The sequence below is a fragment of the Schistocerca gregaria genome, chromosome 8 (assembly GCF_023897955.1).
Source record: "Schistocerca gregaria isolate iqSchGreg1 chromosome 8, iqSchGreg1.2, whole genome shotgun sequence".
Taxonomy (NCBI): Eukaryota; Metazoa; Arthropoda; class Insecta; order Orthoptera; family Acrididae; genus Schistocerca; species Schistocerca gregaria.
This window is the reverse complement of record NC_064927.1, coordinates 133,632,538-133,704,626: the sequence shown is the minus strand read 5'-3', so window position 1 is coordinate 133,704,626 and position 72,089 is coordinate 133,632,538. Positions and strand designations below refer to the sequence as shown.

General features: G+C 42.6%; 1 protein-coding gene across 2 annotated transcripts; it reads right to left on the bottom strand.

Moving 5' to 3' along the window:
* Positions 1–20,489: 20,489 nt before the first annotated feature.
* Positions 20,490–60,123, bottom strand: LOC126284597 (uncharacterized). 2 transcript variants are annotated; one of them, XM_049983641.1, is made up of 7 exons: positions 60,005–60,123; positions 53,340–53,430; positions 37,546–37,607; positions 37,419–37,454; positions 29,692–29,809; positions 24,207–24,262; positions 20,490–20,671 (listed from the first exon to the last, which is right to left on the bottom strand). In XM_049983641.1, exons 1-7 carry the CDS (start codon positions 60,077–60,079, stop codon positions 20,642–20,644), a joined length of 468 nt encoding a protein of 155 aa, XP_049839598.1. In that variant the 5' UTR covers positions 60,080–60,123; the 3' UTR covers positions 20,490–20,641. The 2 variants fall into 2 exon arrangements, with proteins under 2 accessions (XP_049839598.1, XP_049839599.1); XM_049983642.1 differs by lacking the exon at positions 37,419–37,454 and having other exon boundaries at positions 20,491–20,671; positions 60,005–60,117.
* Between the last annotated feature and the right edge of the window lie 11,966 nt (positions 60,124–72,089).

Sequence of the window (72,089 nt, the reverse complement as noted above, 5' to 3'; positions counted from 1 at the left end):
ACTATTAGAAGTGGTTTTAGCTTTGCTATCTCAATTGGTTACATTATGTACATGCTCAAATTTCTGGTATGGACGTGATGCTGGAATTGTTTTGGCTGTTTTTTTAGTTTTTATTCCGTTTTTTTTAGTGGTACTGTCTCTTATAATGTTTTTCATGTCTATGTAAACTTTTCTTATGGTGTAGTTCTCACCAAATGGTTGGTTTGTTGTTATATGACTCTGTAATAACACTGAACTTCGTAAAGTATCACGTAATTATTGTATTACATTATACTGTATGATTTTTCTCATTTGGTGTTCATGAACCTCAGATGTGTTAATTCAAAAGTGCTAATTCAAATGAGCCAGTCTGTTTCTTCCTACATTATTTAGGTGCCCGCTTGTAAAATAATTTGGAACAAGATTGTTTTATCTGTATATGCCATATATACTTGCATCTTAGGATATGTTTTTACTGTGTGTTACTGTTGCCCACCTTGGAGACAAGACTACTTTATTACTATGGGGCAAGGAATTGTTTTTTATGAATTCATTATGAAAGTTTGAGTGCAGACATTCACTGTATTTGTATGTGCTCTGGTATTCTAAATTCTTGTTTAGCGAAATAAAGATTTGCTTCTCAAAATCTTATGCCACCAGTTATCAGTTATAGCATTTGATAAAGTTCCGAAACATAATGTGCTACGAATAAGCACATTTGACGACTGATGGCATAAAGTTCTCAGTACCAATTCTTGAGATAGTTGTATGGTGGCTTCACAACAGAAACAATGTTTGATTAAAAGGCTAGACCTCCAGACAATGTCCTCTCCACTCTCATTTCATACTCAAAAGGATGGAGCTTCTTCTGTCTTACCAGCCTAATTTAGGTATGTATACTACTATGTGTATGTATACCACTATGTGTATGTATATTTGAGCTATTATTTGAATTTTGTTGTTATGACTGATTAATTAATCTAAAACAATATGCCTATATCTGTGTATGAATTTTGTACGCCATTTTGCTGCGAAATCTACATTAATTGGGGGAGGCGTGGAGTGTCGAGGTCGCAAGTGGAGTTGGATGCTGACATTTCGCGGTCCACCTGTTCGTAAATCGATTGTTTCTCTCCAAGGCCAGACTTCTAAACTAAACTCCTCGCGGTGAAGAAGTCTTCTCTCTATACCTCCTGATGCAGAAAGGCCCTCTATACACACCACACTATGAAGGTATCCCTACTACTTCGTCTCCTAGTCCTCCGCCAACATAGCTGTTTTGGCCAAATCGAGAGTGCATACTTTATTTTTTCAACCCAAAAACTGTTAACAGTTTTGTTCTGTAAGGTTCGGCATCGATTTTTGGAAGACTTCGACGCTGATGTATCACAACTCATCCCACCAAACCTTTGGTTTTGCTTCTTACGTACACAAACACATATTTTAAGTTTTGAACTTTATTTATTCTTAATCGTCGTCGCATGATACTCGTATCGGAATTTTCATTTCTCTCCTGAGATTTCCTTTGTCACGATTTAGGCGTGGAAGTGTCGTTGATGGCTTAGCAATCCAATCCTAGCGTGGAACAGGCGGCCACAGACATTACAGCTGATGGAAGGTGGCGGACATGGCTGAGCCTGGAGGAGTTTACGTCTCTGGCGTTTGTCCATTCTTCGACGTTCCAGCTCAAAGTTTTGAAGAGCATTTGAGGTAACTGAGCGCCAGCGACGTCGGTCTTCTGCTATTGTGGACCAGTTACTCTGAACGATGTTCAAGTTTTCAGATTTTTCTTGTACTGATCCGTATAACGTTTGAGAGAGGCACCTCGTGGCCTTTTACCTGTGCTCACTTCGCTAAACAGTATTTGGCGTGGAAGTCTGTCATTTTTCATCCTCTAGACATGTCCGACCCATCTGAGTTGATGCCCAATGATAAGAGCTTCCATGCTATACATTTTTGCTTTTGTGCCGTGTTGGATATGAAGTCATCCCATTTCAGGTTCATGATATATCTTAGCTTCTGTTGGTTGAAGCGTTCTAGTTTCTTCAGATCACAGCGATATAACGTCCAGGTTTCGCAACCATATAGCAGGGTGGAAATGACTACAGCTTTCTACACCATCAGTCTGGTGTACAGTGTTAGGTCTTTATTCAGGAAGACACGCTTTGTAAGACGTCCAAATGCTACATGGGCAGCACGTAATCTATTCTCCACATCTTTTCCAGATGAGCAGTTAGTATGCTTCCTAGGTAGACGAAATGGTCCATTTGTTCCAAGGGTGTATCATAAATGGATATGCTGAAGTGAGAAACGGAGGAGCCAGGAGTTGGCTGCCCCATAACCTTTGTCTTTTGAATATTGATGGAGAGACCAAATCGTTCGTACGCCCTGCTGAAGGAATCAACTGACAGCTGCAACTCTGTAGGCGAATGATCTGGGGAAGCACTGTCATCAGCATACTGCAGCTCTGTCACACTAGTGGTACTCCTTTTTTAATGGAGTCTGGACTGGTTGAAAAATCATCCATCAAACCTGTACTTTAGTTCTATTCCTGCATTGTTTATGGATGTCTCGTAAAGCATAGCTGCCAGATACAATGCTAATAATGTTGGTGCAAGAACGCATCATTGTCTAAGCCCACTTGTTATTGAGAATTCACCAGTCGTTTCATTCTAGCAGAGGACCTGTCCAGTCATATCATCGTGGAGAGCTTCGATGAAGTCAACAAAATGTTCAGGGCAACCGAAGCGTTTTAAGACCATCCACGTGGCTTCTCTGGGAACTGTATCAAAGGCCTTTTCTAGATCTTAGAATACAAGTAGTAAAGGCTTTTGCTGTTCTCTGCACTTCTCAAGTAGTTGTCGTGCAAAGAAAATCATGTCAATTGTCCTTCTTGAAGGTCGAAACCCGCATTGTGACTCAGGTAGTATAGTCTCTGAAAGTGTCTGGAGGCCATTTAAAAGGATTCTTGCAAACATTTTGCCAGTGACAGAGAGTAGAGATATTCCCTGGTAGTTACCACAGACACTTCTGTCGCCCTTCTTGAAGATGGTGACAATTGTGGAGTTCTTCAAGTCAGCTGGTACCTAGCGGGTTTCCCACATTAATAGAATGAGTGAGAAGAATCTAGTTTTTAGAGGCAAGCCACCACCCTCAATAAGCTCCATCGGGATGCTGTCACGTCCAGGAGCCTTCCCACGTTTCACACTTGAGTGCCTTGCAAAATTCTTGAAAAGTTGGAGGATCAGTCATCCAGGGTTTTGGAGGGTGCTGTGGAACATTTTTGAGAAAATCTCCAGCGGCAGTAGAAGGGCGGTTTAACAGTGAGCTGAAGTGCTCTTTCCAACGATTTAAGATGTCCTGACTTTCAGTAAGAATGGTGGAGTTGTCAGCAGCTTTCAGTGTTCCTGATGAGGAGCGGATAGGTCCATACAGCTCTTTAATACCAGCGTAGAAGCCACGCAGGTTTCTTGCATCGGAAACATTTTGTTCTGTGGCTTTCTGTTGCCACCATTTGTTCTTGATTACTCGTATTTCACTTTGACATTTCTGCTCGAGTTCTTGAAAGTGTGCTTCCTTTTCTGTGCAGGACGGATCTTGAGAAAGGGATAGGTAAGCATCCCGCTTTCCATTGGTGATGGCTTGGATTTCTCCATGGTTGTTATGAAACCAGTCACTTCTTTTCCGTGCACTAAAACCAACAACATTCTCAGCAGTTTCTTGTTCGACATCATCTGTGGTTGCTGGAGCTTTGTTAAGTTGTTCAGACAGTATGTCTTGGAAGCGTGAGCGGACGTTTTTGTTGTTCGTTGCTTATGTTGAATTTCGGCGGGGTGGGTTTGAAAAGTGGGATCGTGGCTTGCGATACTTTGGAACTCTCAAACGGCTGACTAAAAGTCTATGGTCAGTCCAGCACTCATCGATGTTTAGTGCTGCTTTTGTGATGAGAATGCCTTCCTTGTCACGCTGTCGCGTAATAACGTAGTCTATAAGATGCCAGTGTTTGGAGCGTTAGGGCATCCATGTGGTCTTATAGCGGTTACGCAAACGGAATTGGATATTGGAGATGAAAAGCTCGTGCTCAGCATATAGACCAAGAAGTAACAACCCATTTGGATTGCAGTTTCCCACCTCTTGTTTACACATGACGTCTCTCCAAAAACGGTTGTCCCTTCCCACTCTGGCATTGAAATCACCAAGTAAAATTAATTTATCTTGAAATCGTATTTTAGAGAGAGTACTGATCAGTTGGTGGTAGAGCTGATTCTTTGCGTCTTCATCACTGTCTAAACTAGGAGCATATGCAGACACGAGGGTGATGAAACTGTCTGAATCAATGGGTACTCTAAGAGTCATCAGTCTTTCATTAATTGAGACAGGTGTAAGTCGAAGATCTTTCACTATTTTCGTTTTTACGGCAAATCCTACACCATGGATGCGTGATTCTCCTGCATCCTTTCCCTTCCAGAAGATAGTGTACCCTGAACGTACCTCATTAATGTCTCTCACCTGAGAGTCTTGTCTCACTCAAGGCAGCTATGTCTATACCTAGCCGGGCTAGTTCTTGGGTGATAAGAGCGGTTCTTCTCTCTGGCATGTAATTGTTCACGTCCAGGAGGGTCCTGACATTCCATGTTCCTATTGTCATAATCATTTTATTCTTCTTTTGTTTACGTCCGCAGTATAAGGAGTGACCTACTGGGTGCAGATTCCCAGCCCGGTTCAAGTGTGACTTTCGATGTTTAGCCCACATTTTCTAGGGCCTTCCCCATTCAGGGTGGGCAGCGGTCATCCTAAATAGGCCTGTCCAGTCGCAGATGCAGGACCGGATTCCCGAGTAATCACAAGGGTTCTCAGGAAAGCGACCATCACACACCTGCCTCCAAAGTGCAGGTCTAGACTAGTAGCTTCCAGCCTCACTCGGAGCCTACTACCATCGTCCTTATCCCATCGCCATTGGTCTTTAGAGAAAATGACAGGAGAAATTGCCATTTGCGTGAATTTGTTTAAGGTGAATTACAGTTTGCGAGGAAGTGACCCACACACTATGATTCTGGAACAATTCATCACGGAACATATGACATGTGACTTCAGGTACCAGAGTTGCAACGAACTGCCGCGAGCTCAATGATGGCTGAGCGGCGCCTTTACAGCCAGTTCGTCTGACATGACCTCCTCCGCCTCCACGATCGTTGAGAACAAGAGATATAAGATTCTTCTTCAGCGCGCTTCGCCGTTGGGGCGAAGGGTAGATAATAGATACTAGAGAGGAAAGTGAAAGACACCCTTGGGCCTCGGAAACCTAATACCGTTGGGGTCGAAGAAACCAAGAGTTGGCCGAGGGAGGCCCGATAGGAAACAGGAGAAGCCTGACAAAGTAAGTGGAAGTAATGCCAGGCTTAGATAAGGGCCCGTGCGGTTGGCACCCACATACTCCCAACACGGGAGCCCGATGCGGGAATTCTTAATAGACAGTTGCAAAAACTAATAAAAGCATCCTACTCTTTAACAGCAAATTCCTAACACACATAATAATATCACTTCAGACTTGGCCTACATTTATTTCGCGCTGTATGTTACTTCAATATCACCTATTGTATCTGTGGCGTGCGTCGAAGCCTTCCGCAAAGTTTTCCGACTTTATGTCCCTCTGGTTGAATCGCTGGCTGTGTAGAATCGCTTTGCCGAAGAGCCTTGTGGTTCGAAAGTGGTTCGTGAGGTGGCGTGGTTCAGCAGCGAAGGAGTTTCGATTTAGCAGCGGCACGAGGAAGGTGGCGACTGAGGCGCAGTGCTGGGAGCAGTCCATGTACTCTTATGTGCTGGAAAACGACTTGGCGGCACCCGGAATGACAGCGCGTCTTAGTTGTAGTTGAGAGTAATTGTTTGGGAAGCCGTAATTTGGAAAGTAGCTCACCCTTATGCGCAAGAGCGCTTCGGCTGCACAGTACTGGTGTTCCCCTAAGGAGATCGGCGGATTAAAGCAACGGTTGAAGGCCTGTACAGCCGTGACTATACTTTCGCTGGTTGCATTTTCACACGAGTACTGGATAGCTCCACTGGAAGCTGAGTAACGTAATTATTGAGTACTTTCCCATCTGTGTGTTGTGGTTGTTGGTCTTGCAAAACTGTAATTGAGTCTGTTCTTGTGGAGCGTCATTATTTCCTCTGTTTCGTGACTGTTCGTTTGTTTGTTTTAACTGTTCATGTTACAACGTTGTAAGTGAGTTTGCTCTGCTGGTGTACATTATATGTATGCATGTGTGGGACCAGTACTGACCGATTTATGTTTCGGGTCTTATCGCCCCAATTTAATGATGTGTGTAATGTATTGCCAGGAAGTGAGAGCAAGAATGACGTGTGAAATAAAATAAGATTGCAAGATTACGTCTTCGTAAACCCACTGCGAATTATAATGCTGCATTTTGGTCTTGAGTTAAGTAATTATCTTCTCTAATTGAACAATTCACTCCTCTTAATTTGGCCCTCATCTGAAGAAGTTTGCACCTAAACTTGTTTTGAAAGTGTTCAGTTCTTTTGTACAGTATGTGAGAAAATTTTAAACTCTGGCACGAGAAAAACTGGCGTGTACGAAGCTTATGATAAGGGGGTCCCGCTGTAATTTGTTGTGTATTTCAAGTTCTTTTGTTAAACTAGATTTATGTGAATACTATTTTAGGTTTGAAGTGCTGTCAGTTTGTTATTATAAATTTCTTTAAAGGTTACTACATGCATTTTTGAGACAGCCTTAGACTTTTTAAACTTTTTACCACGAATAGTTATCGAGCTTAAATTGAAACTTTTAAGTGACTTTGTAACTGATTGGGCTCAAATTTGCTACTGTATTACGTACACTTGTTAATAAATTTGTTTTAAAGGATGTCTGAATTCATGTTAGCCCGACACCTTTCCACTCCTTGATAGCTCCTACCATACCGTTACATAGACAAAAATTTTACTCATCTTGTTCTTCCAGCTCAGCCACAGTGTTACATGCACAGTTTTCGCAAGCAATTGGAGAATATTTTTTTTTTTTGCACAGAAACATCTTACATTGACAACACCGTATATGATAACAATATTCTATTTTCTGACACACATGATGCAGTGACTCTTGTTTTTGTTTGGAGGCTCTCCCAGTTGTCGAGCTTCTTCCGGTTTATAAGATGCCAAAATTATTTCGAGATCATTTAGAAGCGTAGGAGTGTGGGCTCTAAATGAGCTTTCATAAGTTGTTGAGACAGCTATTTCAAAAATATCCTTCTTGGCTTTCTTAATTTTTCGCATTGTACTAAAACAGTATTTGGGCGTTGATGCCAGTGGATTTAGTGAAGCAAATCATACAGCCAATATCTGTCTTCTAATTACACGAGCAGCTGGGTAGTTACTGATCATCTGGTCTACTGTTTGAACTGTTCCCTTTGTGACGTTTTAGTCTGTTATAATGTGTGGTTTATTGGCTTCTTCATCAGTTGTCCCCCCCCCCCCCTCCTTTCTTTTGCACGTATGCCATCATTATCATATCTTTCTGGTATGCAAACAGTGAAGACTCAATATTCCTGGACTTCTGTAGTAGGAATTCTAGGAGTGATTTTTTTAAGAGTTCCAGAGCAAGTGATGTGTTTTCGCAAAAGTAAGATTGGCAGTGGATAAGTGGTATACCGACTATCAAAAGTGGTATTCCTATTGGATCCATTCAGAGTTTCTGCCAATCGATGCACGATATCATACGGATTACATGACACATTGTAAGGGCCATCTGGTTGTGTTTCACAATATAACTCAACTGATGCTTTGTAGAATGATTTGGCATCGCAAATAGCAAAGAATTTCAGGTCATACTTGGCTGGTTTGTTTGGTATGTAGTGAACGAACGAACATCTTCCTTTTAAAGGTGTCAAACTCTCCCAGTGTATAGCTTTCCTTATAATTGGTAAAAAATTTATCCAAAATGTCTACTGATCAATGCTAATTTATCATTCCAATGCGTTTGTGTTCTTGTCACTTTCTCATCAAATCTCAGACTTCTGAGGAGAAACAAGAACCATGTGTACGACTTACAAGCTCTGAGAATCACCATACCAGTGGCATCATTACTACAAAGTTCTTCAACATATGCATTATTTTCACTCTTCAAGTCAAACAAAATAAGGGTCCCAACAAGGGCACTGATCTCTTCCCTCGAAGTCTCCTTTACATCACTCTCTCTAAAATAGTAGTTTTGTGATATCAGGTTTTTGATATGCAAGCTGATGCATTCTACGAGTGAATCAATCATGTTCTCCCCAGTCATTTTGTTGAACGCCATAATTTCCTGTATAATTCCGTTAGCTGTTTTCTTTGGACCAGGAAGGGCATTTATTACTTTTTTTGAAGGTGTTTTTGCTGTTTTGGGTATAAGACTTTCCTTTGACTTCTTAGTTTTACTATCTTTACCAAGACACAAATAAAAAAAAATTGTATTCACTAACATCTTCATCTTCATGACATTGAATTTCCTCGTCTTCAAGACGTATATGTTCATTTGTTTCTAAAGGACCCGCCTCTATTTCTGATATACTGGCGTCATCATTGACTCGTATTTGCTCTTCCTCTCCGACGGAACAGTCAAAGTCGGAATAATCATTTAGAAGCTTTTCAATTTACTCCTCTGATAACCCTTTTTAAAACAAGCCCTACAAGTACAAACAAAAATGAAACTCATCTGATACTCAAAAATTTTAACCCATAGAAATTGATATAAATAATTAATATAAAACAAATACTTACATTACCGGTCGTGCGGTTAACTCTGTACACCAAACGGAACGCAGACAGCAATAAGCTGCAATTATTGCCAATTCCTTGTCGCTACAGCTCCAGCAACAATATAGATGAGTAACAGAGGTCCAAGAAGGTAGATGAAACGGCGAGCAGTATAACAATGAGTAACTAGAATTAGGAGCAAAACAACAAATTTTGGTTGACCCAGTCAACCAATGCGACCGCTCGATGATTATCTCGTATTTCCCTAAGTATGCGAAGACAACACAAATAACGCAGCGAGAAACTAAGTCCAGCTCATACAGTAGCAACAAGGATGAGACAATCTAGAGCACGAACTATGGTGTCACAGCTGCGAATGGGCGGCGTCTGCATAGCCAAGTGAAAGTGGATTGTCTGATTGCCGGCGGCCATCCAGTTTCGTGGCAGGAGAGGGCGCCCGTGGAACAGAGCCACTGGAGATGTAGAGGAATTCCCATGGGTTTATAACGCTCGTAGCATATACATCGAAATTTAGGGATCAATTAGATCCATCATACTGAGGAATTAATGTGCTGAGTTAGAAAGAATGAGAGACAAAGCTGGCCATTTCCTGCAACTAGTGAAAGTTGATCTTAATTCTAATTACAGAATATCAATATTTTTGTTCTTATTCTTTCTTATTAGAGCTAATCCCCCACCCTTCCTAGTATCCAACAAATCACCGGCCCCCTGTAAATAGGAATGTTGCTGATGCTGGATAGGTAATCAAAATTCGCCATATGAGATTGCCAGTGTGAAAGTCAGTCTGACGAGGCAGCTGAAACATGGTCCACAACTTGGAGCCAGGTGCACCCAGTGCGTCCAATCACTGCCGCCAGAATTTCCTCCAAATCTTGGTCATGACCACAGCACAAGCGAAAAGAGTGGACTTTCTTCATGATCGGCTCCACACACTCCTACCGTTGGAGCTCCCAATGACAACCAGTCCCACTCAGGAAGATCTGACCAGTGTCAACAGACGATGCATCCCGTGTTGGCTCAGATGTACTTTCAGAAGTGGTCAATATTTCAAACAAATTTCTAAGAAGTAAGTAGATACCTGTGCGCTCAGTACCAACTATCGCCTTCTGCTAAGAGACTTTTGAACCGCCACTGATGGCCATTCACTGTTAGGCAAAAGTAGATTGGTCAGGACGAGTGAATGGAAAACCACTGCGACAGAGATCCCAGGCGCCGCTTTAGGCTCCAGAGGTACCAATGTCACCGTTGTCTACACAGTTTCCAGCTGTTTACAGAAACTGGCCAATACATCCATACACAGCAGCCCCTAGCCATCTTTAAAATCGGACTCAGCTATACCATAAGGAATATGTAGCTAAGCCAACCTGTCACTGTATGCAGTCTAAGTACTGATGCTGCGCTACTTTTACTTTTTGCCAAAACCAAAGACAACTCACATGATGCAGAAAGCTCTACAATTACAACTCGAATGCTTCAAAAAGCACTAAAATTAAAAAAGAAAACTTAACTAAATTGAGTCTTCTGTACTATTCTCTTCAACTGCAGCTTATCTTTCGCTCTGAATCTGCTTCTCTTTTTCAGTACACGTTATAATGCGACACCTGATTTCGAAAGCTCTCACCATGATGTAATGCAACTGGTATCTTTCGATGTCTCCAGACCTTTACGAAGAATACGCCTTCTCTTGTGATTATTACCATCTGACGGTTACTGCGGAACTCTCACAGTATTTCTCCTCTCTCACTTGTATTGCAGATTCTGTTCTATCACCAAGTTATTTTCCTTCCCCTTTGATAGTGTTCTAATTCCACATGATTACTGAATTACCATCAGTCATTACATACCGTTTTATCTGTGCAAGCGCTCATATATTGTTTCTATCTCTTCAATTTCTTCTTCTGACGACGGCTTATACGAGTATACCTGAACTTATTTTGTCGGCGTTCGCTGTTGTCGATTATGTCAAGAATAATTCTATCTACATCTACATCTACATCCATACTCCGCAGGCCACCTGACGGTGTGTGGCGGAGGGTACCCTGAGTACCTCTATCGGTTCTCCCTTCTATTCCAGTCTCGTATTGTACGTGGAAAGAAGGATTGTCTGTATGCTTCTGTGTGGGCTCTAATCTCTCTGATTTTATCCTCATGGTCTCTTCGCGAGATATACGTAGGAGGGAGCAATATACTGCTTGACTCTTCGGTGAAGGTATGTTCTCGAAACTTTAACAAAAGCCCGTACCGAGCTACTGAGCGTCTCTCCTGCACAGTCTTCCACTGCAGTTTATCTATCATCTCCGTAACGCTTTCGCAATTACTAAATGATCCTGTAACGAAGCGCGCTGCTCTCCGTTGGATCTTCTCTATCTCTTCTGTCGACCCTACCTGGTGCGGATCCCACACTGTTGAGCAGTATTCAAGCACTGGGCGAACAAGCGTACTGTAACCTACTTCCTTTGTTGTCGGATTGCATTTCCTTAGGATTCTTCCAATGAATCTCAGTCTGGCATCTGCTTTACCGACGATCAACTTTATATGATCATTCCATTTTAAATCACTCCTAATGCCTACTCCCAGATAATTTATGGAATTAGCTGCTTCCAGTTGCTGACCAGCTATTTTGTAGCTAAATGATAAGGGATCTATCTTTCTATGTATTCGCATCACATTACACTTGTCTACATTGAGATTCAATTGCCATTCCGTGCACCATGCGTCAATTCGCTGCAGATCCTCCTGCATTTCAGTACAATTTTCCATTGTTGCAACCTCTCGATACACCACAGCATCATCTGCAAAAAGCCTCAGGGAACTTCCGATGTCATCCACCAGGTCATTTATGTATATTATGAATAGCAACGGTCCTATGACACTCCCCTGCGGCACACCTGAAATCACTCTTACTTCGGAAGACTTCTCTCCATTGAGAATGACATGCTGCGTTCTGTTATCTAGGAACTCCTCAATCCAATCACACAATTGATCTGGTAGTCCGTATGCTCTTACTTTGTTCATTAAACGACTGTGGGGAACTGTGTCAAACACCTTGCGGAAGTCAAGAAACACGGCATCTACCTGTGAACCCGTGTCTAAGGCCCTCTGAGTCTCGTGGACGAATAGCGCGAGCTGGGTTTCACACGACCGTCTTTTTCGAAACCCATGCTGATTCCTACAGAGTAGATTTCTAGTCTCCAGAAAAGACAGTATACTCGAACATAATACGTGTTCCAAAATTCTACAACTGATCGACGTTAGAGATATAGGTCTATAGTTCTGCACGTCTGTTCGACGTCCCTTCTTGAAAACGGGGATGACCTGTGCACTTTTCCAATCCTTTGGAACGCTTCGCTCTTCTAGAGACCTACGGTACACCGCTGCAAGAAGGGGGGCAAGTTCCTTCGCGTACTCTGTGTAAAATCGAACTGGTATTCCATCAGGACCAGCGGCCTTTCCTCTTTTGAGCGATTTTAATTGTTTCTCTATCCCTCTGTCGTCTACTTCGATATATACCATTTTGTAAACTGTGCGACAACCTAGAGAAGGAAGCACAGTGCAGTCTTCATCTGTGAAACAGCTTTGGAAGAAGACATTTAGTAATTCGGCCTTTAGTCTGTCATCCTCTGTTTCAGTACCATTTTGGTCACAGAGTGTCTGGACATTTTGTTTTGATCCACCTACCGCTTTGACATAGGACCAAAATTTCTTAGGATTTTCTGCCAAGTCAGTACATAGAACTTTACTTTCGAATTCATTGAAAGCCTCTCGCATAGCCCTCCTCACACTACATTTCGCTTCGCGTAATTTTTGTTTGTCTGCAAGGCTTTGGCTATGTTTATGTTTGCTGTGAAGTTCCCTTTGCTTCTGCAGCAGTTTTCTAACTCGGTTGTTGTACCACGGTGGCTCTTTCCCATCTCTTACGATCTTGCTTGGCACATACTCATCTAACGCATATTGTACCATGGTTTTGAACTTGGTCCACTGATCGTCAACACTGTCTGTACTTGAGACTAAACTTTTGTGTTGAGCCACCAAGTACTCTGAAATCTGATTTTTGTCACTTTTGCTAAACAGAAAAATCTTCCTACCTTTTTTAATATTTCTATTTACGGCTGAAATCATCGATGCAATAACCGCTTTATGATCGCTGATTCCCTGTTCTGCATTAACTGATTCAAATAGTTCGGGTCTGTTTGTCACCAGAAGGTCTAATATGTTATCGCCACGAGTCGGTTTTCTGTTTAACTGCTCAAGGTAGTTTTCAGATAAAGCACTTAAAAATATTTCACTGGATTCTTTGTCCCTGCCACCCGTTATGAACGTTTGAGTCTCCCAGCCTATATCCGGCAAATTAAAATCTCCACCCAGAACTATAACATGGTGGGATGAGTTGTTCAACGGAACTGCCTCTCTGGTTTTCCTTCTGATATGTAACAAATCCTATTCCCGTTACATCATTTTCCGCTGCCGCTGTTGATATTATCCATTATTCGTCTGATAATTTCACTTTAGTAATACCTCTCCCCCCCTCCGATCACGCACCCCATCGTATCTAGACTAAGCCTTTGCATTACCCTTTTCACACTTTCTAGCTTCCCTGCGATATCTAGGCTTCTGACATTAAACTTGCCGACTCGTACAATGTTACACTTTCATTGATGATTCAGGTTTTTTTCCTCATGTTTAGCTGTTCCCTGGGATTAACCTCCCTGAGATCCGAATAGAGGTCTATTTCGGGATCTTTAGCCATTTTGTAGATCATCTTCAAACTTTTTACTTTCAGACCACATTTCCTTTGGATATATATTGTTGTGGTTGGCAGGAGAGCCAACCGTGTTTGTCTAAAGGAGGCCGAAATGCACACATCTTAGCTCACGCAGGCTGGCATGAAGTCTGGAACATGGACAAGGGAATTAGAATTGAGAAAAACGGACGTAGCTGGTGGAATACTTAATTTTAATCCACTAACGGAATATCAATAGTACGGATACTAGCGCCTTGCTAGGTCGTAGCAAATAACGTAGCTGAAGGCTATGCTAACTATCGTCTCGGCAAATGAGAGCGTAATTTGTCAGTGAACCATCGCTAGCAAAGTCGGCTGTACAACTGGGGCGAGTGCTAGGAAGTCTCTCTAGACCTGCCGTGTGGCGGCGCTCGGTCTGCAATCACTGATAGTGGCGATAAGCGGGTCCGACGTATACTACCGGACCGCGGCCGATTTAAAGGCTACCACCTAGCAAATGTGGTATCTGGCGGTGACACCACGTATATCGTGTGTATCTAATACAGTGGCTTCCATTAGCTGCTCAATCTCCTTGCCGTTGATGACAAGGTCACTGACAGGACGTGGGTGACTTTTTATGCCACTGATCTTCCATTGTCGTTGCCACTGATTTTAATTCAATATTTAAGCAGTGACTGGTTTCCAACAAGAGACGCTTGGATTACTAACGAAAGACGGTACCTCTTGCCTGTCGTGACCCACCAACCGGATGAGAGTAGAAAACGTACAGTGCGTACTTGCTGCGTTCATGTAAGTGTTGTGGGACCTGAGTCTGCCTAAAAGCTAATTGTCGGACACGCCCGCATCACATGTCGGGTGTTGCAGCTGTCGCGTTCTAGCTCATAAAGAGGCCAGCGCCTTCGGAGTCCACTCTCCCACGGCACATTGACCAGCCTTTTCCCAAGCCATTGAAACTGATATTTAATCTTCTCTGACAGTGTGCGAGCTTAGGCACCAGTCTGATGATGGCTACTTACAACGATGGTCGGAACGTTACTTTATAAAACAGAAATACGATGGAGTCACACGCCCAGAAACCTTTTTTGAAGGACTCTCTCACAGTGTTCCCCACGCCGTACGAGGGAAGGCCAACATACATATTTGTCAGCAGTCGAACCTGATGTAAGGTTTCTATGTACCATTTTAATGAAGCGCTATAACTTAATTTCACCGGTCATACAAGTATACACTTATAAATGTTTTTTCTACACTTCTGGAAATTGAAATAAGAACACCGTGAATTCATTGTCCCAGGAAGGGGAAACTTTATTGACACATTCCTGGGGTCAGATACATCACATGATCACACTGACAGAACCACAGGCACATAGACACAGGCAACAGAGCATGCACAATGTCGGCACTAGTATAGTGTATATCCACCTTTCGCAGCAACGCAGGCTGCTATTCTGCCATGGAGACGATCGTAGAGATGCTGGATGTAGTCCTGTGGAACGGCTTACCATGCCATTTCCACCTGGCGCCTCAGTTGGACCAGCGTTCGTGCTGGACGTGCAGACCGCGTGAGACGACGCTTCATCCAGTCCCAAACATGCTCAATGGGGGACAGATCCGGAGATCTTGCTAGCCAGGGTAGTTGACTTACACCTTCTAGAACACGTTGGGTGGCACGGGATACATGCGGACGTGCATTGTCCTGTTGGAACAGCAAGTTCCCTTGCCGGTCTAGGAATGGTAGAACGATGGGTTCGATGACGGTTTGGATGTACCGTGCACTATTCAGTGTCCCCTCGACGATCACCAGAGGTGTACGGCCAGTGTAGGAGATCGCTCCCCACACCATGATGCCGGGTGTTGGCCCTGTGTGCCTCAGTCGTATGCAGTCCTGATTGTGGCGCTCACCTGGACGGCGCCAAACACGCATACGACCATCATTGGCACCAAGGCAGAAGCGACTCTCATCGCTGAAGACGACACGTCTCCATTCGTCCCTCCATTCACGCCTGTCGCGACACCACTGGAGGCGGGCTGCACGATGTTGGGGCGTGAGCGGAAGACGGCCTAACGGTGTGCGGGACCGTAGCCCAGCTTCATGGAGACGGTTGCGAATGGTCCTCGCCGATACCCCAGGAGCAACAGTGTCCCTAATTTGCTGGGAAGTGGCGGTGCGATCCCCTACGGCACTGCGTAGGATCCTACGGTCTTGGCGTGCATCCGTGCGTCGCTGCGGTCCGGTCCCAGGTCGACGGGCACGTGCACATTCCGCCGACCACTGGCGACAACATCGATGTAGTGTGGAGACCTCACGCCCCACGTGTTGAGCAATTCGGCGATACGTCTACCCGGCCTCCCGCATGCCCACTATACGCACTCGCTCAAAGTCCGTCAACTGCACATACGGTTCATGTCCACGCTGTCGCGGCATGCTACCAGTGTTAAAGACTGCGCTGGAGCTCCGTATGCCACGGCAAACTGGCTGACACTGACGGCGGCGGTGCACAAATGCTGCGCAGCTAGTGCCATTCGACGGCCAACACCGCGGTTCCTGGTGTGTCCGCTGTGCCGTGCGTGTGATCATTGCTTGTACAGGCCTCTCGCAGTGTCCGGAGCAAGTATGGTGGTTCTTACACACCGGTGTCAGTGTGTTCTTTTTTCCATTTCCAGTAGTGTATTTCAGTTAAAAAGTTCTCAGTCATACTCCTGTAACCGCTTATCAACTAAAAAATTATTGACCTCATGAAGGCGACCGCTTGACTAGTGATAACATTTAATGTGATGTCAACGTAGGAAACAGGCATTACAGGCTGAACTATTAGCGTTATGTGACATTTAAATGCAGTAATAAACCTCAAATAAATGGAAATATCAAATGGATGAAATAAAATAATCAAAGCTTTAGTTTTTCCAAAACGTAGCTCTTATTCAAGGAAGAAAACTTTATGTGCATAATTACACAGTGATTATGTAGTGTCATCAATTAATTTTGTAAGCTGGTAACGCAACAGCTGTAATGAGATGCAGTACCTTCATGCAAAAATGTTATAACTACGCAGGCATTAGTCAAGAGAAGTGAAGTGTGAGTGTCTCAACACACTGAGAAGTTTAAGATCAAAGGAACTACACATACTGCGCTATGAGACCGCATAACCATCATATACAAGGTGGTCCATTGATCTTGACCTGGCCAAATGTCTCACGAAATAAGCGTCAAACGAAGAAACTACAAAGAACGAAACTTGTCTAGCTTGAAGGGGGAAACCAGATGGCGCAGTGGTTGGCCTACTAGATGGCGCTTCCATAGGTCAAACGGATATCAACTGCGTTTTTTTAAAATATGAAGCCCCATTTTTATTATATATACGTGTAGTAAATAAAGAAATATGAATGTTTTAGTTGGAGCTCTTTTCTCGCTTCGTGATAGATGACGCTTTAATAGTCACAAACGTATAAGTACGTGGTATCACGTAACATTCTGCCAGTGTTTGCTTCATGATACGTTACCCGTGTTAAAATGGACCGTTTACTAATTGCGGAAAAGGTCGATATCGTGTTGATGTATGGCTATTGTGATATAAATGCCCAACGGGCGGGTGCTATGTATGCAGCTCGATATCCTGGACGACATCATCCAAGTGTCTGGACCGTTTGCCGGATAGTTACGTTATTAAAGGAAACAGGAAGTGTTCAGCCACGTATGAAACGTCAACCACGACCTGCAACAAATGATGATGCCTGAGTATGTGTTTTAGCTGCTGTTGCGGATAATCCGCACATCAGTAGCAGACAAATTGCGCGAGAATCGGGTATCTCAAAAACGTCGTTGTTGAGAATACTACATCAACATCGATTGCACCCGTACAATATTTCCATGCACCAGAAATTGCATGGTGACGACTTTGAACGTCGTATACAGTTCTACCACTGGGCACAAGAAAAATTACGGAACGATGACAGATTTTTTGCAAGCGTTCTATTTAGCGACGAAGCGTAATTCATAAACAGCGGTAAAGTAAACCGGCATAATATGCACTATTGGGCAACGGAAAATACACGATGGCTGCGACAAGTGGAACATCAGCGACCTTGGCGGGTAAATGTATGGTGCGGCATTATGGGAGGAAGGATAATTGGCCCCCATTTTATCGATGGCAATCTAAATGGTGCAATGTATGCTGATTTCCTACGTTATATTCTACCGATGTTACTACAAAATGTTTCACTGCATGACAGAATGGCGATGTACTTCCAACATCATGGATGTCTGGCACATAGCTCACTTGCGGTTGAAGCGGTATTGAATAACATATTTCATGACAGGTGGATTGTTCGTCGAAGCACGAAGCATGGCCCGCACGTTCATCGGATATGACGTCCCCGGACATTTTTCTGTGGGGAAAGTTGAGGGATATTCGCTATCGTGATCCACAGACAACCTGTGACAACATGCATCAGCGCATTGTCAGTGCAAGTGGGAACATTATGGAAGGCGAACTACTCGCTGTTGAGAGGACTGTCGTTACACGAATTGCCAAATGCATTGAGGTTGACGGACATCATTTTGAGCATTTATTCCATTAATGTGGTATTTACAGGTAATGACGCTGTAACAGCATGCGTTTCCAGAAATGATAAGTTTAGAAAGTTACATGTATCTCATGGAACAACCGAAATAAAATCTTGGAACGTATCTACGTTCTGCATTCTAATTTTAAAAACCTGTTTGTCTAAAATTGTGAGCCATATTTTTATGACTATTACAGCGCCATCTATCACAAAGGGAAAAAAGGGGTCCAACTAAAACATTCGGTCATATTTTAAAAAAATGCAGTCGATATCCGTTTGACCTATGGCAGCTCCATCTAGGGGGCCAACCAAGGCTACATCTGATTTCCCCTTTCAAGCTAGACAAGTTTCGGTCTTTATAGTTTTTTCGTTTTGCGCTTATATCGTGAGATATTTGGCCCGGTCACGATCAATGGACCACCCTGTATATATATATGTATGTCACCAACTGGCATTCACACGTCAAGACCGGTTTTACATTAACGTACCAGTAATTTTTAAGGCGTCCTGTGTAGCTTAGAATCCCCCTCTTTTCGGATACTAAAAACTACTTTCTTTCACGTTAATTTTAACTCGTCATACACGACAGGCCTGTAAGCATTTAATAAAATAATTAGGGGATCCGTTAGGATGTTCTGATTTACCCTGGGGAGAATACCGTGTCTGAATCAGGAAAAAGAAGTGGCTGTTCGTTTTATTTTCGTTCGTCAAGTAGACGCGTGATAAATGAAACGTTACGCACCTGTTGAAATTACGAGAATCGTAATTTCAGTACTAGTGTTTATTTATATTCGAGCAGTATTGGATGTAGTGTCTTATAAACATTATGGACGGAATCTGTGTCATTTAGAGTCATTGGTGTGACAGAATGTGCTACGGCACAACGTGAAACCGTACGCAGTACTGAAAAAAAAGCTAGAAGTTCAACGATCGTCCACAACAGGTTCATTGTGTACATTCCTATAGATCAGTGGCAGAAAGATTTGCAAAGGAATCAGCCATACTGGAAGTATCCCGAAAAAGTCTCCTTAAGTGAATAAGCTGAACCACAAGAAACGGAAGTCTAACTGGATGAATGGAAACTGGATCACAGGTTCTCCCGCTTTGTTCATAGCGACTCTGCACTGTTCTCAAGTGTGAATTCACGACTATCGAATCGCTTTCGTTTGGCGGAACCTATTCAATGAAGATCAAAGTAATGGTACCGTCAGGAACAATCGCTGTCACTTGACGGAACCCCTTTCAATAGATAGCAGGAGTCACTCAACTGCAGCAGAGTTTTACAAACAGCTTCATTAAGCAGTACCAGCTCAAACTGGCCCCTATCGTGCTATTAAAAGTGGCCACGGTGACCATCGACTCGACCCTTGCTGAGAGCCACACAAACAATTCACTTGTTTTTCCAGAACTCTCTGGCATTGCGATTTCACGGTTTAAGGTCGAAGACCTGTTTTGTAGGAGCTTTGTACATGGGCGTGTGGATATGCATGCAATCTGAAAAGTTTCTCCAGTGGCTATAAGGTACATGAACAAGATCGTCGAACCTAGTTCCATATTCTAATGCCCCATTGAAATTAGCTGTTAATTAATAAGGACAGAATATTAATCGAATGCTGTAGTCAATATGATCCCTGGAATTACGGAAGACATATTTTTCAGACAGATAAGCACCTCCAGTGTTCATCACAAAGGAAAGAAAATTGAATTTTTTACGACCCACAACGGCCAGCCGCTTGTGGCTGAGCGGTTCTAGGCGCTGTAGTCGTGAATCGCGCTGCTGCTACGGTCGCAGGTTCGAATCTTGCTTCGGGCAAGATGACCTTAGTTAGGTCTAAGTAGTTCTAAGTCTAGGGGACTGATGACCTCAAATTTTAAGTCCCATAGTGCTCAGAGCCATTTGAACCATGCACAACGAACTCTAAGGAAATGATGCAACTCGAGCTGCAGGGCAGGGCAGCGGGCAGAAAACCGACCACACATTTATCAAACGGTTCTCCACGAAACGAAGGACAACCTAAACAAGGATTTATATTTCTTTCTCGCTACTGTGAGTCCAGCCGCTTGGTCAGCATACCATAACGCCTATGGCAGTTCCTGCTATGAAAACTTTCTTTGCTGGAAACGTCTGATAAGTACTCTCGTTGAAACCTTGACAGGTAGGTGAGAAGCAGTGCATTATGGTCACTTACCTTTTTCACTAGTGTAAAATTCGTCTTGAGTAACGAAATGGATTACTGATCATTTACATCATTACATTTCGATCACAGTGCATTCTGCTGTATACAATATTAAACTGGTCAAGTGAAGCAAAATTTTGTAGCATCTCGTCTGATATCCTACTGGCTTTGAGCAATGCGTCTGGCTGCTCTCGTTAGATACGATTCGTCTTTCCTTCACTTTGACAGTGACTGAAGGATATTTGTGTGCCAGGACGAAAAAATTACTTTTAAACATTTAAAATCTCTTTATTTCGTTGTGGGTAAATACAGTTGCCGTGCAGCAGTGAGCGTCAGAATAGTCTGCGCGGGCCGCTGGAGGTAGCGGTGTCGCACGCGTGCTGTGATGGGCTGCGCTGATGGTTGCCTCAGTGTGGCCTCAGTGAGAGCTTCCTAGCCTAGCCAGTTTCTGAAACACAAGTCAAAAACTCATTTCAACAGAGTTTTTTAATGGAGAGAATCATTGCAAAGCGTGAAAAATTAGTATGAACACTCCTGCCACCATGCTGAGCAGGCTGAACCAAAAATTACAAAATGTGCAACAACAAAGTTTATGACTAAGTAGCACACTGCGAGCTCGGAATTGGCAGTAACAAAGCACACTGTATTAGAAAATTTAAATACATACGCGAATGCATCACTGAAAATTTTAACAATCAGGAAGCCAGAGAATCTGTAATTAAGAAAATAAAAAACGAAATTCACTTTAAAAAATTTATGACAAAAATTACATTTCCTGTAACTGCAAAATAGGATGTTATAGAATAGTGACCAAAGTAGAAAGACTCTTCTTGTCAAAGGCACACGATTTGGACACAAAATGTCAACAGGTGAATTGGAAGTAAAAGTACTAAAACAATGAGAAAAATTTAAGGACAGAAATAAGTGATGAAATACTTCATCCAAAACCCTATGCAGATACGTACAGTTAAATCACTAAATCAGAGTTACAATGCGTATGCTAGCGGTTCATCTAAATGGAAGCACAGAGAAAATGGACCCAAACGGTATAACCCATCGGATTCACACATTTTTGAAAAATAAGTTTCCTAGGTTGAACTGATAAGAAACAAAAGTACATGGAACTAGGATCGCCAAATTTAAAAGACTGAGATTCAGTCAGGGAAGTCAAACACGTGTTTTGAAGGAAGAACAGAGGAGTAGCAAAAAAGGCACATGGATGCAGCAATGGGGACACACTCACTTTTTGACGATGAAAGAACATTGTTCTGACAGCAACAACAGGTATAGATTTAACGTGACCTGGGCGGCTCTTTCACGAACGATGAAGAATAAACAAATAGTACAGTAGTATTATTCATCGGATATACTGCTACGAAAGAAGCTAGTTTGCCCGCATTTGCTATCTTTTCCTGGCTCTTCCAAGACTCCTTTTTCCATGTGGTGCATTTTCCATGGTTTGTAGTGGTAATCGCCTATCTGACATTCTTTTCAGGTGGTCCATTTACTTTTATATTCATTTGTTGTACAATTTACTGGTTGAACGTGTAACTTTGCCAATATCTTAGTTTTTCTTTTATCTAAATTTACCCATTTTGTCATAGTTCTTAGGAACGTAGTTACAGACGCTTGAGTCTTAGTTCTCTAAAGTTTATTAATGGTCCAGGCACAATTGCTGTAGAATAGCACAGTAACTGTCATAATTTTATAAAATTTACTATCGTTTCTTTCTCCAGCTCATTTTTGAAAGTATGGTTCACTGTGCCACACACTCAAATATTGGATTTTACAAGTTTTGTTATCAACAACTCCCTCTTATAGACACATGAAATTTTGTGCTTTCTCTATTATCTTGTCATGAATGACAATTTTTGATCTTACAAGTTCGACTATTTGCTCTATTATCTTGTCACACATCACAATTTTTGGCCTTACATGTTCTACTCCCCTAAATGCCGTCACTTTTGTCGCTAGATTCATATTATATTCCCAGCATACTAAGCTTAGTTCGTCTACAGTGGTTTACTGTTTATCTTCTTTATCATATGTAAATAACTGGTTATCAGGAAATAGGCTATGTGAGTTCGGTATGATATTTTTTAAATACACTCCTGGAAATTGAAATAAGAACACCGTGAATTCATTGTCCCAGGAAGGGGAAACTTTATTGACACATTCCTGGCGTCAGATACATCACATGATCACACTGACAGAACCACAGGCACATAGACACAGGAAACAGAGCATGCACAATGTCGGCACTAGTACAGTGTATATCCACCTTTCGCAGTAATGCAGGCTGCAATTCTGCCATGGAGACGATCGTAGAAATGCTGGATGTAGTCCTGTGGAACGGCTTGCCATGCCATTTCCACCTGGCGCCTCAGTTGGACCAGCGTTCGTGCTGGACGTGCAGACCGTGTGAGACGACGCTTCATCCAGTCCCAAACATGCTCAATGGGGGACAGATCCGGAGATCTTGCTGGCCAGGGTAGTTGACTTACGCCTTCTAGAGCACGTTGGGTGGCACGGGATACATGCGGACGTGCATTGTCCTGTTGGAACAGCAAGTTCCCTTGCCGGTCTAGGAATGGTAGAACGATGGGTTCGATGACGGTTTGGATGTACCGTGCACTATTCAGTGTCCCCTCGACGATCACCAGAGGTGTACGGCCAGTGTAGGAGATCGCTCCCCACACCATGATGCCGGGTGTTGGCCCTGTGTGCCTCGGTCGTATGCAGTCCTGATTGTGACGCTCACCTGCACGGCGCCAAACACGCATACGACCATCATTGGCACCAAGGCAGAAGCGACTCTCATCGCTGAAGACGACACGTCTCCATTCGTCCCTCCATTCACGCCGGTCACGACACCACTGGAGGCGGGCTGCACGATGTTGGGGCGTGATGGGAAGACGGCCTAACGGTGTGCGGGACCGTAGCCCAGCTTCATGGAGACGGTTGCGAATGGTCCTCGCCGATACCCCAGGAGCAACCGTGTCCCTAATTTGCTGGGAAGTGGCGGTGCGGTCCCCTACGGCACTGCGTAGGATCCTACGGTCTTGGCGTGCATCCGTGCGTCGCTGCGGTCCGGTCCCAGGTCGACGGGCACGTGCACCTTCCGCCGACCACTGGCGACAACATCGATGTACTGTGGAGACCTCACGCCCCACGTGTTGAGCAATTCGGCGGTACGTCCACCCGGCCTCCCGCATGCCCACTATACGCCCTCTCTCAATGTCCGTCAACTGCACATACGGTTCACGTCCACGCTGTCGCGGCATGCTACCAGTATTAAAGACTGCGATGGAGCTCCGTATGCCACGGCAAACTGGCTGACACTGACGGCGGCGGTGCACAAATGCTGCGCAGCTAGTGCCATTCGACGGCCAACACCGCGGTTCCTGGTGTGTCCGCTGTGCCGTGCGTGTGATCATTGCCTGTACAGCCCTCTCGCAGTGTCCGGAGCAAGTATGGTGGGTCTGACACACCGGTGTCAATGTGTTCTTTTTTCCATTTCCAGGAGTGTAGTTCGAACTAAAAATTTCTTCTTTCTCGAGAGATCGTAAATTTACATATATACAGGGTGTGCCAGGAGGAATGGTCAATATTTAGCAAAAAACTTCATATTGACATATGTACAATTCCGAATGCTTTCGCGTAGAAAATTTATCTAAGTTTGACTTTGGCCATGATGAGTAAGCATTTAGAAGAGTGAATAAAGTGTAAGAGAGTATTTGGAGTGGCAACGAAGAAGATACTTTATATTGTGTTTTCCACTGTTCCCTATTTATTTTATTCCATTATAGTTTTTGTTCTGCAGATAGTCACAGTATAGAATCCGATTTCCATATTTAATTCTACATATTTAACGTTCTTTTCGTGCCTGTAAATAGTAGGTTTGAAGCAGGATAGGGGATTTTAGTGTTATCTTTTACTATATCATGATCGGTGTTCCACTCATCGGAGTGATATGAACTTACCTCCTTAACTAAACAGCTGACGAGACCGTACGCTCTTTCACAGAAATCAGTCTCACCTGAAACAGAAATGAGACAATCGAATTACATAGAGGTTGCCATGATTTATTAGAAACCTTTTATTTGTGGGCAGAAACTGACGTAAACAAAGATCTAATTGAAATGGTAGTGCACCAAGTAAAAAAATAAATGAAAATAAAAGATGCACACTACCAGAATATTTATTCAGAAAGTAAAGGATATTTCGGGAAGCAAACATGGCTACTACCTGCAGCGAAGAGTTACCACAATTTTTTTTAAAAAATAACATACCTAGGAGATTTAGAATATTTCTCCACTTAGACATTTCGAACATTTTGGAATTTGTCTTGTCTCCATATCAGCTTAATTAAGCCTTCCACGTTTCATCACGTAACATAATGGTTCAACTGGTCCATAATACCGTCCCTGAGTGTTTATCAATAAAATGTTCTTTGAGTTTTGGAACGAGCTAATAGTCAGCACCGGCTAGATCTGTGCTGCAGGGAACGTGGTTAAATATTTCACACTCGAATCGGTTCTTAGCAGAATATTTTACACATTATGAATGAAACACTGGTATAACATTCTACAATATTTCTTATTAGTTACACGAACCTCTATACAGGGTGGACCATTGTTCGTGACCGGGTCAAATAACTCACGAAATAAGCATCAAACGAAAAAACTACAAAGAACGAAACTTGTCTAGCTTGAAGGGGGAAACCAGATGGCGCTATGGTTGGTCCGCTAGATGGAGCTGCTATAGGTCAAACAGATATCAACTCCTTTCTTTTAAAAAATAGGAACACACAATTTTGTTACATATTCGTGTAGTACTTAAATAAATACGAATGTTTTAGTTGGACCACTTTATTCGCTTTGTGATAGATGGCGCTGTAATAGGCCGCGTGCGGTTGAAGCGGTACTGAATAGCATATTTCATGACAGGTGGACTGGTCGTCGAAGCACGAAGCATGGCCCGCACGTTCTCCGGATCTGACAACCCCGGATTTCTTCCTGTGAGGAAAGGTGAAGTATAATTGCTTTCGTGATCCACCGACAACGCCTGACAAATGCGTCAGCGCCTTGTCAATGCATGTGTGAACATTACGGAAGAACGGAAAGCGAACTACTCGCTGTTGAGAGGAATGTCGTTACACGTATTGCCAAATGCACTGAGGTTGAAGGACATCATTTTGAGCATTTATTGCATTAATGTGGTATTTACAGGTAATCACTCTGTAACAGCATGCGTTCTCAGAAGTGATAAGTTCTCATTGGAACAACCGAAATAAAATGTTCAAACTTACCTACGTTCTGTATTTTAATTTAAAAAACCTACCTGTTACCAATTGTTCGTCTAAAATTCTGAGCCATATGTTTGTGACTATTACAGCGCCATCTACCACAAAGCGAAAAAAGTGGTCCAATTCATTCATATTTCTTTACGTACTACACGAATATGTAATAAAAATGGAGAGTCCTATTAAAAAAAAACGCAGTTAATATCCGTTTGACCTATGGCAGCACCATGTAGCGGGGCAACCATAGCACCATCTGGTTTCCCCCTTCAGCTAGACGAGTTTTGTTATTTGTAGTTTTTTCGTTTGACGCTTATTTCGTGAGATATTTGGCCCGGTCAGGATCAATGGACCTCCCTGTATACGACAGTCTGACAGGGCGATACGTACCCGCTTGAAGGAACACCACAGAAGTTGAAAACTTAAAAAAGGAGACTCTAGTTTTGCAGACCACCTGCTTAAGGAAGACTAATGTTACAAAGTGAAACATGAAGTATTACATCGCATCCATAAAGGAAGGAATATGAACTATCTTGAGACAAAGAAAATTAATAAACACGTGTCCATTAACCCAAGCTTAGTAGTGAAAGACCGCAGTTCACTTACTCACTACTTACTGCAGATGCTACTCATAATCCTATCCAAGCCATGCTGTAAATTATCCCTCTTAATTATATGCCCATTTTCCTTTATTTCAGTTATAAAATTTCTCTCGTTGTGTTCAAAAAATTTTACATTGTATAACTACATATGCTTCACTCAGCTGTTTAATATCACCATTATATCCTATCTGTTTTAATTTCAAATGTATTAAAGACAAGATTATTTTGTTCAGCAATACCTTTGGAACATGTCACGAAAGTCTATGGCTCAAATATTTCCTCTATGTACAACCGTTGTAATTTGTCTACAGGTCATTAGTTAACGTGTCATCACTATTTTGTCTTGGTTAAATAATTTAACATTGCATTTACACTGAAATAATTCCGCTTCTTTTATTCGTGATTCTAACATTAACATTTTTCCTCTCTGTAAATGAAGTTACTCTGTACATGCTGTAGTTGATTCAACAAAATTTCACTGCACCACATATTTATCTTTGTACCTCATGACGGCTTAACAGCCGAAATCCGGTTCCTCTAACAAATAAGGATTATTGTAGAATATTACACCAGTGTTAAACAGAAGTCGTAGAATGTCAGAAAACAGTGCTGGAATTAGGAAAACACTGAGCAGATATGAGCAGGTGGAAATATTCAGTCTTTTGTCAAAGTTAGAATGATTTGTGTGAGAGATCATGGAAGTCCCGGATTATAAGTGAGATTATTTACAGAGTCGGCATATTTTATTGCTGCCTGCGTATGTAGGTTGGAACAAAAATATACTGACATTTCGAGGGATTGTAGTCTTTTGGAGAACAAGTAGAGGCCAGGAACCGACGGCTACAAATGTTATCCAATTACGCATTTTGTATGCGGCCCAACAAAAATTCCCCTCCTGTACCAATCTCTTCATCTCAGAGAAGCATTTGCACCCTATGTCTTTAATTATTTGTTGGATGCATTCCAATCGATGGTTCTTTATTCGACGATTCTGAGGAGAACTTCGTCATTTCTCATCTTGTCAGTCCACCTTATGTTCGATATTCTTCTGTAACACCACATCCCAAGTGCTTTGATTCTCTTCTTTTCTGGTTTTCCCACTGTCCATGATACACTGGAATTCAATACTTTGAACTGAACGTATGGTGTCTGATATTTCTTCCTGGAATAAAGTGCTACGTTTGTAACTGGTAGACTTTCTCTTGACTAGGAATGCTCAATTTGCCGGTACTAATATGCTTTTTAAGTCCTTCTTTCTTCGTCCATCGTAGATTATTTTGCATCCAAGCTAGCAGAATTCTTTTACTTTGTCTACTGCTTGGTTACCTGTTTTGATGTTAAGGTTTCTGTCACATTCCATTAATTTCGTCTTTCTTCGCTTTACTCTCAGTCCAGATTCTGAACTCATTAGACTTCATTCAAGACGTCCTGTAATTTTTTTCACTTTCACTGAGGATAGGAATGACACCAGCGAATCTTATCATTCATACCCTTTCGCCTTGAATTTTAATTATACTCTTGAACCTTTCTTTTTTTTGTTAGTTGGATTGCTTCTTTGATGTACAGATTGAACTGTAGAATGAAGAACCACATTCCTGTAATACACTCTTCTTAATCCGTTCATTTCGTTGTTGATATTTCAGTCTTACTGTTGCCTATCAGTTCGTGTAGGTACAGTATATTACCCGTCTTTCCCTAGTTCTTACTCCTACTTTCCTCAGCTTCCTTGCAACTTTTCCATTGCCGAGCACTTTGCCTGCGTCGAAAAATCCCATTATGATTACGGATTACATTATCGGGCGCAGGGTCAGAAATGCGTCTCTAGTGTCTTTACTTTCCCTAAAACCAAAGCCACCGCCATCTAGAAGGTCCTCAATTTTATTTTCCACCTTTTTCAACTACAGATGCTTCTGTAGTGATTCAAGATCAGTTTACGTGCTACTCCTTCTAACGAATCCATATTTTGGCGTAGCTCTGTTTTCTATTCCTTCTGCAACAACCACGATCCAGTCCCCATTATTATTAGCTGGTTAACTACTTTCGTATTCCATAGATCATTTGAACGGGTCTTTTATCGACATAATTTCGAACGAGTCAATTTACAGGACGTGTACCCAAGAGCAGGTGTTAATATTAACCTTCATTATTTTTAAGTACTACTCATTTAACTACTCTTAAAAACCAAGTCCTTTTTTTAGTTTTTAAACTTGTTTTACTCCTTTCTGAACCACTGATCGCTTTAATGATTGACAATAATGGCCATTAGATTTTCATCTCCCTAAATTTCCCGTTCAATAACCTCATATACTCTATCTTTTCATCTATTGTGCGACGTTCGCATGTATCTGCATACCTGAACTCTTGCTTTGTTTTACTGTTTATCCTGATGAGAACAACCTTATTTCTGAATTTGTTCACAGTAACTCACTCTCTGCCCCATCTTCCTATACATAAAGAATCCTACTCCCGTTTTACCATTTTCTGATGCTGTTGACATTACCCTTCCTTCGTCTTACTAGAAATCGTTATCTCCATTCCATTTCACTTCTCTGACCGCCACTGTATCTAGACTGAGTCTTTGCATTTTTCTTTTCACATTTTCTGGCTTCCTTACCATGTTCAAACTTCCGACATTCCACGCTCCTACTTTCATCGGTGACTCCACTCTTTCGCATAATTAGTCTCTCTGAGATCCGAATGGTAACTAAACCGGAATCTTTTGTGAGTGGAAAGCTTGTCGTGACATTTTTTGAATCAAAGGACACGTGTTAAAACACATTTTGTGTTTTTGAAGCGGTGATTTCCGCAGCGTTCTGAATCTTCGTGCCGTTGATCACAGCTGATTCGTCTGTCTTTCTGGGGCAGTTGTCTACCCCAAAAGGAAGATACTGCCCTGACGTTCTGTCCACTAAAGTGCGTTTAAGTTGCAGAGGAAAAAGCACCTGCTAGGCCACCGCTTTTCAGCAAACTTTAGCTGTACCGTTGACAGCCGTCATTGTGGTTAGTGGTTTGTACAGTGTTGTTTACGTAGGAGTAGCTAAAATAGACGCAAATTTCTGAACATTTACAGGTTTATTGGGAGCAGTTACCCTGCGATCCGTCAAGACTGATTAACGTTTGCTGCCGAAGTGATGCCTTATCTGCAGGGAAATCCCTATAACTTCCTTTCCGAAAATGGGTCACTGCTCTCAGTGATTTAATCAAGACAATCCGTAGATACCGATGAAATTTGATCATGTATTTTTGCTATCTCATCCCCTCTATTCCTCCCCTCCTCCCCCCCCCCCCCCTCTCTAGCCGGCCAGGTTGGCCATGCGGTTATAGGCGCTACAGTCTGGGACCGCGTGACCGATACTGTCGCAGATTCGAATCCTGCGTCGGGCATGCATGTGTGTGATTTCCATAGGTTAGTTAGGTTTAAGTAGTTCTAAGTTCTAGGGGACTGATGACATCAGCAGTTTAGTCCCATAGTGCTCAGAGCCATTTGAACCCCTCTCTCTCTTTCTCTGTAGATACATGTATGAAGAGACTGTAAAAGAGAAAATGAAGTGATCCGTATCTCACCTCTGCCAGCGACGCACTTGTCGACCATTTCACTGAGGCCCTCGATGTTAGTCTCGTTAGGGAAACGGCGAGTCATCACTTTGATCAAGTCGACATCGAAATCACCTTCCGAATCGATCTGTAAAAACACAAAAAGCGTGTACAATATTAAGCAAGAAAAACCTAAGACCTACAAGGTGAATGATTTGAACTGGTTGTATGTGAAATGTCACTCTTTCACATCGTTCTCTATGTTCCTGCAAATGGATCTTGTCATAACTCTGGAAAGTAGTAAAATATAAATATTCATATAAAAGTCGTTGTTTGAATCTGTTTACCAGAGACATGTAGCTTGTTCTCCAACTATGCTCAAGTCATCTGGTGAGAAAACAATCGTTAAAAGATTGCAGCGATTTATTGATCCATTTCTACTTCCAAGGACCGATGACTTTGCAGTTTAGTCCGCTTAAACCTCATGTATCACCACGTTCCAGTCCGAGGTGGTAATGGGTATCCAATGGCAACGTTGTCTACGAGACATTAAACATGAATCTTTCCTCTTTTTGCTGTCGGATGAGGATAAAATCGGATTCCAGTCCTGTACATAAGTTTTCTCTGTGAGATCCGCTTAAGGGAAGAATAATCGTTAGATAAGGAATATTTAGTCCGTGACACATTCACCTGCCGGATGTCAAATTTCTGTTTTTGTGTATCAATTAACAGAATGAACAATTGAACAATTCTTCAAGCCTGGAACACCGACAAAGTATTATTAACAGGGGATTAATATATACCGTGCACTCTTAAAGCTACAAGCAATCGAAGAAGAAATGGAAGATTAAGGTTTAACATCTCGACGATGTGGTTATTAAATACAGATCGCAAGTTCGTGTTGCAGAGTGACGGGAAGGAAATCGGTCGTGAGTTTAAAATGGAACCATCTGGCGTATTTCTTAAGTGATTTAAAGAAATATAAACATGGAAAGCTAGGAATAAAACTCTATGACAGTCATCCAGAATAGCGGTATCTCATAACTCCGCCACCTAGCTCGCTCATACAGATCACTGTTTGTAGTAGCTCATATACGGGATCTGTATTAAAGAGGTTTTACTTGTGATTCTGAGGCATTTAGTGACGTGCTGTTTCGATCTACAGCTGAAGGGCCGGATGACAATTAAGGAAAGGCTATATATGCTCAATCGAGGAGGAACAAGACGATCGGACAGCCAAAGTAAGAAAATTACTACTATGACAAGAATACATTGTAATATCAAGTGGATATGAAGAAGCATGCTAAAGTACGAGTGTTGCTATGGCTCATAAAACTAAGCTACATAATAGTGTAGAGTTGTCAGCAATGTATAATACATGTTGTTCGGTCGTATACAACACACGTAAACGCTTGCTTAAAAGTTGTCGTGAAACGCTGATATCTTTAGTTGCAGTGATTAAGGTTCACCACTACCAACACTCCTGTTGACGGGTGATCTCAATGTCACTACATACATCGGAAACAGCAAACCACGCGTGGTTGATACTTGTCGTAATTGTAATGTGGGGCAATACAGTCTGTCAAAGCATGTTGAGTAGTTTTGTCAAAGCATCTTGAGTAGTTTGTCTGGCAGTACACCCCTACCAACACTCCTTTTGACGGGTGATCTGAATGTCACTACATACATCGGAAACAGCAAACCACGCGTGGTTGATACTTGTCGTAATTGTAATGTGGGGCAATACAGTCTGTCAAAGCATGTTGAGTAGTTTTGTCAAAGCATCTTGAGTAGTTTGTCTGTCAGTATACCCCTGACAGAAACGGTGAATCATCCAGAAGACATCGTCGGATGTCACTGTAACTTCGAACACATAAACACTATCGGTGACTATGTAAATAATTGAAGTTGCATTTCTCGCTGGATGGCTGAACCCCCACCAGAGTGCATTTGGGTTGTTCGTGTTCAGCGTTCAGTAGAGACAGCCCTAGATGACTCCTGACAGCCTGCAGCGCTGTTACCAGCTTTCAATTGTGAAGTTCTAACGCCTGCAGGTGAAAACAATAGCCGTCTATGACGACACTGACGCGTTGCCATAGAGGCATTTACAAAATCGCGATACCGCACCCAACCCGCCGCAACTGACAGTAATTAACTTACAACTAAATATCTATGGGACTGGTAGTGAATGTAAGGGGCGTGAAGCTCAGATGTTGAGTGATCACGTTAAGGGCGTGTGTAGCCATATGAGACAGCGTTGTCAGCAGTTTGAAAGAGGCCTCACTGTCTGTCTCCACTTGGCTCACTGGTCGAATATCCACGCCTGGAGGGCATTCAAATGTGACAATGGCTCCATTTTGGACTGCACTGGGATTTGAGAACAGGCGTACTCATCGTCAAGGTTCCAGTTGACAACGTCTGACCACATGCGGAAATCGCCCTAGTATGCACCGAGCATATCATAATTGCATCATATCTGCGTCTGCCATCCGAAAACAAGTAATGGACCATCTGTAACATCTCATAGTCATTCCAAACCATTAGTGGGAGACTAGCAGCAGCCAGACTATGGACTTACCGGCCTACCCTTAAAAACACAACAAAAACGGCGGCGTTTGGTTCCTTGACTGGGAACTATCGATTGCTTATGCGTGACGTCGTATTTTGTTCAGCGGGAATCGCCGTTCTGCTGTACCACGGATGATCGTCTTCGGCGGTTTTAGCGGCGAGCTGGAGAGAGGTCCCATTCTTTCAATGTTATGGGGAGGTACAGATGTGCTATTCCCGGCGTCTAGAGTACGGAGCCATTGGATCTTAGTGAGGGATCTCTGGACGGACGCAACAGTACGTTTATCCTACGCCCTCAAGTGTTAATTCTCGTGCGACGGTATAGTGTTGGCCTTTTTCACCAGGATACCAACAAAACCTGAAAAGGGAAATGCAAAGGCTCAATCTGGGTATAGTAGGGGTCAGTGATGTGAAGTGGAAAGAAGACAAGGGTTACTGGCCAGATGAGTATCGGGTATTCTCAAGAGCAGCAGATAATGGTATAACTGTAGAGGATTCTTTATGAATAGGAAGGTACGGCAGACAGTGTGTCACTGTGAACAATTCAGTGTTGATTAACAGAATCGACGATCAACATTGTCAACGCAAGTTCAGGTATGCATGCGGACGCCGTGAGCTGAACATGAAGAGATAGATAAATTATACGAGGATATGGAAGGAAGATGAAAATCTAATAGTAATGGGGGACTGGAATTTAGTTGTAGGGGGAGGGGGGGGAGACGTAGAAAAAAGGCTACAGAAGAATATGGGCTTGGTAGTAGGAATGAGAAAGGAGTAAGACTATATGAGTTCTGTAACAAATTTCAGCTATTAATAGCGAATACGCTGTTCAAGAACTACAAGAGGAGGACGTATACTTGGAAAAGGTCGGATAATACGGGTTGATTTCAGTTGCATTACATCATGAACAGACAGAGATTCTGAAATCAGATACTGGATTGTAAAGCGCACCCAGGGGCAGATGTAGACTCAGATCACAATGTAGTAGTGATGTAGAGTAGGCTGAAGCTTAAGAGATTACTCATAAAGAATCATTACTCAACGAAGTGGGTGGGATACGGAAGTAAAAGGAGTGAAGAGATATGTGTGAAGTTCTCTGAGGCTATAGATACTGCAATAAGAAATAGCTCAGTTGGCAGTACAATTGAAGAGGAACGATATCTCTAAAAAAGGCGATCAGAGAATGTGGAAAGAAAAACATAGATAAAAAATGTTAACTGTGAAGAAACCATGGGTAACAGAAGAAATACTTCAGTTGATCGATGAAAGAATATATATATATATATATATATATATATATATATATATATATATATATATATTTCCCATGGTTTCTTCACAGTTATCATTTTTTATCTATGTTTTTCTTTCCACATTCTCTGATCGCCTTATATATATATATATATATATATATATATATATATATATATATATATATATATATATATATATATAGGAAATACAGAAGTGCATGTCACTGTGGGATGAAATATATACGAAGTGCAGGATAGATAAGATGAAGTGGCTGTATGAAAAATGTGAAGAAATTGAAATGAAGTGATTATCGGAAGGACTGACTCAGCATATAAGAAAGTCAAAATAACCTTCGGTGAAATTGAAAGCAAGGGTGGTAAAATTTAGAGTCCAAGGGGAATTCCACTGTTAAATACAGAGGAGAGAGCGGTGAGGTGGAAAGAATACATTGAAATCCTATATGAGGCAGAAGATTTGTCTCATGTGGTAGAAGAAAACACAGGAGTCGATGTAGAAGAGTTACGGTATCCGGTATTATAATGACTTTTCACGTTGGTGTGTAGACTGTGTGTGTCTGGCGACATACCATTTGAGTTTCAGAAAGATATCATCCACACAATTCCGTAGACTGCAAGAGATGACATGTGCGAGAATTATCGGACAATCAGCTTAACAGCTCATGCATCCAAGTTGCTGACATGAATAATATACAGAAGAATGGAAAATAAAAATGAGAATGTGTTAGATGACGGTCAGTTTGGATTTAGAAAAGGTAAAGGCACAAGTGAAGCAATTCTGACATTGCGGTTGATAAATGAAACAAGACCAAGAAATATCCAGACACGTTCACAGAATCCGTTCGTTGGAAAAAGTATTCGACAGCGTAAATTTGTTACAAAATGTTCGAAATTTTGAGAAACGTAGGGGTATGATACAGGGAGAGACAGGTAATATACAATATGTACAAGAGCCAAGAGGAAAAAATAAGAGTGGACGATCAAGAACGAAGTGCTCGGATTAAAAAAGGTGTAATACAATGACGTAGCCTTTCGCCCCTACTGTTCAATCTATACATCGAAGAAGTAATGATAGAAATAAAAGAAAGGATCAGAAGTAGAATTAAAATTCAAAGTGAAAGGATATCAATGATAAGATTCGCTGATGACATTGCTATCCTGAGTGAAAGTGAAGAAGTATTATGTAATATGCTGAATGGAATGAACAATCTAATGAGAACAAAATATGGACTGAGAGTAAATCGAAGAAAGACGACAGTAATGGGAAGTAGCAGAAATGAGAACAGCGAGAAACTTAACATCAGGAGCGATGGTCAAGAAGTAGAAGAAGTTAAGGAATTCTGCTACCTAGACAGTAAAATAATCCATGACATACGGAGCAAGAACGACATCTAAAGCAGACTAGAACTGCCAAAAAGGGCTTTCCTGACCAAGAGGAGTCTACTAGTACCAAAAATAGACCATAATTTGAGAAATAAATTACTGAGATTGTGCGTTTGGAGCAAAGCATTGTATGGTAGTGAAACATGGACTATGGAAAAACCAGAATAGAAGAGACGAGGCATTTGAGATGTGGTGCTGCAGACGACTGTTGAAAATTAGGTGGTGTAATAAGGTAAGGAATGAGGAGGTCCTGCGTAGAATCGTAGAGAAAAGGAATATGTGGAAAGCACTGACAAGGAGAAGGAACAGGACTATAGCACATGTGTTAAGGCATCGGAGAACTACTTGCATGGCACTAGAGGGAGCTGTGGTAAGTTCTTTGTTCATTTTGTAGGATAAAGTGTTATAGAGTGCCCATGTACGGAACTTACCTGTGGTAATTCAGTACTGAACGATGAGAGACAGGCCTTAGATTAAAATAATGGCGTCATGCTAGTATGTCTTAGAGTGCAGTGTCAGACGTACCATGCCTAATAAGGCACTGTGGTGCTGACATCAACTCTACGGTACACTTCTTTACCAGACAAATTTCACGTGTAAAATTGCTTTACTGAGGAAGGGCGGGAGTATATCAAGGCAGTATTTATAAGGAGTTGTCACAGCAGAAACAGATATCATCTTTCGTCATAGTCTTAAGCTGACATTCGGTTTACATTTCAGCATAATTATATCTCTTCATTTATGCCCCAAAGTTTCGAGTTTTTCTGCAGTTCGTAGGCACTTCTATTGAATTGGCCTCTCAGGTAACACTAACCTGATAGTAATGAATGAGAGAAGGAGACTGACGAAGTGTTTTTTCAACTAGAGAGGAATGGGGAGAAAGTTGCACATATGCTTGGGTAAGATACTATCACAGTATTCCTTAGAAGCCGATTACGGAAGCCAGGAAAAAGTTTTATAAAGATTGTAATGGAAGTCATAGTGTGCAAGCATGAATTCCCTTTATTTCATTGGAACACAATCAGTTTCACCTTCTTGGTCGATGTCAAGTGCCTTAAAACGTAAAGGTATATGTGGTTACCAAAGTTCGTTTCAGCTGGGTGGTGATCTGATCCTATAAAATTCAGCGTCGAAGTAGACACTACCTCATGAAGACACCAGACGCCTTTCTAATTAGATGTTTTGACGTAATTATCAGCTGCCTGTATGCGAAATCATAATAGTGCGATTATACGTGTACTTGTGGCGCAATGCTTCACAATTTTCTCTATCGGGCTACTGAAGATTACAGTCCAGTTGGATTACGCATAGCCGTAGCAATACTTGAACGGGTTTTGACTGTAATGAACTTTAACAACCTATATAACGTAATTAAATCCTGTATTCAAAAAATACCCAGTGTTTCATCAATGAACTAGCATTCGTTTAAAATTTTAATCGCATGTTTTAACACAGTAATGATGTTCAGTAAGTTTTTAGGTTTTGTAGCGTTTTCCTTTACTCTTTCTTTTGTTTTATCCATTAGTGCAGATACTGGGATGATAAAAAGAACATTACTTGTAGTAGCGGCAGCCGTTCGCAGTTTCATTTGAGCAAAATAACAGCGGATAGTCAATTGCATCACGTTTCCTTTATTCAAGTTCTGTTCCACCAACCTCCTGTCAGTATCAGCAGGAATAGAATACACATTGCTAAATTGTTCCGTGTGTATTCAGATCTGTTTTTTCTTGACTGTTCGGGACTAAGTAGCATAAATATTTATTATTCCATAATTTTAGCAGGTAAAGATGATTTTATTATTCGTACCGATTACTCTCTGAGATTCTCGCTGGATCTGTAATGATTTCATAAACTTCCAGGTAAAAAGATTATATTTATTTTCCCATATTTATTTATTTCTGTGCCGTCTGCGGTGTCCATGCGGTTATAGGCGCATCAGTCCGGAACCGTGCGACTGCTACGGTCGCAGGTTCGAATCCTGCCTCGGGCATGGATGTGTCTGATGTCCTTAGGTTACTTAGGTTTAAGTAGTTCTAAGTTCTAGGGGACTGATGACCACAGCAATTAAGTCCCATAGTGCTCAGACCAATTCAACCAATTTATTTCTGTATGTGACATATCCTGAATTGAAGGCCTCTGTTGACCTTCCGTATCCACACATTTTGAACTTGAATATACCTACGCATGTTAGGAAGCGTCTGTATTCCCCGAATCAGGAAATAATGCCCAATCTGAACGTATACTGCAAACATGAAAGACATGTATGATTGTATAAGACGATGAAACTACCCGTAGAAGAAACATCTTTAGAGAAACACTTCCACGCACTGGACAAGCGATGTCGTCTGAGAATACTGCGCTAGAAACGACAACAAAGATGAAATATCGGGAGTGCGTCTTTTAGACTTCATATTGTAAATAGTTATCTAAATGCACGAATAATCTTGGAAATTGGAGCCTCCCGTACATGAATAAAATGAACCACTTTAGTTTGAAGAAAGATGAAGGACTTATTGAGAACGGCAAAACACTTACCTCTCCGGACCTGTCCGTCAGGCAGTGTATGAAGCACTGAAAAAAAGCATGCCGTTATGATTCTTCGTTAATTATAAAAATAAAACAATGTATTTATGGATTCAAGGAAAACCAAAAATTAGCTCACCTTAGCCACGTAGTCGTTCTCGTTTTGCAGTCTGCCGTGGGAGAAAAAGTAGTTCAAAGTAACTGAAAAAAACGGTAAAATGATTTATTGGTTTCAAGTATGTCACACTAGGCAGGCAGATAAAAGACGGATACTGAATCAGGATTTTAAACTGTAGGTCAAATATTTTGAGCTCAATTTTAGTCAAGAAAACGATGTCCCGCGGTAATGAAGCTGGAGTTATTAAAAGAAAAAATGTTGCTGGATACTTAAGTTTACTCCTCCCTGCCGTAAATACGAATGCTTGCCTAAGGGATGTGTGCAACATTCGTTTGTATGATCACAGCAGTCTTTCCGATACTGGACAGGAGACGTTATTTTTGCACGATTTGTGTGCTTTATCTGCTTCTTAGTCACTGGCTTCCTCAGTACTTCTGCTCACGTATCAAGTACGTATCTTCATTCCGCAACTACACTCATGCTCATAAATTAAGGATAATACTGATACATGGTGAGACAACGCTCTGGTGGGCGGTTTGCGGGTTTAAATCACCTCGGCGTGTGACCATGTGGTGCATTTGACCTACGGTCGTCGCACGGTGACGCTGGCAGCAGTCCACATACGCGTATGTCAAAGTACGGTGCAGCGAGTAAGTGTGCAGACGTTTTCAGACGTGCTAATGGTGACTGTGTGTTGAAAATGGCTCGAAGTACACATATTGATGACGTTATGAGGGGTACAATTCTACGGCGATTGGAGGCTGGTCAAACACAGCTGGTCGTAGTGTGATCTCACGATTACGGAAACAATTCCAGCAGACAGAAAACGTGTCCAGGCGCTACAGTACGGAACGTCCACAGTGTGCAACATAAAAAAAGACCGATATCTCACCATCGGTGCCCGTAGACGGTCACGGAGTACTGGAGGTAGCCTTGCTCGGAATCTTACCGTAGCCACTGGCACAGTTGTCTCCAGACACACAGTCTACAGAAGACTGAACATACATGGTTTATTCGCCCGGAAACCTGCAAGGGCATTCCACAGACCCTTGGTCACAGGAGAACTCTTAAAGCCTGGTGTTAAGAGCACAGTACATGGTCATTGGAACAGTGGTCCCAGGTTATGTTCAAGGATGAGTCCAGTTATTATCTGAATAGTGATTCTCGCCGGGTTTTCATCTGGCGTGAACCAGGAACCAGATACCAACCCCTTTATGTCCTTGAAAGGGACCTGTATGGAGGTCGTGGTTTGATGGTGTCGGGTGGGATTATGGTCCTCTTACACCCCTGCATGTCTTTGACAGAGGAACTGTAACAGGTCAGGTGTATCGGACGTCATTTTGCACCAGTATGTCCGCCTTTTCATGGCTGCAGTGGGTCCCATCTTCCTCCTGATGGATGATAACGCGCGGCCGCCCGAGTTGCCATCGTGGAGGAGTATCTTGAAACAGAAGATATATCCAGACCTAAACCCCATCGAGCACGCCTGGAATGCTCTCGGTTGACGTATCGCTGCACGTCTTCAAACCCCTACGACATTTCAGGAGCTCCGACAGGCACTGGTGCAAGAATGGGAGGCTATACGCTAGCAGCTGCTCGACCACCTGATCCAGAGTATGCCAACCCGTTGCGCCGCCTGTGTACATGTGCATGGTGATCATATCCCATATTGATGTCGGGGTACATGCGCAAGAAACAGTGGCGTTTTGTGTAGTGCGAAGTTGTGTGGCACCACACTCTGCAAATATGCTCAATTTATGAGCATGAATGTACAATACCAGATCAGATACGTCCAGCATCTTGACTATAGCTTTGCTTAACTCGGTGTTGCGTCGTGGACACAAGACGAGACTCGATGCCGAACTCAGAACGCCAGCTAATTCTCCCAAAGTTCAGCATTCACAGTCCGCGCAGCAAACAGTGGCCGATGGTCAACGACCAGTTTTCGTGTAAAGCGCTGACTCAGTTCATTCGATTGTTCGGAAGGGGAGGCGTACAGTGCTTGCCTCCTCTAGACCGGTCGGCGATAACAGTGCCGAGGCGCACGTTCCGTAATCTTTCTCAGACGATTTTACCCACTTGGAAAAAAAATCATTTTTGCGTTACTTATAGCTGTGTGTGTCAGCCCATCATTTCGTCAATTTTCACAATTATTTTGATACTTGTATGGAAAGCCGGCCGCGGTGGTCTAGCGGTTCTAGGCGCTCAGTCCGGAACCGCGCGACTGCTACGGTCGCAGGTTCGAATCCTGCCTCGGGCATGGATATTGTGATGTGCTTAGGTTAGATAGGTTTAAGTAGTTCTAAGTTCTAGGGGACTGATGACCACAGATGTTAAGTCCCATAGTGCTCAGAGCCATTTGAACCATTTTTGTATGGAAATAAGACACTGCACGAAATTCGAAGTTTGCAATGGAAAGTAGGGGGGCGTTGTAATTTTGCGTTTGATAAATATTAGGTAATGTGTTGCACCATATCATTTCAGTTGAAGAGTTGCATTTTTCTTTAGGCGTCGGTAGAGGTCTCATCTGTCACCAATCTTGAGAAAAATGATTTGATGTTTTTGAACACTTATTTGTGATCATGAACGCCAGTGATAGAGTGAAACAACATCCCTCATATCTCATAATAGTTTTCGATATCTAGCCTAGCCGCAATGGTAACACCGGTTTCCGTCAGGTCACCGAAGTTAAGCGCTGTCGGCCTGGGTTAGCACTTGGATGGGTGGCCATCAGGTCTGCCGAGCGCTGTTGGCAAGCTGGGTGCAGTCAGCCCTTGTTAGGCAAACTGAGGAGCTACTTGACTGAAAAGTAGCGGCTCCGGTTTCGGAAACTGACATACGGCCAGGAAAGTGGTGTGCTTATACATGCCCCTCCTTATTCGTATCCAGTGACGCCTGTGGGCTGACACGGCGGCCGGTCGCTCCCTTTGGCCCTTCCTTAGTTAAGATATCTAACTAGGATTTTGGGCAAATGATACCACACAGAAAGAAGTGTATTTTACCATACTCCTATTATGCAAAACTTCATTATCTGCCTTGTTGTTCCACTACCCAGACTTTTTCGGTGACAAAATGTAATTTTTAAAGGCCATCGATAACTGATGAATCGAGGAATGTTATGGGGTTTGGAACAATGTAAGTCAAGACATTACACATTTATTTTTGTAAGGAGGATGTGCTTTTTCATAAACTACTCACTTTACTTTTCGTCAGCTCATCACTTAATAAAGTCTGAAACCACTGTTTAGAAATTCTCTCGCAATTGCGTCTGACGCTGTGTAAACTTCGTTGTGTTTTCGTAAAAGAAGCATTTTTCAATGTGGCAATATGAGACATGTTCACGTTTTTCTCCAAATTCGCCACTTGTGATGCTTCTGCAAATGGTTAACAAGCCACGTGAAAATAAATCAGTCTCTTTGTTGCATTTTCAGCGCAATCCTTTTTAGATAGTAACCAATGTATGAATGGCCACCATGCAAATATGGGCGTGGAGGGGCTCTACTTAATGTTTACAAAAATGTGAGTGTTGGCTTCAGTTTAGAACGGCACTTCGCCTCCGGCACTCAGTAATTCTCCTACAGTGTCTGCTCGCAACCCCCACCTCTACCGCCCTCTCCACGCCTTTCCTGCCAACTGCGCCGGCCGCGTTATTCTGCGCGGACTGTTAAGACATGCAGGTAGCTTCGTCCGTGCTGGGGCAGTAGCGGGGTACTGACACATTTCGACGGCGCTTGGTGGCTGTAGTATGTGACCTCAACAGCAACTCCCCTGGCATGTTTTAAAGCTATTCATGTGCCCATGCTAGGCGCGTCGAACCAGTTACACTTTGAATCGGCATCCACTGTATGTTGGCTGCTACCGTATGCCTACCTACGTTCTTCCTGTTGCAGGCATTGAACCGATACCCCCCTAACCCCCTAATCACCGAGACGCAGGGCACCTGCTACCTCCCGACGCTCCCTTCGACTGGGCGAAATGCAGACACATCACCCACAGCGTAACAACATTCTTTGTGCCGACCACGCAAGACCTTGGGACTACTGGGGCAGCAACTACCACCATGCTCGTGACGCCGATTCTTGCCAACGTGAGCCGCCAGAAAGCCACCTGAGCAGGCCCAGGAAATGATTTCCAAGCGGCGACCTACACTGCAAATAACTGAAGACGTACATGAGCGTGTAAGGCGGTGAAAAAAATAATGGCTCTGAGCACTATGGGACTCAACTGCTGTGGTCATTAGTCCCCTAGAACTTAGAACTACTTAAACTTAACTAACCTAAGGACATCACACACATCCATGCCCGAGGCAGGATTCTAACCTGCGACCGTAAGGCGGTGAAACTACCTGTAAAAGAAACATCTTTAGGAAAGTACTTCCAAGCAAGCGACAACATAGACTTCATCGGCACTAGTTCGCAGGAACGGACGCTGGTTTCGGCGGAGGAATGGAGTTTGCATCTACGCCATTTTTCTCGTTGCAGCTACTTTCACCTCTGCAGCCTGTTTCACCTTGCAAAACCCGATGAAACCACAGCGTCCACGTGGAAGTGCCATCGCCGTCCTCGTAGAAGAACCGTTCTTCCCCCACTTCTCCCCACTTCCCCCCCCCCCCCCACCCTTCTCCCCGTAGCGGTCATTGCACTCCCTGATTCCTGACCCTCTATTTTTTTTTTTTTTGCCCCCCACACCGCTACAATAGAACATTTCTCCACTCCTCCTTTTGCGCCACACAGTTGTGGAACAAATTACCCTGCAACGTGTGTCTTATCCAAAGATCACACTCCATCTGAGATAAGACTATGGTATGTCACTTAATCCCTTAAAGCCGTGTGCCACGAATGCACATCATACCAGTTCGACACCAGTAAATGGTATGTTAATTGTGTTTGGGCGCTAGTGACGTTACGTGCAGATTATACTCGAAGCTACTAACGTTTCTGATACGTGCTACCATTTCACGAGTGTTTCGGATAATTATAGAGCGACTTGCATTTCATACGCCTTTGTTCACGGCATCTGTGCTCACGAGTCTGCCCCCGTTAGCTGGGTGGTCAGCACGGCGGAGTACCACGTCATGGGACCTAGAGTTCGATTGCCTGCTGTGGCAGGAGACTGGGTGTTGTGTTGTACTCATCATCATTTCATCCCCATCTCCGGCGAGCAAGCCGCCCAGTGGAATGCCGGACATTTGCCACGCCGGACATTTGCCGCACTTGCCCCTTCACCAGGTAGCGATCCCTCAGGTAAGGGACACCCTTCCTCGTAATTCTTCTGTCCGCTTTCAAAACGCCGTTCCCACATCTTACTCGATACAACTAGTACGTGAGGGACCTTCTTTTTCGACATCTTGGCCAAATACAGAGCTTCTTTTCCGAATCTAAATACTTATAACTTTTGGGAAACTAAAGCAATACCGACGATTATGTCAGTATGTAATTAGTTCCGCCAAGTATAAATATAGATCCCTCTGCCTGTACGGTAGCTTTCTTTCACGCTTACTGTTTGCGATAGAAACAGTCCATCGCCATGGGAGCAACAAGAAAGGAACGATGCAAAGAGAATGGGAATGTATGCTATTCATTTCTTTTTGATCGCTACATTTGTGCCTACTTTAATTACTACAACTGAATGCCCAAGAGACAATAAGGAAAGAAGAAATGGGTATGTGAATGTGAGAAAAGAAAAACGACATACTCCATATTAATTTACTCTCTAAAATGCTATACCTCTTGCGGCGAAACATTAGTTAATAAAGTGTAGCGGGACGATGTTCAAAACGTGACTGAAAATACGGTCACTAAATAGAGATAAGAACATCTATGAGTAACATGTCATCTAAAGTCGACGTACAATTTTAAAATGTTAGAAATAAGGAAATGAAGTAATGCACAATGCTATGCTTCTAACGTACGTTATTGTTCTACATTGCTTAGCTCTGGTATTTACAGGGTCACAGAGGAAGTATCCTAGGTTTTGAAGGGAAAAGCCGTTATTGTAATGATTTGCACTACAACAGAAACAAGAAGCACAACTTAAGGAAAAATAACGTAATTGACATTGAAGCAGGTAGTTCCTGTGACTTAGTATGGGCAGAGGCTATATTCGACAACCGGAACCTTTTACCGACCCCTGGTCTCAGTTGAAACAGTTGCTGAACAGTTCAAAGAAAACTTGAGTCTCATCGTAAATAAGTACCTTACTCATACAGTTGGCAGTGACTTCAATCTACCTTCCGTATGTTGACAAAAATACATTTTCAGACCCTATTGTAGATAGAAAACAACTTCTGTAATTGTTCTAAATGCTTTTTTAAAATGATTTTGAACAATTAGTTCACGAGGCCATTCAAATTGTAAATGGTTACGAAAACACAGTTGACCTCTTAGCCACAAATAATCCTGAGCATCACGACGGATAGAATTATTAGTGAACACACAGTCGTAGCGAGGCTCAGTTCCGTAATAAAGAACTTCAACAACACTAAACGGGAAATAGATCTGTTTATAAAAGCAACTAAAAATTCGGTTGACGTCTTTCTAAGAGACCGTCTCCAATCCTTCCAAACTATGTAAGTGAAGACCACATGTGGCTTAAGTTCAAAGACATAGTATCAACAGCACTCGAGAGATTCATACCAAATAAATTAATAAGAGACGGAACTGATCCCCCATGGTACACAAAACACGACAGGAAGCTGCTGCAGGAGCACCGAAAAAGGCAAGTATAATTTGGATGAACGCAAAATCTCCAAGATTGGTGAAGTTGTACTGAGGCTCGAAATTTGGCGCGGATTTCAATGCGATATGCATTTAATAGTTTCCACAACGAAACTCTATCTATCAATGTGTCGGAAAATCCAAAGAGATTCTGGTTCTATCTTAAGTAAATCAGTGGAAAAGCTGAGTACGTGATGTGGAAGAGTAGGAGGGGGAGACAAAGGACCCAACCCTTCGGAGCAGGTACAATCGTGGCAAATGTCCGGCGTGGCAAATTTACGGCTTGGCAAATGTCCGCCCACCCGTTCAATGTGGCGTCGAATGCAATAAGCACTTGCCCTCGACGGCCGAACTTCCCCGAATGGGGGACTCCCGGCCCATAATGCCGTACGCTTATTTCCATTTGTGCTCACGAGCAGTTATCGTCGTTGTTTCGAGGATTACAGTTAGATAGATAACGTCAGTTCTGAAAATGGTTTGTTTCTTCTATATAGTCTGTGACGTGACATAAATCACATTTTGCCGCGCGAAGCGGCCGCGCGGTCAGAGGCGCAATGTCACTGATTGTGCTGCCACTCGCGCCGGAGGTTTGAGTCCTCCCTCGGGCATGGGTTTGTGTCTTGTTCTTAGCATAAGTTAGTTTAAGTAGTGTGTAAGTCTAGGGACCGATGACCTCAGTAGTTTGATCCCTTAGGAATTCACACACATTTACTTTAAATCACATTTTGGTGTAATAAACAAGTTGGTAGTGCAAGTGAATTCTTCTTGTTTCAATACATAATCCGATTTCAAAGTGGCTTCCCCACTTTAGCGGATTCATTTTTTCTCTGTCAAACAGTGGAAAGAGAAGTTTTACATCATACTACATAACAGTTATTGAGATTATGTCATTTACATTAGTAAAAGTATTGAAAGAAAGATATTAACAGAAAGAATTATGCCTTGTTATTGATTACTGATGCTGATGTACCTGTCTGAGATTTGTACATTCAATACAGTTTGTCGTCTGTATTGTTCATAGTTTTTCAATGTGATGTTACGTAATTTGCCTGCGTGTTAAGCCTAAAACGAAGTTATCGTTTATTTTCTTTTTCATCCCTTTCCATTGTTACATTGATGTATTACTGTCATTATATTACGCTCTGCCATCAACATAAATTTGCGGAAAGTGTCAAATTGTAAAGAGAGAACTTAAACTTAACTGGAGCGAAGCGATAAATGAAGACTGAAGATATTTTTATAGTGGAACTGCATGATTGATTTGTTTCTTTTCTTACTGATATGAAATAGCACTAAATGATGTCATTTCTTTCGACTGTTTTTTACCAGATTTCCTGTCAGCCATCTAAAGAACCAGCGTCATACCTAAATGCACTTCTTCGGTAACACGATCTTAGTGCACATTAAACAAATATTGTGTTCATCAAGAGCGGGGGGACTTGAAGAAGTAAATTATACATCAACATTATAATAGCAGGCCAAGTAACTAATATTAAATGCTGCACTAATTGGATGGTACCATTCTTCAATACAGTCACCACGTCTCTGTAAATGGCGGTCGGAAGCTCTACGAATCGTTCAGTTCCTCGACTGTTTTGCGGCACCGGGGCCTTCAGCGCTTCATCACTCTCTTCATCGTCTGACGGCGACGAAACTTATATACACGGTTGTGTTGATCTCCGGAGCCTCGTTACTTTAGGAGGACGAGTTCGCGTGTGACAGCGTGTTACTGCGAGGAACTATGTTGGGGCACAAGTAATTCTGCAGGATCCGTCAGTCTTTTGTGACGGTGCTATGAATTTTACGCCAATGAATAATGGTGCCGCACAGGATGGCAATGGCGACTGTTGCTTTAGTACGTGGTCCTAAAGTAGAAAAAGTACTAGGACTCGAATCGTTTAACAGTCGTGACATCATCGCCTATCGCACAATTCAGATTTGTGAAGTCTACAAGAGAAACATGAGAAAACCGTATTACATGTCCATCATGCCGTTGGTAATCAGGACCAGGAATCATCGCAAGATAAATGAATCAGAATTTGTGTCAGTATGGGTCAAAGGTGTTGATAACTAAAAAATTAAACTCGTGGATGATCTGACACATTACTATAGAAATTGAAATAAAGTTCCCTTCCTTCTACCTGTCCTTTATCCTTATCTGTATTGCATAAAAGGACTACACATTGATCTTGCCAAAAGGTGAGAAGAGATTCTTTTTGGTGATGTAGCTCTCAGGGGCACCCTGGTATGCTCTCTGTGTGAGACATCTCTGGGCATCTCTGAGAGTCGCGGTTCATGATTTGTAGCGCAACACAGCGGTATGATAGGAGGGGCGATAGGGGAGGTTGTTGGTGGCGGTGCGATGCCTCCTTGATCACGGAGCCATTCTGGAATCGCAATATGAACATACTCATCGCTGGGAAATCAGCGATTGATACGTATATCTGTTCCTCTGTTCCTTGTGCATTGTCATATATGGGCGACGTCCATGTCCTTCCTTCCTGACTGGTATCACCCACGTCTGTGCAGATTTCATCAAATTGTTGGCAAAATTTCATTAGGGCCGGACACGATATTAGTCCACACACCGCTAGAATTTCAGGGTGATTCTGTGTACAATTTAGATCTACATCTACATCTAGATGGATGCTCCGCAAATCACGCTTAAGAGCCTGTCAGATCGTTCACCGAACCACCTTCACAATAATTCCTTATTATTTCCATTCTAGAAGAGTGCGAGGAACAGACTAACACCTATGTATTACCACGTGAGCTCTGATTTCCCTTATTTTACTATCCCTATGTACGCCTGTGTCAACAAAATATTTTCGTATTCGGAGGAGAAAGTCCGTGACTGAAATTTCGTGAGAAGGTCCCACCGCAACGAGAAACTCATTGTTTTAATGATGTCCTCCCCAAATCCTGTATCATGTCCGTGACAGTCTGTCCCCCATTTTTGATAATACAAAACGCGCTGCCCTTCTTTGAACTTTCTCGGTGTACTACGGTAATCCTATCTGGTAAGGATCCCACATCGCGCAGCAGTACTCCAAAAGGGGACAGACAAGCGTAGTGTAGGCAGTCTCTTTAGTAGATCTGTAACTTCCTAAGCGTTCTGCCAATAAAACGCTATCTACGGTTTGCCTCCCCACAAAATTTTCGGAGTGTTCTTTCCAATTTCAGTTGCTCGTAATTGTAATTCCTGGGTATTTAGACGATTTTACGGTCTTTAGATTCGAGTGATTTATCGTATAACCGAATTCTGACCGATTCCTTTTAACATTCATGTGGATGACCTCACACTTTTCATCATTGAGGGCCAACTGTCAATTTTCGCACACTTCTGACATCTTTTCTAAATTGTATTGCAATTTCTTTTACTCTTCTGATGACTTTTCTAGACGATAAACGATAGCATCATCCGAACAACCAAAGACGGCTTTTGACCGACAAAAACGGTACTCTGCTACGTACTTCAACTTTAGATTATGTTTCCAGTTGTCGGGCCATTCCACCCACACACTGCGAGGCACCTACTATCTGTAACACAGTAAAACTGTGGATGCAGGACGCCCAGAGCCTGTACCTCTACAGGAGAATATGCCACTATTCTCGCAAAATGGTCTTAGGGTAAGACGACATGTTAATTTACTTTTTCCCAGGTCCTCTTGTGTATGTTTAGAATCTGTAAACATGCGGATTGTTTAATCTAAAAATAGTTATCGATAAAAGTTGTATGTTACTAGCAACTGAATGTTGCCTGCAAATTTCCTATTTACTATCTACGAAAAGGCCTATGACTGTGTGAAAAAAGCTTGGTCTGAATAAAACTCAGTTTTCTTCATGTCGTAACGTGTTTTACACTAAAGATCCAAAGAAACTGGTACAACTGCCCAATATCGTGTAGGGCCCTACACGACGTGGTATGGAGTCGAGTAATGTCTGAAATAATGCTGGAGGGAATTGACTCCATTAATACTGAATGACTGTCCATAAATCTGTAAGAGTACGTTTGGGGGGGTGGGGGGGGGGGTCGCGGTTGGAGATATTTTCTAAACAACTCGTTGCAAAGCATCCCAGATATGCGCGTCAAGGTTCACGTCTGTTGGTAGCCAGCGGAAGTGTTTAAACTCAGAAGAGTGTTCCTGGAGCTACTCTGCTGCAATTTTGGATGTATGGGGTGTCGCATTGTCCGGCTCGAATTGCCCCAGTCCGTCGGAATGCACAGTGGACATGAATGGATGCGGGTGATCAGACAGGATGATTACGAATGTGTCATCTGTCAAAGAGGTATCTAAACGTATCAGGGGTTCTATGTCACTCCAATATTGATTCCTTAGGATGGATAGGATGTGTGACTGCTGTGTACGGACGCAGGAGGAGCTGGCCACTCTTCGCGAACTGCTGAGCGTGTTGATGGCCGCAGTCAGCCGTTTTCAGGCTGTTGCCTCGGAGTGTAGCGGCAGTGGGGAGTCTGGTGCGTCGCAAGGTACACCCTAGGTGTTACATGCATCACCCACTGTCCCTGTTGTCGAGACATCTTCGTGGGTACCGGGCGCGGTTGGGCCACCCTCTCCCCAAGGGGAGTGGCGGGTTCAGCGGCGTTCGCGGCGCACGAGGCGGAGGGTCAATGTGGAGGCTGGCCGTGTGGCATCGCCCGCTCTGCCTGTGAGTGGACATGTGGCTGCTCCTTCAGCAAGGTCCGAGCAGGCACACGGGGGGATGGGTTTATTAGTTATTGGGAGCTCCAACTTTAGGCGGGTGATGGAGCCCCTTAGGGAAATAGCGGAAAGGTCGGGGAAGAAGGCCAGTGTTCACGCTGTCTGCTTACCGGGGGGTCTCATCCGAGATGTGGAGGAGGCCCTACCGGCGGCGATAGAGAGCACTGGGTGCATCCGACTGCAAATTGTTGCTCATGTCGGCACCAATGACTCTTGCCGTCTCGGTTCAGAGGTCATCCTCAGTTCGTACAGGCGGTTGGCGGAATTGGTGAAGGCGGAAAGCCTCGCTCGCGGGGTGGAATCAGAGCTAACTATTTGTAGTATCGTTCCCAGAACCGATCGCAGTCCTCTGGTTTGGAGCCAAGTGGAATGCTTAAACCAGAGGCTCAGACGATTCTGCGGAGAGCTGGGGTGCAAATTTCTCGACCTCCGCTATCGGGTGGAGAAATATAGGGTCCCCCTGAATAGGTGAGGCGTGCACTACACGCTGGAAGCGGCTACAAGGGTAGCGGAGTACGTATGGAGTGCACATGGGGTTTTTTAGGTTAGAGAATTCCCTCCCTAGGCCCGACAAGACGCCTCCTGAGACGCGGCAAGGTAGGAGTAGGCAAAATGCAGCAGGGAATAACAATATTAATGTGCTAATAGTAAACGGCAGGAGCATCTATAGAAAGGTCCCAGAACTGCTCTCATTAATAAACGGTCACAACGCCCATATAGTACTAGGGACAGAGAGTTGGCTGAAACCAGACGTAAACAGTAATGAAATCCTAAACTCATATTGGAATGTATACCGCAGAGACAGGCTGTACAGTGAAGGGGGAGGCGTGTTTATAGTGATAAGAAGTGCAATAGTATCGAAGGAAATTGACGGAGATTCGAATTGTGAAATGATTTGGGTGAAGGTCACGGTTAAAGCAGGCTCAGACATGGTAAATGGATGTCTCTATAGGCCCCCGGGCTCAGCAGCTGTTGTGGCTCAGCACCTGAAGAATAATTTGGAAAATATTTCGAGTAGATTTTCCCACCATGTTATAGTTCTGGGTGGAGATTTTAATTTGCCGGATATAGACTGGGAGACACAAACATCCATAACGGGTGGCAGGGACAAAGAATCCAGTGAAATTTTTTTAAGTGCTTTATCTGAAAACTACCTTGAGCAGATAAACAGAGAACCGACTCGTGGCGATAATATATTAGACCTTCTGGTGACAAACAGACCCGAAATATTTGATACAGTTAATGCAGAACAGGGAATCAACGATCATAAAGCGGTTACTGCATCGATGATTTCAGCCGTCAATAGAAATATTAAAAAAGGTAGGAAGATTTTTCTGTTTAGCAAAAGTGACAACAAGCGGATTACAGAGTACCTGACGGCTCAACATAAAAGTTTTGTCTCAAGGACAGATAGTGTTGAGGATCAGTGGACAAAGTTCAGAACCATCGTACAGTATGCGTTAGATGAGTATGTGCCAACCAAGATCGTAAGAGATGGAAAAGAGCCACTGTGGTACAACAACCGAGTTAGAAAACTGCTGCGGAAGCAAAGGGAACTTCACAGCAAACATAAACATAGCCAAAGCCCTGCAGACAAACAAAAATTACGCGAAGCGAAATGTAGTGTGAGGAGGGCTATGCGAGAGGCGTTCAATGAATTCGAAAGTAAAGTTCTATGTACTGACTTGGCTGAAAATACTAAGAAATTTTGGTCCTATGTCAAAGCGGTAGGTGGATCAAAACAAAATGTCCAGACACTCTGTCACCAAAATGGTACTGAAACAGATGATGACAGACTAAAGGCCGAAATACTAAATGTCTTCTTCCAAAGCTGTTTCACAGAGGAAGACTGCACTGTAGTTCCTTCTCTAGATTGTCGCACAGATGACAAAATGGTAGATATCGAAATAGACGACAGAGGGATAGAGAAACAATTAAAATAGCTCAAAAGAGGAAAGGCCGCTGGACCTGATGGGATACCAGTTCGATTTTACACAGAGTACGCGAAGGAACTTGCAGCAGTGTACCGTAGGTCTATAGAAGAGCGTAGCGTTCCAAATGATTGGAAAGGGCACAGGTCATCCCCGTTTTCAAGAAGGGATGTCGAACAGATGTGCAGCACTATAGACCTATATCTCTAATGTCGATCAGTTGTAGAATTTTGGAACATGTATTATGTTCGAGTATAATGACTTTTCTGGAGACTAGAAATCTACTCTGTAGGAATCAGCATGGAATTCGAAAAAGACGGTCGTGTGAAACCCAGCTCGCGCTATTCGTCCACGAGACTCAGAGGGCCATAGACACGGGTTCACAGGTAGATGCCGTGTTTCTCGACTTCCGCAAGGCGTTCGATACAGTTCCCCACAGTCGTTTAAAGAACAAAGTAAGATCATATGGAGTATCAGACCAATTGTGTTATTGGATTGAGGAGTTCCTAGATAACAGAACGCAGCATGTCATTCTCAATGGAGAGAAGTCTTCCGAAGTAAGAGTGATTTCAGATGTGCCGCAGGGGAGTGTCATTGGACCGTTGCTATTCACAATATACATAAATGACCTGGTGGATGACATCGGAGGTTCACTGAGGCTTTTTGCGAATGATGCTGTGGTGTATCGAGAGGTTGTAACAGTAGAAAATTGTACTGAAATGCAGGAGGATCTGCAGCGAATTGACGCATGGTGCAGGGAATGGCAATTGAATCTCAATGTAGGCAAGTGTAATGTGCTGTGAATACATAGAAGCAGTATCATTTAGCTACAAAATAGCTGGTCAGCAACTGGAAGCAGCTAATTCCATAAATTATCTGGGAGTAGGCATTAGGAGTGATTTAAAATGGAATGATCATATAAAGTTGATCGTCGGTAAAGCAGATGCTAGACTGAGAGTCATTGGACGAATCCTCAGGAAATGCAATCCGAAAACAAAGGAAGTAGGTTACAGTACGCTTGTTCGCCCACTGCTTGAATACTGCTCAGCAGTGTGGGATCCGTACCAGATAGGGTTGATAGAAGAGATAGAGAAGATCCAACGGAAAGCAGCGCTCTTCGTTACAGGATCATTTAGTAATCGCAAAAGCGTTACGGAGATGATAGATAAACTCCAGTGGAAGACTCTGCAGGAGAGACGCTCAGTATCTCGGTACAGGCTTTTGTTAAAATTTCGAGAACATACCTTCACCGAAGAGTCAAGCAGTATATTGCTCCCTCCTACGCATATCTCGCGAAGAGACCATGAGGATAAAATCAGAGAGATTAGAGCCAACACAGAACCATCCGACAATCCCTCTTTCCACGAACAATACGAGACTGGAATAGAAGGGAGAACCGATAGAGGTATTCAGGGTACCCTCCGCCACACACGGTCAGGTGGCTTGCGGAGTATGGATGTAGATGTAGATGAACTGCACTAGCCCCACACCCTTACAGAGCCTCCGCCAGCTTGAACAGTCCCCTACTGATAAGAAGGGTCCATGGTTCATGAGGTTGTCTCCATACAGGTACACTTCCATCCGCTCGATAAAACTTGAAACGAGACTCGTCCGACCAGGCAACACTCCAATGACGGTGTTGACGGGCCCAGGCGAGGCGTAAAGCTTTGTGTTGTGCAGTTATCAAGGGTACACGAGTGTACCTTTGTCTCCGAAACCCCTTATCGATGATGTTTTGGTGAGTGGTTCTCACGCTGACACTTGTTGATGCCCCAGCACTGAAATATGCCTCACCACGCGGAAGGGCTACACTTCTGTAACGTATAAAGATTCTCTTCACTCGCCCATCGTTGGATCCGTTCTTTCAGGATGTTTTCCGGCCGCAGTGATGTCGGAGATTTGATGTTTCACCGGATTCCTGACATTCACAGTACACTTGTGAAATGGCCGTACGGGAAAATCCCCATTTCATCGCTACCTCGGACATGCTGTGCCCCATTGCTCGTGCGCTGACTGTAACACCACGTTCATACTCACTTAAATGTTGATAATCTGCCACTGTAGCAGCAGTAACCGATCTAACAAAGGCGCCAGACACTTGTCTTATGTAGGCACTGCCGACCATACTGCCGTATTCTGCCTGTTTGGATATCTTTGTATTCTGATATACATGCCTATTCCAATTTCTTTGACACTTTAGTGTATATCGGCGATACGAAATGGTACATAAAACAGTTTTTAGGCCAGCGGAAGGGACTAGCAATAAGTAAGAATGAGAAGTACTCATTTTATGGTTGGAAAAGTAGTCTGATATAATTGATGGGGTAGTGAAAGTTGTTGTAGGAAAACCTAGATGTAACACAGTACCTGATGGAATGACCAATGGCCAGTTTCCTTTCACGTATTCGCAAATGGACAAATTGCTCTTAAAAAGTGACTGTATTTACCCTTAGGAATGGGGAAAGTCTCGTTGCATTCCTCGAATAGCTCAGGAAGGTTAATCTTCGCAGCTGCCTCCTCAGCCCGAGACATTGACTCCTGAAAGAATAAAAGTTAGTAAGAAAAATGCGAGCCAGCATCAGTGCAGAAAAAACAGGGTATAAAATAGAGAAATCATATGCGATAGAATGCAGATAGAACTACTTTTTCCAGGAATTAAGTCGAAAGAAAGAACAAATGAAATTTTGCAAAGATGTACAATTTAATTGTGGACTCTACTTACGGTTTATGTAGAATACCGGTACTTCTTGCAAACACAGTTTATTTCTATCATTTCTAACCTTAGTGTTCTCTCAAGTATAACTTGTGTGTTTTATATTATGTTAATGTTTTAATAATATTCTAAAGTTTACAATGACTACAAATTTTTAAACACTGCCATATTTTCTGTTATTTATTAGCATCGAATTCAGAAACTATTTATCTATTGAGAATGTTTTTCAAGGTGTAATCTTAGCAATAATCTGTTGTTAGGCTTCGTTTCCCGTAGCATGCTATTGAATGTATGTCTTATGCTCAGATTTACATTTTAATTATTCCCTCTTTACAAATTATAAAACACCGCCATATTTTCTGTTATTTATTAACACCGAATTCAAAAACTATTTACCCATTGACAATGTCTTTCAAGGTGTTGTCTTAGCTATAACCTGCAGTCAGGCTACATTGCACGTACCGGACTAGTGAATATATCTTGTATGTTCAGATTTACATATTAATAATCCCTCTTTGTATTTTCTGTACCACTCGTGTATTAATCTTATTTAATTTCTACACACATTTCTCCTGTTGAGTCTTTTAATTATCTTGTACCATCTTGGAGAACTGCAACAAAGTGTGGAAAATTATGCTGATATGTTATCCTTTATTCAGGACAATGTCTTGCTGCAACAGATAACTCTCAAAAACACAGAATAAGACCCACACCCACAACTACATTTTGATAACCCACGTTTCTGGCTTTATTGGTATATAACCATTCTTCCAAATTTTGTAGTTCCTGTAAACGCCACACAGAAGCAAACATTTCATTCATGAGAAGCAGCGCGTAAATGGTGACGCGGTCGAAAAGGAAATGAATGTAGTGTACTGGCTGAAAACCAAGGTGTCAGCAAGTTAAATTCTCATCCAGTGTGAAATATACTTCGTTACTCCAAAATCATCAGCTAGAAAACTGTGGGGTATGGTGGTCTGTTAGAAAGATGATAACTTGGTATGCACATTGTGCTCGATCTCCATTTGGGGTGATGAATTTTTGTATGTACGAAGAGACCATCTTCACCTCTGGTATTGCCATGTGAATAAAATAGGGTAGCCAGTGATTCCAAATACACATTACACGTGATTTTCCTTCATTATCGACAGGAGCAGGGTCGGTTTTGGTTGGGCCATAGTAGATGCGGAATAGCAACAAATAGAAGCAATGCCACCAATAAACTTTCAAACACTGGAAAATTTAATTTTAATTGGTTAATGAATCATTATGTAAGTTCGCTCGGTATTTACTTCCTGAGATATTGATAATAGTGGTACTAGATTGCCCTTTGAACTCGGATGTCTTTTTCAGTGGTATTTGACCCCTTTTCGGGATTATACTACTTCACTACTTCATTGTTTCTCCATGACTGCGAACTCGTCAAGGTCTCCACGTAAACATGTTTTTGAGTTCGAATCATGGCCTGCCACAAAATATTTTTCATGTCATTCCTAACATGGACACACCTAACTGCTACTGAAAAATAATTTATTGACACAAAGATTGGTGATCAAGAATTTTACATTACCACCTCTGCTTCACTTACCGGCAAAATAGTGGCAGTGAAAATTTCATCCAGCACCTGCATGCGAACCCGAGGCGGGTAGAGACCCATTACTGTTCGCCCGCGTTATTGGTGACAAATCTTTGCAAACAGTAACAACCGTAAGACAGAAATAACCATCCGGAGCGACCTAAGTGGAAAGTCCACATAAAACTAACTGTAGGAAAAAAATCACTCCAGGGGACTCCCACCTAGTGAGTACGTGGCTGGAAACCACGGGGTCCCGAACTGAGTCCTGGCATTGCTTCCACTTACTTATGCCAGGCTCCTCACTTTTATCTTTTCTGTCTGGCCATCCTTGGCCAACTCTTGTTTTTTCCGACCCTGACGCTATTAGGTTTCGAGGGCTAGTGGTCTTCCTTTTCCCAATCCTATACTTCCTCTGGTACCGGGCAGCAGCGAGAACCAGTATCGAATTAATGCACAGAGAAAATGATGCTTCAGATGGATCAAGATTGAAGACTCATGGGCGAAACCAACCATAGTCTGGTTCTTCGGCCATGATTATTATATTTCATGAACGTTGGAAGAGGGAGGATAATGATAGCGTTTCGTGGAGTAAAATATTCCGGAGATAAACTTCTCCCCCGTTCGGATCTCCGGGTGGGGAGTATTTCAGGTGGTGTCATCAAAAGAGATGAACATTTTAATTTCAGGATTGGGACACGGAACGCGAGAACACTTCAAAGAGCAGGAAAACTGGAAAATCTGAAGAGATAAATGGACAAATGTGAACATAATGGGTTTAAGTGAAGTGAGGTGGACAGATAGTGGTGAAATAGTATCAGGTAATTACACAATGTTTTATTCCGGTGCTAAAAGTTTTGAACGTGGCATAGCAATAGTGATGGGAAATGAACTAGTGCAAAGTATGAATAAAGTCGTGTGTCATAGTGACCGTTTAATGTTTGTGAAAATAAGCGCAAAACCAGTAGACATTCTAACAGTCCAAGTGTACACGCCAACATCAGATCACGACGACGAAGAAGAGGATAAAATGTATGGTGAAATAGAAGACATCATTCAGTCTGAAGGAACAGGAGAAGTAAATACCAAAATCTTGGGTGACGGGAATAGTGTGGTTCGACAAGCCAATGAAGCAAACATTGTTGGACAATATGGATTAGGAAAAAGAAACAACAGAGGAAGAATGCTAGTGGCATTCTGTCACCGAAATAATTTGGTGGTGACGAACACTTGGTTCAAGAATGGGAAGAGTAAACTGTACACATGGAAGAGCCCAGGAGATATGAACAGATATCAGATAGACTACGTACTCGTCAAACAGAGGTTTAGGGGCAGTATGAAGGATGCCAAGACTATGCCGGCTGCCGACATCGACTCGGATCTCAACGTTTTGGTTGCAGATATCAGCTCAAGGCTGAAGAAAATCCGACAGCATGGGAGGAGAAAGCAGAGATGGGACTTGGAAAAGCTAAGAGAAAATAACGCGGCAGTAAGAGAACCGTTAGAGAAAAATTTAAGTGAGACAAAAAAATACAAGTGCAAGTGCGGAAGATGAATGGCAAATACTCTGAAGACTGAAGTTGGGAGGGAAACAAAGAGAGCGAGAAAACCCTGGATCACCAATGAGATGCTGGGGAAGATGGAGGAAAGGAGGAAGTGTAAGAATGTTAATGAAGAAGAATACAGAAGTCGTAACAACGCTCTCAGGAGGGAAACAGGCAAAGTGAAGGAAAAGTACTTAGAAGAAATGTGTGACGAAGTATAAGAACTACAAAGAAAAGGAAGGTACGACCTTATGTACCAGAAAACGAAGTAACTGGGAGACGGATAGAACAAAAGTGTAAGGGTGTTCGGAATAGAAGATTCTAGAGGACAAGTGGTTACTGAACAAGTGGAAGTGCTGAAAACATGGGAAGAATATATAAGGAATCTATATGATACGGAACATTGCCCAGATGACATCGACATAGCGCCAGAGGAAGCTATTGACGAAGATGAAAAAGGGCCCAGTATACTAACAAGAGAAGTAGAGAAGGCAATAAAGTACATGAAGAGTAGGAAAGCTGCAGGGGATGACGACATACCGGTGGATTTGCTTAATGAAATCGGAAATGAAAGTTTGAAAGTTCTGACACAACTCATACACAAAATCTATGAAACTGGAGAATGGCCTGAAGACTTTTTGGACGTCACAATGGTTACTCTTGAGAAGAAAAAGCAAGCCAAGAAATGTAGTGATTATAGAACAATAAGTCTGATATCGCACGTGGCAAAGATAATTGCAAGAATATTACGGTTGGAAAACAAAATTGAACAAGTGATGGGAGAAGACCAGTTCGGCTTCAGGATAGGAAAAGGGACCAGAGACGCCATTGGAGTGATGAGGATATTGTCAGAGAGAGTTTTGGCCGTTAACGAAGAAGTTAACGCTTGTTTTATACACTAGCAGAAGGCCTTCGACAGAGTCAATTGGAATATGTTGATGAACATCCTTAAGGAAATAGGAATCAACTGGAGTGATTGAAGACTTATAGGGAACTTGTACTTGGGAAAAAGGGTAAAGGTACGACTGAACTATGGAGAAACTAACAGTGTGGAAATAGGAAGGGGAGTGAGGCAAGGATGTTGTCTGTCGCCAAGTCTCTTCAACCTGTATGGAGAAATTCTGGCGAGAGAAGCGCTGAAAGGCTGCAGAAACTTCAAAGTAGGAGAACGTCTCATCAACACCATCAAGTATGCAGGCGACCTGGTAGTGCTCGCCAGCAATCAGAGACAGCTGCAACACATGTAGAACAATTTGGTGGAAACGGGAAGAAAATACGGCATGGGAATCAACATCGAAAAATCAAAAGTGATGTGCATATCAAAACGTGAGAAACACTTGAAGATAACAGTTGACAATCGGGAACTGGAAAATGTGAATCAGTTCGAGTACCTGGGAAATTTTATCACAAAGGATGCCCACTGCACCAACGAAATCCGAGCAAGAATTGCGATGACCAAAGCTGCTTTCAACAAGAAGAGGAACCTGCTGACCAGCAAGTTGAGTTTGGCATTGAGGAAAAAACTGATAAAGTGCTAAATTTGGAGCATTGCACTGTATGGAGCAGAGACATGGACCATGAGAAAGAAGGAGAAAAAATACTTAGAGAGCTTTGAAATGTGGTGCTGAAGGAGAATGGAAAAGATCAAGTGGACAGATCGCATAAAAAATGACGGTGTACTGCGAAGAGTAGGAGAGAAGAGAAGTATTCTGCGTACAATTCTTCAGAGAAAGGCCAACTGGATTGGACATGTACTTAGACACGAGGGACTGATACATCGAAGTGAAACTCAGAGGGAACGCAGAACGAGCATGAAGAAGAATTCAACATCTGGACGACAGGAAAGATGGAAGGAGATACAACAGACTGAAAGAAGAAGCTGAAGACAGGGAAAGGTGGAAGCAGAAATTCTCCGTACGAAGACATGAACCTGCCACTAGACAGAATACTACATAATAATAATAATAATAATAATAATAATAATAATAATAATAAGGAGAAAAATATACCTCTGTGAGATTCACTGAATGTAGCTTACGGAAATTCAATTTATCCGCGAAAGTAGTGGCTTTAAAAAGCGCCTGTAAGACTAGTTCGTGAGTTTAAGGGTAGACTTTTGCGGTAATTATCGCTGTCAATAAAATTTTTCAGGATATGTGACCGTATTGTCAGTACGTAAAATTTCCCAACGTTTCAGGCACTGCAACAAATGGCTTCCCTCAAGGGAATGGAAAAAAAAACAACTTAGTATCTTATACGAGTGGAAGAGGCAATTTTCGTAGTCTGGTAGGATATTGAGGATGGGGAAGAGGGATGTTAGACATCTTTTATTGGTGTTGATTTACTTCTTGTGAGTAATGAAAACAGACAAGAAAGCAAGACGCCCCTCCTCGTAATCCTTAATACCCTATCAGATTAACGAAAACAGCCTCTTCCACTAGTACATAGGAGCTAAAGTTTCTTTCTCATTTAGATTACTAAAACAGCCTCTTGCACTAGTATATAGGAACTTTAGTTTGTTTCTCATTCAGAACAATAGCCTGAAGAGGCCATTTCCAACAGTCATCGAAACGATAGAGAATTTTACGTATTCGCCAGGGTACCTTGAAGAATTTTGTTGATGATTCCTGAGTATTTAGTCATCTGTCCAGGACTCTTGCCAGGTTGGATTAGAAGAATAGAGGAGCCCCGACTTTGAGCTATACGTTTCGTCACTGGATCGTTGGTAAGTGAGAGAGCGTTACGGAGATAATCAAAAAACTCCAGTGACACAAGTGTGGCGTCCTGATTCACGGAGAGGTTCACTGTTGAAATGTTGAGAGCATGCGTTGCAACAAGAGTCATAAGTCTCCGGTATTACTAGCGACAACATAGTGAGAGAAATCAGTGCTCATACGGAGGTTTTATCGATAGTCGTTGCATCCGAAGCACTACTCAAGAATGAAACATGGTAGGGGCAGAAGCTAGTGGTGTTAGAAGTAGCCTCCGCTACTGACTTGCGGAGTATAGATATTGGTGTGGAATTCTCACATCATTTTGATGTGCTCAATGCAACAAGTGGGATGAGAGAAAATAAAACACTGGTAAAAGGGGCTTAAAACGTGCCTACATTGACGTTGTGAACTACATATACTGAATAAATTTTTTTCGAAATAATCTGAGACTTGTCTAGATCGCTAGAAGATCTAGAAAGATGAATCCCAACTGATTTTATACAAAAGATGTCGTAACAGTAGGTTGGTGTTTACTACCAAAACTGATTGAGAGGACGTGCAGACTTACTGAGATCTCGGCCGCCACCAGAAAGCCTAATGCAGCGACACAAACCACCAGGAGAGTTTTCATGGCGGACTCCATACACAGCCGGGTGATACGCCGGCGTCCTAAGCGTTGCAGAAACCACAGTGACACATTCTAGGCCCTACTTATGTTCGTCGGAATGTCGTGTCCGTTTTTTTCCAAGCCGTCACCTTGCTTCACGGGCAATTTGCGATCCGCCCATTATGGCCACGTGACGCATTTGGAGCTCTCCCCTGTTGCTGTAATCGCGCACAGACTGTTGCACCTGGACAATAATGGGCAGTTTGCGGCACGCGCTGCGGACGTCCGTGGGCGCTGTTTCGGGTGAAATGGGGGGTAATTTCAGCTAGTTCCAAATTTAATACACTGAGCTGAAAGACTGACTAGATCGTAGGATGTTACAGATTGCAGACTGGCCGGAACCAAGAGCCCTTTCGGGAATGGCTCTGGGTTTTAAAGCGTGCACCATTTCCCAGTGGCCGTTCACATGGTGAATACATGTTTTGTTCCTTGCTGTAATTCGTCTGCATCCGTTCCATTATTAGTGCCTCAAAGAGAAGACTGTTAAGTATTGTTTCCGACCAGGAATGTGTAGGATGATACATAAACTTTTATTCCAACAAAGAGGATGCTTATATATTAATCGTAATATTTACCTCCGAACTTAAGATGGCTTGAGAATAAAGCTGCTTTAATTGTACTAGTGCTGGCTCTGTGCGGCAATGTTATGTTTAAAAAAATATTAGGTTGCTGCATAAGTTCTTAGCTTTTTTTTTTTTTGTATTTAGGTATTCCGATTGCTACGGTCTTATTTATGGATTGTCATTTTTATTTGTTGTCCACTGTTGCTGTTTGAGTTTAAATATTGTCGTTTTGCCATTTGAAGACTGTGAGTGGACTGTGGACGCCAGAAAATGGAGTGCCAAGTGGAGTAACCGAAACATTTCCCATATATTCTTTCGTTTGAATCCAATAGAGGGATGATAGCAGTGGAGGTAGAAACACTTGCATCGTTTATGGGGATAATGCCACTGGACGGAGCACGACAGGAAAATGGTTTTTTCGTTTTAAGGAGGATCTGTTTGAGATGAGTGTCTCTCTTTGTTCAGGAAGACCTCCAGGATTTCAGGAAGATCGTTTAAACCCGTTAATTCACTATAATCCACGTCAGTGTACTCTGGAACTGGAAAATGTGATGAACTACCATCATTTCACCATCGTGCGCCATTTTCACACAATGGGCAAGGATCAAAAATCGGCTGTACGGATACCGCATGGTCTAAGCCAAAATCACAAAAATCAACTGGTGGCCACCCGCTTGCTCATCTTCAAATGGCTTGCGATTAACACAGACCATTACTATTCTGCATCGTTAGGTGGTCACAACAAATGGCATCTTTATGCTGACCTAAAGGAAAAGAAAGGAATCGTTGAGCCCGAATAAAACAGCAACGCCTCGTACCAAAACCTGTACGTATCCACCAAAGATAGTGTTATGCGTCTGGTGGAACAGCGACGGTTTGGTGTATTACGAACTGCTCCCCCGAGGTGTAACCATTACTGCTGCCATTTATTGTCAACAACTGAGGGGTCTTGAAGATGCAGTCCAGGAACAGAAAACAGGAAGACTGCGTGAAGTGATGCTACACCATGATAACGGCCGTCCGGATTATGCTAAGCCGACAAAGAACACTATACAGGGGTTGGGCTGGAAGTTCTTCCGCACCCATCATATTCGTCACATTTTGCTCCCTCAGGTTTCCACCTATACCGCTCTCTATCGAACAACCATTCAGGAACTTCCTTTCAGGATGGAAATGCACTCCGCCTCAACACCAGGTAATTTCGGCAGTCGTGGAATTGAATAATTAGCAGACTGTTGTAAATGGTGGAGGAGAATCTATTATCGATGACTAAAGTCTCTGTTATACGTATGTGTTTATTAAACTTAAGGAAAATGCTACTAACTTAGGCACCCACCTAATAATAGGCAGCGTAAAAGGAGCGAAGCTATAAATATTCGAATTTTTCAAAGTGAGTAAGTAGATCTATCAAGAAGTCTACAGTTAGGCAATTAAGTATAAGGAGAATGGAACGTGCTAAGCAGCGAAATAATTAGTAAATTATTTGAGAAATATTCTACCTTGAAAAAATGCAGTTTTCTCTCTATTTAATCCTCATACGTTTCAGTGAAGCTTCACCAACGTCAGTGGGTGTCATTTATTTTTCTGTAACAGATCAAATTTTACATAACAATAGATATTGTTTTGGACATCGTGGTCATAATAACGCAAACATTTTAACAAGAAATGTACCTCATTAGTACATACTGTTGTTCTGTAGTTTGTTAATATACGCAAATGAGGCATATATATTATCAAAATGTTTGCAATATAATAGTCGCAATCTGAAAATTGTTAGTATCATCATGAACATTTTCGATGACGTAGCTTCAGTGATTAATGTGTTGGAGAAAAAAGTAATATTGTGTTTCCTCAATTCTTAAGGAACAATCGACAATTATCAAAACTTTAATTAGACTCCGTGCACCTGTTCTGTTCCGCCGAGGCTTGGACTTGGCCAGCCGCTTCACGGCTGGGATCCGCCATGTTTCAGATTAGGGGGGAGGGTCTACATTTCTAACCGATCGTAACATGCGCCGACAGTGACAGTATATATAACAAATAGGTTAGTTGTAGGATAGCATAGAAAAATTCATGAGGATAGCACTGAAGCGATATGAACGTCTTCGGCCAGCCGAGTGCCAGGGACATGCCCACTGGGGTTAGGTTCGTAACATGCTGGCACGCCTGTTACGCTGCAGGTAGAGTAGATTAGTTTAGGTGTAGATGAAGTTGCATATACATAACACAAATAAAACCCGTAGAGACTAGTCACAATCAACTAGGTACCACGATACACGTAGAATAGAGTAATAGTAAATCAGAAATGCCTGTAGTAGTGAAATTATAGAAGTACTAACATAGCTGTAGTATTAGCAAATTAAGCTGCGTAATTGTAATATCACTGTAAATTGAGGATCCACTAATGTTCTGATTAACTGACTCAACTAATTTCTTTTCCTACTCTTGTTGTTCTTAGTATTTGCCTCTCCTCAGTACACCTTTTAATACTATTTCGCTCGATATTTAACTTTCTTGTTAACTACTTCTAGCATGCTACAGACTCACTTCCCAACTTTCTTATGAAGTTACCACATCTTTGTGGTTTCAGTGTTTCAGCAATACGGGTATCACTATTTTTTACACATAAAATGTTCATTAAACTATTTTCCAAGTTGCCTAAGCTTGAGGACACTGTCGTTATTTTTTGCTCTTCTTTATTTCTCTTGTGACTATATCGCAAATATTGGAAAAATATACCTTATGTGATCAAAAGTATCCTTCACCTGGCTGAAAATTACTTACAAGTTCGTGGCGCCCTCCATCGGTTCTTCTGAGTTTAAACACTAGCGCTTAGCACCGAACTCCTCAGACGTGAACAGTATTGAGCATATCTGTGATGTCTTGCAACGTGCTGTTCTGAAGAGAGCTCCACCCCCTCATAATCTTACGGATTTATGGATTTCCCTGTAGGATTCATGGAATCAGTTCCTTCCATCATTACTTCAGATATTAGTAGAGTCCATGCCACGTCGTGTTACGGCACTTCTGCGTGCTCGCGGAGCTTAAATTATTTTAGCCAGGTGTGCCAGTTTCTTTGGCTGTTCTGCGTATATGTTTGAGAGGGGATCACTTGGTGGTGTCTTTATAGTTGTCCACATCGTAAGGTAATTGTTCTTCACTGCTGTAACGAGTCACTGAAATTTCTCTAAGAGGATCGTCGGTGACGGGGTTCGTATGGAAGCGGCCCAGTTAACCTGAGACTGTTGGCTTAATTCGTCTTGCTGGCGTGTTGTCCTGGTGCTTAAACACGGCCGCGTTTTCTGCCCTCTTTCCTCCACACAGTCCCGACATTCTGCGTTGGCCGAGACGGGGTGATGATTAAGCTGTTTAAGGGGGTCCTCAGCCATTCTTTTTGCCGTTCTGTCACGGCTACGTTCACTTTTAGTATTTAATATTTCTTTGAAAGTATACGTGGGTATTCTTTCTAAGGTGGGGGAATAGAACTTAATTACTTCTTGATTTAAAACTGCAATGTAAGTTACTATTCATTTAAATCAACCCGAAAGTTCTATTTTAAACACTATCTTTATGTTGTTATTTGAAAGTAAATTTTTAAATTTGTGCTGTGCATTATTGGGTAGCGTATTCATGTTATACAGGGGCATTTGCGTATTGATAATCTATTAGTTCCAAGTTATAGCTCATGTTTAAATCTTAATCATTTGTATTACAAGTGCTTATAATTTTTTTTATAGAAGTAGTTTGTTACTTGGGGTAATTATTCCGTTCTGAGTAGTGGTAAAAATTGCTGTTTTGAAGAGCGCGCCACAGCGCGTAGTGTGAAGCAGTCGCCCTCCGTTTCTGACGGTGGCGCCGCTGTGGCAATCGCAGCTTTGGAGTCTCCCTCTGGTGGGAAAGGGGAAAGGTCGCCTGTTCACGTGCATTTAAGGGGCGCTATGAGCTCGCCTGTGGGTTAGTCTGGGTCAGTCTCTCGTCCCCAGCTTACTAGTCTGTCTCTCGTCCGCGTGTTTTGTGAGACAGTTAGTGTCTGTCTGTCGTCCGCAGTTCTAGTATGTCTGTCGTTCGGATCAACCTTTAAGTCTTTCCACTCCTCCAGTAAGAGAAAGCGAGTGGTCGCCCGGTCGGGGCTTAGTTCCTACATCTGAGTCTGTGCGTTAGGCCGTCAGTCTGCTCGAGTTTGCTCAGCAATGGTCATTGGTGGTTGGATCGATCGCTTGGTCGGTCGCGCACTGAGACACAAGATGACTTGTCCGTCTTGAGCGTCGGCGCATGCGAGGTCGACACGTGAGTCCAGTGGGCAGCGGCGTATAGCGAGGGGTAGTGGCTTCGCGGTCGACTCGAGAGCAACAGGAGTCGACCCTCGACATCGGTAGGACCGGTGCGAGTTGCGACGCCGTGAGACGGGAGATCAGCGTGCCTTCCTGCGTCCGTTGAAGCGGCTGGCAGCTGACGGATCGGGACAGCGATTTGGGGGTGATGCACCAGGTCTACTCCAGAAATTGCAGTTTATGATAAGTTAAGTGATTGGTGATATGTTGTTTCATTTACTTGTTAAATTCTACTTGTTTTCTTGGTAAGGTCACCAGCCCGTTTGTTTTGGGGTCGCCCCACCATTCTTCTTCGTGTGACCACCCGCGGGAAGGACGTTGCTTATGAATTGGGTGGTCCGTTTTTCCTTTGTGGAGTAGGGACGGATTAGAGCAACCTGCGCTACCGTACGTTAGTAGCTGCATCTGTCATGTTCATCGGATTTGGTGTGTTAACGAATTTATTGCTTGGAGTGTAACGACCTAATTCCTGAAATATGTTTTGATCTTGCCTGTCATCTTGAGAGCGTGTTAACTTGTTTCGCCAACCTTGTATAATTTTATATAAGATTGCATATCATGGGCTTTTATTTAAATGGTCATTTTAGTATATAAAGTTCCCACCCTTTCATCATAAGACATTTGTTAGAAGTTAAAATCAAGTTGCACCTTCGGTGGCAAATTTAATATTTTAATTTTAGTGTTTTATACCATTTCCATCCCTCCTACGGGGTGCATAGTTTGTGTGCTTGCGTAAATTGTTAAAACTTTTAGTTTATTTAAAATAATCTGGTGTGTTGCAGAATTGCACCAGTGTAGTCTTTCAGAGGTTGTTGTGAGCGGTCGTAACTACGGCCGTGTCAAAAGGGAGCGGCAAGGTTCTCACCCCAAAACCTCACATAGAAAAAAAAAAGTTTCTTTCTGCCTCTGAATAAATTGTAACAACTTGATATTTAGAGAGTGCTTTCTGATTATAATTTTAAACTGTTTCTTTTAAACAAGCTTTAGGCACCATTAATGTGAATAAATTAACATTTGTTAAAAAGGACTTTGCTTAAGATTTCATCAGGTACTCCCAGGCAACTAATTCCATTCTTAGATAGTGTGATTAAATGTGATAAAGTTCTTGACAAATCGCTAGTAAATAGATTATTACGAATACTCTTTGAAAATAATGAAACGTTTATGGATTTTGTGAGAAAGACTGTTCGTAAATTATGTGTATTAAACCACTGAATGAAGTATTTGAAATCCCATAGCCCCAGTTCTTCCTGTAAAGTCTTGTGGCCATAATCTCCCATTTTACGGTAGAAAGGTAAATTATAGCCTGGGCAAATGCTCATTTTCTTCCACAGAACTGGTGAAGCATGTGTATCGGCTATGTCCAAGAAGGGGAGAGGCGAGAGGAAACTGAGTGTGGCCTGGGCCACCTGATGTACAATGGTACACAATAAGAAATATTACTAAGGTGAACAAACTACCCACAAAACATGACCCAGACTACTACACGGTGGGTTTAAAACGATAGCCTAACACGAAACTCCTGCTTTTGCTTGTTGTAGGTTCATATTAGTCTATTTGTCGTATTTTGAAATGCAACTACCTACCCAAGTTGTTGCCTACTTAATTTTTAGAAGGTACGTTTTTTTGTGTGATTTTTAAAATAGATCTGTGCCGTGGCGGCGGTATTCCCGATCGATTCTCGATCGTTGGGCATCCGAGTGGTGTTTCTTTTTCGGTTGCGGGGCGCCTCCCAGTGGTAGGTGGCGCTGTCTCTGCCCGGTGGCGTGTGCGCGGGCAGTCAAGTTTGTGCGAGAGCGGCGCGAGCACTGCCTTCTGCGTCGGACGCTGGGTCCCTCCGCGCTGTCGCTGGCCGGGGCTGGTGTTACTTGCAGCTCCCCGGGTCGGTGGTTGGAGTCCTGCCCTGTCTGACTGCTCCTTGCTGAGGTCTGAGAGACGATACTCGTACCGGATCATCTTCCTCGCGGCGATTTCCCTGGACCGCGCCTTGGCAGGAGCTTGTGGCTGTGCTGCTCCCGGATATAGTTTGCAGGGGAGTACCTCGGAAGTTTGGTGCTGTTTGTGTGTTTCAGCATGCTATGGCTAGGAAGATTATCTTCGTTGTTATGATTGTGTCGCAAACGTGGGCAAACCCCAGTGTTCGTGTTTCTCGGCATTCTGTGGGAGTGATGTACCTTACTTAGTGTGTTTATCTTGGCATTCTATTGTGCCATTGTAGAACTTTGTTTTACCTTTTCCCACCTTACTTTTCTACAGAGTGCCTATGGATCCTGTGGCCTGTAATTTCACTTGTGCCATGTTCCGGGGTTTAATTGATTAAATAATGTTTTGGAATTTATGGGATTCTGTGTTTGTCTGTGGTTCTTGCTGGCCTGTACACGTACGATTTCCCGTTTCCTCGCCCGGCTATCGTGCGTAAAGTTTAAGGTGAGTGAATTTTGGTAGTTCCCGTCCAGTAGTTCGTTGGGCCCCGTGAGGGTTTTTTTGCGTCATCAGTCTACTGACCGGTTTGATGCGGCCCGCCACGAATTCCTCCCCTGTGCTAACCTCTTCATCTCAGAGTAGCACTTGCAACCTACGTCCTCAATTATTTGCTTGACGTATTCCAATCTCTGTCTTCCTCTACAGTTTTTGCCCTCTACAGTTCCCTCTAGTACCATGGAAGTCATTCCCTCATGTCTTAGCAAATGTCCTATCATCCTGTCCCTTCTCCTTATCAGTGTTTTCCACATATTCCTTTCCTCTCCGATTCTGCTTAGAACCTCCTCATTCCTTACCTTATCAGTCCACCTAATTTTCAACATTCGTCATAGCACCACATCTCAAATGCTTCTATTTTCTTCTGTTCCGGTATTCTCACAGCCCATGTTTCACTACCATACAATGCTGTACTCCAGCCGTACATATTCAGAAATTTCTTCCTCAAATTAAGGCCGGTATTTGATATTAGTAGACTTCTCGTGGCCAGAAATGCCTATTTTGCCATAGCGAGTCTGCTTTTGATGTCTTCCTTGCTCCGTCCGTCATTGGTTATTTTACTGCCTAGATAGCAGAATTCCTTAACTTCATTCACTTCGTGACCATCAATCCTGATGCTAAGTTTCTCGCTGTACTCATTAGACTGTTCATTCCGTTCAGCAGATCATTTAATTCTTCTTCATTTTCACTCAGGATAGCAATGTCATCAGCGAATCGTATCATTGATATCCTTTCACCTTGTATTTTAATTCCACTCCTGAACCTTTCTTTTATTTCCATCATTGTTTCCTCGATGTACAGATTGAAGAGTAGGGGCGAAAGGCTACAGCCTTATCTTACCCCTTTCTTAATACGAGCACTTCGTTCTTGATCGTCCACTCTTATTATTCCCTCTTGGTTGTTGTACATATTGTATATAACCCGTCTCTCCCTATAGCTTACCCCTATTTTTTTTTTTTTCAGAAACTCGAACAGCTTGCACCATTTTATATTATCGAACCCTTTTTCCAGCTCGACAAATCCTATGAACATGCTTGATTTTTCTTCAGCCTTGCTTCCATTATTAGCCGTAACGTCAAAATTGCCTCTCTCGTGCCTTTACTTTTCCTAAAGCCAAGCTGATCGTCACCTAGCGCATTCTCAATTTTCTTTTCCATTCTTCTGTATATTATTCTTGTAAGCAGCTTCGATGCATGAGCTGTTAAGGTGATTGTGCGATAATTCTCGCACTCGTCAGCTCTTGCCGTCTTCGGAATTGTGTGGATGCTTTTCCGAAAGTCAGATGATATGTCGCCAGACTCGTATATTATACACACCAACGTGAATTCTGATGGAATGTTATCTATCCCTTCTTCCTTATTAGACCGTAAGTCCTCCAAAGCTCTTTTAAATTACGATTCTAATACTGGATCCCCTATCTCTTCTAAATCGACTCCTGTTTCTTCTTCTATCACATCAGACAAATCTTCACCCTCATAGAGGCTTTCAATGTATTCTTTCCACCTATCTGCTCTCTCCTCTGCATTTAACAGTGGAATTCCCGTGCATTCTTAACGTTACCACCGTTGCTTTTAATGTCACCAGAGGTTGTTTTGACTTTCCTGTATGCTGAGTCTGTCCTTCCGACAGTCATATCTTTTTCGATGTCTTCACATTTTTGCTGCAGTCATTTCGTCTTAGCTTCCCTGCACTTCCTATTTATTTCATTCCTCAGCGACTTGTATTTCTGTATTCCTGATTTTCCCGGAACATGTTTGTACTTCCTCCTTTCATCAACGAACTGAAGTATTTCTTCTGTTACCCATGGTTTCTTCGCAGCTACCTTCTTTGTACCTATGTTTTCCTTTGCAACTTCTCTGATGGCCCTTTTTAGAGATGTCCATCCCACTTAAACTGTGCTGCTTACTGCGCTATTCCTTATTGCTGTATCTATAGCGCTAGAGAACTTCAAACGTGTCTCGTCATTCCTTAGAACTTCCGTATCCCACTTCTTAGCGTATTTATTCTTCCTGACTAATGTCTTGAACTTAAGTCTACTCTTCATCACTACTATATTGTGATCTGAGTCTATATCTGCTCCTGGGTACGCCTTACAATCCAGTATCTTATTTCGGAATCTGTCTGACCATGATGTAACCTAATTGAAATCTTCCCGTATCTCCCGGCCTTTTCCAAGTATACCTCCTCCTCTTGTGGTTCTTGAACAGGGTATTCGCTATTACTAGCTGAAACTTGTTACAGACCTCAATCAGTCTTTCTCCTTTCATTCCTTGTCCCAAGCTCATATTCTCCTGTAGCCATTTCTTCTACTCCTTCCCCTACAACTGCATTCCAGTCGCCCATGACTATTAGATTTTCGTCCCCCTTTACATACTGCATTACCCTTTCAATATCCTCATACACTTTCTCTATATCTTCATCTTCAGCTTGCGACGTCGGCATGTATACCTGAACAATCGTTGTCGGTGTTGGTCTGCTGTCGATTCTGATTAGAACAACCCTGTCCACAGTAACACACCCTCTGCCCTACCTTCCTATTCATAACGAATCCTACACCTGTTATACCATTTTCTGCTGTTGTTGATATTACCCGATACTCATCTGACCAGAAATCCTTGTCTTCCTTCCACTTCACTTCACTGACCCCTGCTATATCTAGATTGAGCCTTTGCATTTCCCTTTTCAGATTTTCTAGTTTCCCTACCACGTTCAAGCTTCTGACATTCCACGCCCCGACTCGTAGAACATTATCCTTTCGTTGATTATTCAATATTTTTCTCACGATAACCTCCCCTTTGGCAGTCCCCTCCCGGAGATCCGAATGGGGGACTATTCCGGAATCTTTTGCCAATGGAGAGATCATCATGACACTTCTTCAACTACAGTCCACATGTCTTGTGGATACACATTACGTGTCTTTAATGCAGTTCTTTCCATTGCCTTCTGCATCCTCATGTCGTTGATCATTGCTGATTCTTCCGCCTTTAGAGGCAATTTCCCACCCCTAGGACAAGAGTGCCCTGAACTTCTATCCGCTCCTCCGCCCTCTTTGACAAGGCCGTTGGCAGAATGAGGCTGACTTCTTATGACGGAAGTCTTCGGCCGCAAATGCTGATTATTTATCAAAATTCAGGCAGTGGAGGGGATCGAACCCGGTACCGAAGACGTTTTGATTATGAAATAAAGACGCTACCCCTAGACCACGGGTACCTATGAGGTTGAATAATATTTCTAACTATTGTAAGTTGGCGGTTGTCGCCGTGTGTGTTAAATTTTAACTTGTATTTCAGTTATGGTGTAATTTTAATTTGTTAACTGCGCTAAATTTATCTTGCCCATTGCTGGAATATCAGAAATGTTAAAATGTAGCCCTGGGCTCCTTGTAAATTTTTGTGTTGATAACTGATGCAGCATTTTAGTGTAATGTTTTATCTTTTATGTTTTGGGGAAATTTTATCTTAGCAGATCCTTGGGGTTAAACTGTTCATCTTCTGTCTATGATCTATGGAAATGTTGAGGCGGATTGCACTTTCTCGTTAGGTTTCTCTCTTATTGTTTTATTAAAGGCATTAAAGGATATTTGTTGAAAGTTTTTTTTAAATTTAAAAATCATAAATTTAATTTTACCTGTGAAGCCATATTTGTGGAGAGTTGTTATTTAAATTTCATTGTCTTCCCAGCTTGCCCTTTGCTATTGTATTAAAGGTGTTTGTTGTTTTGGTAAATCGCAGCTGCTTGTCTTAAAGAACTAAAGCTGATTTTGAAAGATTGGGAATTACTGTAACTGTTCACTCCAATAAAGCCACCCTGTTAAAAGACAAATTTTGGTGCTACCATTTATTTCCCCCTTCCATGGCTCAATATCATTTTGTTACCTTCCATGGTTCATAAAGAAGTTCTTGCACTGCACGTGATTAGCAACTGGAAAACTTTGTTACTTGAAAGTTTTTTAAAAAATCTGATATTTGACAGATAATGGAGTTTTGTATATTCTATGTGATGTGATGTAATCGTTCAGTGGTGCTTAGTTAATGGTGTGATGTTACTCTGAAATATGTTTTCCCTCCAGAAACAAAGTTGAATAAATGTTTTGTTCCTGCCGGCCATGGTGGCCGTGCGGTTCTAGGCGCTACAGTCCGGAACCGCGGGACTGTTAAGGTCGCAGGTTCGAATGCTGCCTCGGTCTGTGATGTCCTTAGGTTAGTTAGGTTTACGTAGTTCTAAGTTCTAGGGTACTGATGACCTAATATGTTAAGTCCCATAGTACTCATAGCCATTTGAACCATTTGATGACCTCAGACGTTAAGTCCCATGGTGCTCAGAGCCATTTGAACCATTTTGTTCCCCTAGAACTATGAATTGCCAACAAATGTTGAGGAGGAAACGGCTCTTTGGTGAGTCAGTGAGTGGTACTAATGTGCCACAGATTTTTTTTCCGTTACTTTCAGGCTCAAATGAGTACTGGCACAGTCTCATCCCACATGCGGAATGAGAATGTTCCACCAAAAAAGCTGTATTTTCTCCACGCCCCCCCCCCTTCCCCACGCCATATAATAATTTCGTTGAACCAGATTTTGCACGAGGATTTGTGTAGCAACGTTGTAAGAAAATGTG

Coding starts and splice junctions, on each gene's coding strand:
- LOC126284597 (XM_049983641.1), bottom strand. CDS start 60,079: ATGGAGTCCGCCATGAAAACTCTCCTGGTGGTTTGTGTCGCTGCATTA. Junction 29,810..37,418: donor TGACGGACAGGTCCGGAGAG/GTAAGTGTTTTG, acceptor GTGTTTTTACAG/ATCGATTCGGAAGGTGATTT. Junction 24,263..29,691: donor CAAGTGCGTCGCTGGCAGAG/GTGAGATACGGA, acceptor TTTCTGTTTCAG/GTGAGACTGATTTCTGTGAA.